The sequence below is a fragment of the Sturnira hondurensis genome, unplaced genomic scaffold (assembly GCF_014824575.4).
Source record: "Sturnira hondurensis isolate 20B ecotype Veracruz unplaced genomic scaffold, ASM1482457v3 Scaffold0015596, whole genome shotgun sequence".
Taxonomy (NCBI): domain Eukaryota; kingdom Metazoa; phylum Chordata; class Mammalia; order Chiroptera; family Phyllostomidae; genus Sturnira; species Sturnira hondurensis.
The window spans coordinates 19,983,650-20,055,738 of NW_028088227.1; positions in this window are offsets into that span (position 1 = coordinate 19,983,650).

Below are 72,089 nucleotides of genomic sequence, written 5' to 3' on the forward strand. Positions count from 1 at the left end.
GTTTTACGTAATTGTTAGGCTGTGGAGAGCGGGCCCAACACATCTTGTCTGGCAACATGGGATTGAGTAGTGTTCAAGGAATTTCCTTAAAGCCACAGCAGGTCTGAAGTATCTGCCACTGGAAAGCTTCCATCTGTCTACTTCAATCTGCAGCACCGTGACTGATAATTCTCTAGATTCTCACTGGAAAGCTGGGAGACTTCATTCAGGTCCTGCTGTTAAGATTCCTAATTTTTCTTTACCTGAATAGTTTCTAGAAAATGTAGTACTAGGCTTCTTCTGCATAACAGTTATTAGAAAACACTTATGAATATGTATAAGTAATGTATTTTGAATGTTTCCCTTCTTTTCATCTTTTCCCCAAAGTTAATAATAGCTCCTTTTCTTTTCCAGTTCAAGTTTCTATAATTATTACATATATAGTTTTTTAAACACCGCTCAGCATTGTTTTCTATGTGTTCTATTCCATCCGATAATTTGATCAAGTTCAATCCCCAATCGTGGAAAGACCTACTGGCGCCCTCTCGCTGCAGTCTGAGCATTTGCTCTCCAGGCCTGATGTGAAGCTCTCTCTCTCCACCCATTCCAGATTCCACTTACATTCCACCCTCCTCTCTTTTCTTTTTTCCTTTCTTTCGATAAAGCATTTTCACTAGTGGTCTCCTGAGTGCAGGAGAGGTTAGTTTTTCCCTTATCACATATTTCAAAATATCTCCCTGATTCTTGATTTAAAATGAGGCATTATGTAGATTTCTAGGCTGGAAATAGTTTTCCCTCAGGATTCATAATATATTGCTGGATTGCATTTAAGCTCATGATGTTACTTTTTTGAAGACGTGGACATTTTGTGTGATCTTTTAGTCATTAGTGTTTTTTTATTTTTTACCTCAAATAACTTGAATTCCCCCTTTATCTCTGATATTTCATAAGTTCACAAACATACACTTAGGCGTGTGAATGTTCAGGAATGTCGGGGGATTAAAATGAGTGTCCTGGTCATCTGTTCAGCCATTGCAATCAAGACCAATGTTCTTCTGTTTGACAATTTTCTCCACCTTGTTTGATTTTCTGAAATACTGAGTAGTCTAATTCCAGAACTGTGGTTAGTCTAACAATGAGTATCCTGAATTAATCATGCAAAATTTTAGCTTTTATTTATTTTATTTTCCTTTTAATATTTTTGTTCTTTTTCTGGTAGATTTCAGCAACTTCATTTTTGTATTACTCTATTTCAAATATTAAAGCTATTATTGCTATTTTTTCCTACCTTAGTCTTTAGACCCCTCTTTTGTTTTGCCGTGGAATAGCTTTCTTTTCTTTGTGGAGAATGTCAACTAATTAGCATTTTTGTTTTGTTTTGAAATAATGTCTCATACTAACAATTTTAACTATGTTGTCTCAATGTTCTTCAATTTTACCAACATATCTGTATGCTCCTTTGGTTTCCTTTTCATGTTTTAATTCTTAGTCAACTGTTTGGGGAATCTAGACAGTCCATTCATGTTATAGAATGAAGTCACCATAAATTCTATGTGTAAGGACAAAAAATTATCAATAGACTTTAAAGAATCAAATGTGCTTCATTCATGAATGAAGTGATAGTATGAATACATACATTTTCTTTGGGACAACAGTTTTTTTCTGTTAAAAAATCTAATTTTCTTCCAAATACCCTGGAAATGGGAATAGGTGATACATACTCTGGATGGATGAGCACTGGAGCAAGCAGAACTGTACCTGCTCAGTACACAGGTTTTCAGTGGAATTACTTAGTCCTCCATCACATCTTTGGCTTTGTGGTGCCCGATGTCTCTATGTGCAGGTAATCACTGATTCCATTTTTTCAGAATACCAGCCTCTCTCCTGAACACGGAGGAGAGAGTTTAAAGGAAGGAACAGTTGCCTTGCTGTGTGGGCTAAAACAGAAAACCTGGGAATCTGACCATTTTTTCTATCTTTCTATTTTTAGCTCCATGGTTCGACCCCGCCATATCTGTCTTCCATGTGTGTTATTACTACAGGCTTGAGCCTCCCCTTCTCTTGTAGGAAATCAAATCAAGTCATTTTTCACTTATTTTTTTTCTACCAGCCTAAGTTACATCTTTATCTGCTGAGTTGGTTATCAGTTCCATTATATAGTCTACTCAGTTAGCAGCTGTGGTTTTATGTTTAAATCTAAAGAAATGTCAAGAAACACAATAGGCTTTATTTAATTTCACATTTAGTCAGTTTTTTGGAAAATAAGTAAAAATAGCATAACATATAGAAATCTCATCACTCCTGGGTTCAGCTTCTGATGTACCAAAATTATTCTGAACTCTGGTGTACAGTTATGGGAGATGAGCCTGAGTAATACAGACCAACTCAACTCAGGTAAATCATTGATTTTTTAATACCTTCAACTTTTACATATATTTTAATTAAATATCTGTGCATCTCCTTGAGGTTCATGTGACTTGTTACTATTCTCTAGTGCAAGTACTTCCATGAGTTGTTCATTAATTGCAGGCTATCCAGTCAAAAAATTATCAAATAAATATAAATGCTGTGTCTGTAACATAACCACTTCAGCAAAATTCTCATTTATCTTGGTGTGCTATTCCTATAAGTTCTTTCGTTTAGGTAATTACTCATTCTTGGGCAAACTTGAGGTCAGAAAAAAATGACACAGAACAGCTTAGATGCTTTCATTAGGCAAATCATTAACTATGATTAAACCAATTTCCTGTCATTAAAACATATTGAAATTTTTCACCTTTTTTTGTTATCCTAGACTCACTGATCTTCTGAGTTTGTAGCTTTCTTTTTATTTCCCTTCTTGGGTTTTCAAGAAATGCAAATATTCACTTGATATTCTTGTATTTCTTTTGTTCTTGGCATTTTGGCAAAATTAACATGTTTTTAATCTACGCTGTGTATCCAGAAGGTCGGTCCTAAGATGCAACAACTGATCACGTTCAAGGGGGAAGAGAAGATAACATTAAAGAGAAGAAAAATTATTCCAATAAACTCCCCGAGATTAGAGGAAACACAGATAGAAACTAGGGTTAATCAAGATTTAATCCCAGCTTAAGTTTTCTAAACAAATAATGTGAGAAAGAGCACCAGTTCAAAAGAATTGTAATATCTCAAAACTAACTCTCATTTTGAAGTAAATCAAATAGACTAAAGCCTTTGGAGTGTTTCGTGTAATTCTTGAGTAGCAGATATCTTAAAAAGACATTTGTGAAGTTTCTTTTTTTGGATTAATGACAATCAAATAATAAAAGTAATTGATCATGAATGAATTCGGAACATTATTGAAATTAAGTATTGTCCTTAAATATTTTCCTGGAATATAACGCATGAATGTTCATTTGCATGTTGCAGTTTTTAGGAAACTCTAGAGTCACCGTTATCTTTCAAAACACAGTGGTTTGGGGAAAAGAATGCAAAAGCACAATGTACAAAATTACTTTTTTGGAAACCTTGGAAGGAGTCACACATAATCCAAAATTCATTTGCATCACAGTTAATCTCGTACTGAAAACAAGTTCTAATATCAATGTAGAAAGTGATTGGTTTTCAATTTTATGCCTGGACTGCAACACATGAAAATACTGACTTTGTGAGATCTTTCTATTTAATACTAAATGAATTTCTTACTCAGATATGTGATCTGACAAGTTTCTAAACATGGTATAGAAATGTCCAATTCTCAGTTTCTAAAGGAAGTTTGAACAGTCCAACTCTGATGAAACTTTTACTTCAAAACAAAACAAAAAACATCCCCACAAAGAGTCATATTTGAAGAGTCTGTATTTAATAAAAAATTTAAATTTTAAATATCCCAAATGATGCTTCTAATCATTACACATTAGGAAATTCTGAGCTCTGTGATTGCAAATTTAGCAAAATAAACTAGAAACCTGTAAAATAGATTATTTTATTGTGCCAATGTTTTATTAGCTTAACTGATCTAATTTATTTAAGAGGACCCCACAGCCTTATAAAATATGCTTTATTTGGTACACATGATGCAGTTAATACAGGAAATTTGCATACTGGCATTGACNCTCTGATGAAATTTTTACTTCAAAACAAAACAAAAAACATCCCCACAAAGAGTCACATTTGAAGAGTCTGTATTTAATAAAAAAATTAAATTTTAAATATCCCAAATGATGCTTCTAATCATTGCACATTAGGAAATTCTGAGCTCTGTGATTGCAAATTTAGCAAAATAAACTAGAAACCTGTAAAATAGATTATTTTATTGTGCCAATGTTTTATTAGCTTAACTGATCTAATTTATTTAAGAGGACCCCACAGCCTTATAAAATATGCTTTATTTGGTACACATGATGCAGTTAATACAGGAAATTTGCATACTGGCATTGACGTTTATTAGTACCGTAGGAATTGCTGTTTTACTGCAGTAAACAATTTCTATGAATAATTTAGTACAACAAATTGAATTTGTTATATTAGCTGCTACCTGGAATTAGCCAAGCTACAGAACTAAATGTCCAGTCCACTTGGCTGCCAAATTTTCTCCAAGAGTTCTGTAACTAAAGAAATGCTCAGAAGTTTCCCTAACTATCCAAGTTCAATAATTCACAGGAACGACTCACAGAACTCAGTGATATCTAATACATTCACATCTACATTTTATTCTAGAGAATGGATACCAGTGAGATCCAGCCTATCGAAGACACGTATAGGACCAAATCTGGGAGGGGTTCAAACATGGGACTTCCCATTCAATTGTCGTTTTCCTTTGTAGTCACAGACAGCATTACTCACTCCTGACCATGATGCATGAGAATGTGCACAGAAGATTGCCAACCAGGAAAGCTCACTTGAGCCTAGGTGCCCAGGTTTATATTCAGGTCTTATTATGTGAATGTGATTGATTGATTAGGTGCTCAAGTTGTTAAACTCAGTCTGTGGATTGAATTCATGATCAGAAAGGCTCCACCCTCTAAACAAATGGTTGGTTTTTCTGATGTGGCTAGCTCCTGCCCTAAGACTATTAAGTGTGGCTTGACCCACCTCAAGCCATCTTGTTAGCATAAACCACCAGGTGTGGTCCACGGAACCCACCATGAATAGAAAAGACGAATACCATTATTACTTAAGAAAATCCATATGTTTAGGATTGCTCACCTCCTAAACACCTGAACGAAGGCCAGAATTCTTTTTGGACAAGTTTAGAGTCCTTAGCACACAGCAGTTCATTCTCCTCTCTGTCCTGATATCTACAAGGAAATAACAGGGATGTCGGCAACAGCAAATGACTGCAATGACCACGACCATATTGTGATCTCGAGTGTGACCATAGAGATTTTTTTCATTTACATTTAAATTTGAAGTTTTAGCCGATGAAATTTTTTCTCAAATATGTCTCTGCCCACTTAAATAATGAATGCCTGCCTGCAAAATACAACAAAACATATATCATAATCAATAAGAAATGTAGAGCTATTTTGTCAAGAGATAATTGATTACTGTATGAATGTTAAGTATAAAATTAGATTAACTATAAAAGAACTTTGAAAGTTTACAAAAACAGCTGAAGAAAGAAGATAAAATATCAAAATCTTAATTGAGATATAATAGATTATGAATATGAATAAATAAAATGTGGGATGCTATGAATGGTACACTTATTATTAAGACTGAGTATAATGAGCATATGAAAGTGGTCAGTGGAAGGTTGTACTTATCTCTAGTGTTTACTACATGAAAAGTTTAAGAAGCTTGGAATATAATGGGAAATACTGAAAAAAGGAAAAATTAAGATAAAGTGGAGAGAAAAAACCAGCATTTGTGGGACACTTACAAGGTGTCAAATTTTAAAAGACACTTAAGTAATTTCATGTAATAAGAAGTAAAATTATTTTGCAGTGGTTAGAGCAAGGATTGACAGACCAGACTTCCTGCGTTTTAATCTCAGTGCTCCCCTTCCTAGCATTTGTGACCAAGGATAAGTTATTAATATGTTGGTGGGTCCATTTCTGTCGTCATCTAAAGATAGCATCAGTATTTATCTCGCTAGGTATTATGGGTTGAATTGTGACCCCTCAAAAGATTTGTTCATGCCCAAACTCCCAGTTATCTATGAGTGTAGCCTTAATTAGATTATGGTCTTAGCAGATGTAATCAATATGTCTGACGTCTTTACAAGCAGAATACAATGCCAAAAGGACACACAGCTTGATGCCCCATCATTACAGAGGCAGAGACCGGAGTGATGCATCTCCAGGCCCTGGAATGTTCTGGAGTGACAACCATCACCAACAGCTAGAAAGACACAAGAAATGTCTACTACCTTCTCAGAAGGAGCATGGCCTTGCTAAAACCTTGATTTCAGACGTCAGGAAACTAATACACAGAGTAAGTACTATTGGGTATATTAAATTAGCATACATATTTTTAAAAATGTAGCAGGGGATTGAAATGTAGTGAGCACTATGTAAATGTTTTTTAGTCCTTAAAAACATGTAATGATTTTTAGAAAATGCAAATAAATTAGAATGTGATTCAGACCTATTAACAACTAGTCTAGAAGATTTTATTTTGGGGATATAATCAGAAATATTACAGTTTCTGGGTAGGAAGTCCAATTTATATTTTTCTACTTATATATAGTTATAATAGTTAAGGGGGGGAACTCTACATATCATTACCTATTGAGTGTTGCAATACTGATAAATTATCAAAAATCCGACAACCCATTACATAAACAATATGAAGAAATAAACAGAAACTTATAGTTGAAAAGCTATATTCAAAACATCATGAAGGAAAAATAATAAGTTCATATGTAAATTTTATTAACATTTACCTATTAAAATATTTTATTTGCTCTGCACTCACATATATAAACCTTTTCTGATTAAAGTTCACATCACCTGTAACAGGGTAAAATTATTTTAGACATTTTTAGGCATAATAAAAAGATACTAAAAGCCAAGATTACCTTTCCCAATATCAGTTGCCTAGTACTCTTTTAAATAAACTTAGCCAACCATTATAAATTTAATATTAATATCCAAAACTTCAATCAAATAGTAATCATCTTCATAGAGAACTGAAGGAAAGAGTGTGTTAACACTTTTAGCATGTCGACCATTACAACAAGTCCATTCAACAAAGAACACAAATATAACCAAGTTCCTACTGAAAAGTTTGTTTATATTTTTGTAAATTGAGGGCATGACATCAAACAAATTAGATATGGTAAGTTATAAAAGAAACTATGAGGAAAATATATTTTAGACATCAGGAAAATGTGCTTGCATAAAGACAATTTTAATAAAAAACATAAAATTCTCTGTCAGCAGAGCCAGCAATTTGCTTTGCGTTGTTTTGTTTTGTTTTCCAGTTGAAATGAACATCACCCCATAGTAGAACTACCTATGTAACAGTTCTACGTACTGCTACAGAGAGGGAAAAAAAGATCTCTTTCACTGACCCCATCTGAAACACTGACCCCTTTTTCTGGGTCAAGGCTTTTAACACACGAGAGCCATACAGAAAAGGATGAAATAATACACTGTCAATGCTGCCTTGCACTACAATTTGCTATCGGAGTTATCTGGGCTTGGAAAGAATGAAAACTGTCAGGAACACTTTGCTGAGAAAGTTTGTGAGCCAGAGAGGCAGAAAACCCAAGATTTAAAGTAAATTACATCTTAGTCTGAGACCTGCTTCCGATATTAACCAGTCGTGATAGCCTAAGCAAAGGCCACAATGACCCTGAACCTCATTCTTCTTGTCTGCAGTGTGGGTTTTGTGATATTTTAAAGTGAGACACATGCCAAACACTTAAAAAGTGCTGCTAGTACCCACTCATCTACTGATGGGACACTTGTGCTGCTTCCAAATCTTGGCTATTGTAAATAATGCTGCAATGGGCATAAGGGAAAATACATTCTTTTGTAGTAGAATTAGTGTTTGGGCTTGCTTCTGATAAATTTCCAGAAGTAGAATCACTAGGTTATAAGACAGTTCTATTTTTAATGTTTTGAAATAACTCCAGAATTCTTTCCACGGTGGCTGCACCCGTCTGCATTCCCACCAACAGTGCACGAGAGTTCCCTTTTCTCCACATCTTTGCCAGCACTTGTTTGTTGACTTACTGATGATAGCCTTTCTGAGAGATGTGAGGGGATATCTCATTGTGGTTTTAATTTGAATTTATCTGGTAATTAGTGACATTGAGGGTATTTTCATAAAGCTATTGGCCATCTCTATTTCCACTTTAGAGAAGTGTCTATTCAAGTCCTTTGCCCATTTTTGTAAATGGATGGTTTGGGTTGTTTTTGGTGGGGAGCTGTTGAGTTCTGTAAGTTCTTTATAAATGTTGGATATTACACCTTTACCAGATGTAGCGGTGAATATGTTCTCCCTTTCAGTGGATGTCTTTGCATTTGCTGATGTTTTCCTTTGCTGTACAAAAGCTGCTTAGTTTGATATGGTCCCATTTGTTTTTTTCTTTTGTTCCCTTGCCCAAAGCAATATATCAGAAAAAAATTACTATGAGAAATGCCTGATATTAATAGTACTGCCTATGTTTTTCCAAAGATTTTTATGTATTTGAGTTGAAGTTCAAGTTTTTAATTCATTTAGAGTTTATTCTTGTGTGTGGTGTAAGAAGATGGTCTAGTTTTAATTGGGGGTGAGAGCATGTATCTGTCCAGTTTTCCCAACACCATTTATCGAGTAGACTCTTTTACCCTATTTTATGTTCTTCTGTCCTTTGTCAACTGTTAAATGAGAATAAGGTAAAAAAAAAAAACAGACTATACCAACATTTATTTCTGAGCTCTCTTCAGTTCCACTAATCTATATGCCTGCTTTATGCCAGTACAATGCTTTTTTGATTGCTCTAGCCTTGTATTATATTTTGATATCAGGTAATGTGATTCACCAATTTTGTTCTTCTTTCTCAAGATTTCAGCGACAACACAATGGGATACTACTCAACCATGGAAAAGAAGGAAATCTTACTCTGTGTGACAGCATGAATGGACTAGGAGAAGATTATGATAAGTAAAATAACCAAGCCAAAGAAAGACAAATGCCATGTGATTTCACTTATATGTAGAATCTAATGAACTAAATACGTTAACTAACAAAATAGAAACAGAGTCATACCTGTCAGAAGGGAGAGGGTGGGGGAGCTGAATGAAATAGGGATTAAGCAAAACAAACAAAATAACTCATAGAGGTAGGGAGATGTAGAAAAGGATAAAGAAAGGATAAATGGTGTTGTAAAAAGATATGACATGGGTGCTAAACACACAATATAATATACAGATGATACAATATAGAATTGTACACCTAAGACCTATATAGTTTTATTAAACAATACAATGCCAATAAATTCAATAAAAAATAAATGGTATTGTTATTTAATGTTAGTTAGGAATTGCACCAAGAGATGTAAACTAGAGGTTATATTTATTTAGAAGAGAGTGCAAATACTTATAGGGAAGTTAGAGAGTTTTGATCTGAAGATTCTTAGGAGAGGAAGTAACAATTAGCCTGGACGTTGGATTAGTCTGGCCCTACAACTTAAACTCAATATTAGACCACATGTTTTCAGTGTAGACCCCTAGAAATTTTGTGCTTTTATTACTCTTATTATTTCTTTCAATTTATTTGTTTTTGTTTGTCATTTTAATATTCTGGCTTTGTAAAAATAATCTGTACTCTCCTTTAGAATTAGATCAGAAGGGAGTCAATAGGTATGGATGAGAATAGGTATGGATGAAAGAGAAGAGAAAGAAATAAGAATTAACTTCAATCTCTTAAGATGGATAGAGGAAAAGAGAAATATTTTCACTAAATATCCCTGGTGCATATGAACTTAACATGGCTGATATATATCCTATTAGTTGCTTTTTAAAACTTTCTTATGGTAGATGAAACAGAATAAAAATTAATGTGGAGTAAATTGAACCAGTTTCTCTAGATAGCAAAGAAAAAATTTGTGAAATAAATGAGTTAATAAATATCCTCAGAATATCAAATTTACTACTGAACCTTACTTTAAGCATCAAAAGGATTTAAATTCAGGGTAAAAAATGTATCTTTATCTTTGAATCCAAGCTCTAAAGGGGTACCTCAAAAGACTCAACTTAGATGTTTATTCTCTTTCAGATGGAAAAGACAAAATATAGGTAGAAACTTGCATTCTTTGTAATTGGATAACCTTTTAGTGATGAACAATTTAGCACTGTAAATCAAAGTTAGTTTTTTGTTTTTTTAAGTGTTTGAGTACCGTTCTTTCCATTTTTCTGCTACCACTTTCCTTCACACCACACTCAATCCTGCCCTTCTTGGTCTTTGTCCACGGGTCCTTTGTACATGTTCCTCAATGACCCTTCCCCTTCTCTCCCTCTTATACCCCTCTACCTTCTCCTCTGGTTGCTGGCAGTTTGTTCTTTACTTCAGTGCCTCTGGTTATATTTTTTGCTCGCTTGTTTGTTTTGTTGATTGGGTTCCACTGATAGGTGAGATCATATGGTATTTGTTTAAAGGTAAGTTTTTATGTACATGCTCAGGATGGGTTGTTGAAAAATTTAATTTTGGGGGAGTTAACATTTACAAACCAAATCTATCTGTAATTAACTAACTTTTATAAAATTATATTTTAATAATCTCCTATCAAGGTATCTGGAAAACTCAAAGTTAACAAGAATTACATATAAGCAACTGCATTAATATAGAAGCTAGGCCAAGCATAAGGTGGACAAAGCAGTCACACACTAATTTAATTAAAGGATGGTCAACATACCTTTTTTTTCACTTAAAAACATATGAAGAAATATTTTATATCATTTTTAAATAATGAAAAATGAATGCCATCATTTTATAAAGCAGTATGTTAAAGTAACATATTGTCAGCAATGTTTGAACAGCAATGTCTTTTTCAAAGCTCTCTTTATTTTGCAAACATTCAACTTTTACAATATAGTACAACCTAAATTAGAATATAATTTTAATTGCTCCACCATTGTGTATATATTCTGATTTTAAAATATATGATTATTTACACACACTCACACCAATACACATATATACAAGTCAGGGATGCTCAAATAAATTTGCTCATAACAGTAAAACTGACTAATACCATGAACTAAATACATTAACTAACGAAATAGAAACAGACTCATACCTGTCCGAGGGAGAGGGTGAGGCCATATTTTATTTTTTAGGGAACTTGTTTTAGTAGCGGTAGATGTAGAAGGGCAAGAAGCACAATCATAAATAATAAACATCTTTTCAAGAATGAAGGGAGCAGAAGTTTATGGAATAAAGGAAAAGCTGGTTGGCAGTGACACTGTGGATACCTCACCAGCGAGCAAACGTTTATCGAGCATCCAGTGGAAAGCCATGAGAAGTGTGGCCAGATGTTGGTATTGAAAAAAGCTGATAGGTGTTTCTCTGATCAGAAAGAAAGCTCGTTGAAAGAGTGAAAGGAATGTATTTTCCTTTTTTAAATATATTTTATTGATTATGCCATTACAGTTGTCCCATTCCTCCCCTTCACTCCCCTCCACTCTATACACCCCTCCCCCACCATTCTCCCCCTTTCGTTCATGTCCATGTGTCACAAGTTCTTTAGATTCTGTATTTCCCATAGTATTCCTGCCTGCCCCCTGTCTATTTTCTACCTACCGTCTATGCTATTTATTCTCCGTACCTTCTCCCCCCTTCTCCTCCTCCCACTCCCCTGTTGCTAACCCTCCATGTGTTCTTCATTTTTATGGTTCTGCTCCTGATCTAGCTGTCCTCTTGGTTTGCTTTTGTTTTAGGTGTGGTTGTTAATAACTGTGAGTTTGCTGTCCTTTCACTGTTCATATTTTTCATCTTCTTTTTCTTAGATAAGTCCCTTTAACATTTCATATTATAAGGGCTTGGTGATGATGAACTCCTTGAATTTGACCTTATCTGAGAGGGACTTTATCTGCCCTTCCATTCTAAGTGAAAGTTTTGATGGATAGAGCAATCTTGGATGTAGGTCTTTGGATTTCATGACTTGGAATACTTCTTTCCAGCCCCTTCTTGCCTGTAAGGTCTCTTTTGAGAAATCAGCTGACAGTCTGATGGGAACTCCTTTGTAGGTGACTGACCCCTTATCTCTTGCTGCTTCTAGAATTCTCTCCTTCATTTTAATCTTGGGTAATGCAATTATGATGTGCCTTGGTGTGTTCCTTCTTGGGTCCAACTTTTTGGGAACTCTCTGAGCTTCCTGGATTTCCTGGAAATCTATTTCCTTTGCCAGACTGGGAAAGTTCTCCTTTATTATTTGTTCAAATAAGGTTTCTACTCATGGCTGTTTCTTTTCCCCTTCCCTATAATTCAGATGTTGGAACGTTTAAAGATGTCCTGGAGGTTCCTAAGCCTCTCCTCATTTTTTTTGAATTCTTGTTTCTTCCTTCTTTTCTGTTTGCTTGTTTCTTTCTTCCTTCTGGTCCACTCCCTTGATTTGAGTCCCAGTTTCCTTTCCATCATTATTGGTTTCCTATGCATTTCCCTTCATTTCAATCAGTTTAGCCTTCATATGTTCCTCTAATTTGTGGCTAAAATCAACCAATTCTGTGAGCATCCTGATCACCAGTATTTTGAACTGTGCATCTGAAAGGTTGATTATTTCTTGGTCACTTAGAATTATAGGCTCTGGGGCTTTGAGCTGTTCTTGAGTCATAATGTTTGGTCTGTTCACACCTGTTATGTATGAGAGGTGGAGCCTTAGGTGTTCACCAGGGCTGGGCAACCCAGTCGCTGGGTTGTGATGCTATATGTGGGGGCGGGGTCAGAGAGGGAAAAAAATGGCACTTTGCTCTGTTCTGCTCTCTCAGATTTCTGTTCCCTCTGTGGCTTCCCACAAGCAAATTGGGTCCCTCTGGTGCTGGTTCCCAGGTGTGTGGGCCCGTGTACTCTCCAGGACCCTGTGGGTCTCTCCAATGAACTCTCTGTGAGCCTGGGAGCCTCTCCTGGCCCCTTGACCCCGAGAAAGTCTTTCCAGTTGGTGCTTTCAGGCTCTAATTCCCGTCGCTGGGGCCCTAGCCTGAGTGGTCTGTCTCATTGTTTGCTCCTTCACTTGGTTTATCTGTGCGCGAATGTGTGACCACAGTCAGCCAGCTACCCTATGCCCTCACTGAGTTCACCCATCGCCACCCGATGCCTGGGACCCACCAACAGCCTCCACCTCTGCTCCTGGGTCAGTGGGACCAAATGGTCTTTCCAGTCCGACCCCCACTCCACCTCTGACTCCGCCCCTCTTACTTGTCTGGCTGAGTGGTTTGCTGTTGTCGGACTTCCATACAGTTCAATTTTCACTGTTTTGGTTGCGTTTTTGTTTCTAAAACTTAGCTGTCTTTAAATTTAGTTGTGGGAGGGGGCACAGTGTTTCCATCTATGCCTCCATCTTGGCCAGAAGTCCAGGAATGTATTTTCTATAAGAGAAAAAACAATTGACCTCTGCGGCACAAAATTTAAATATACTGCTATTGATAATGGCAGTTTACATATTACTTGTATTATTGTACCTTAAATTCTAATCATAGTTATTAAATAATTTAGGCAATTGAGAAACAGTCAAAGTTGTACAACTCTGTAGAATCAGTAATATCGGAAGGTCTAGAAGACAGGGCCAGCAATCCACCCAAAGGGCACCCGCAAATTTCTCTTGCTGATTTACAAGCCTAGCAATGAAAACATTTAAAAGAAAGTGCAGTTTATATTCTCACAAAGTTATTTTCCCTCTCATTACATTCTCCGTTCATAGAAAATATTTATTCTTTAGGGGATTTGATGGTTTTTTTTCTTTGCATGAGAAAAAAAATAAAAGCACTTACAAAGAAAACATTTATTTTCCCCCCAGAGTGTCATCAAGCTGTGGTAGAGGCTGTATCTAGTCATTACAGTGCAGAGCAACGAAAACAATAGTAGCAGGTGGCAGTATGAATTTAAATTAGATGAAATGTTCTGCGGGACCACAGGAGGTCTTCTGTATCAGCGTCTTGAGTGTGCATATGAGCCACCCACACGATCAAGTGCTGTAATCTAGTCTAGCCATTTATGTCTTTCTATTTCACCAGAGTGCTCACTTCCTCTCAGTATATTAGTCTTTTTACCCATCAAAGTGTTTTATGATAGAACCCACTAAAGTAATCCAGGACCTTTATTCTAAAAGATGATAAACAGAATGAAACAAAACACGTTGTCTCTTAAACCAGTTCTAGAAGTGTTATTGATCACATAGCATAGTTTTTTCCTTGATTTCACCTTGTTTCTCTGAGAGAAATTTAGTCGTATGAGATAATAATAATCGTACTATAGTTTTAAGTTAAAAATTTAAAAACGGTGTTATTGCTCCCATGTTTTCCCTTTTCCAGTAAAAGGATTTATGCATTATAGCTCTTGCCATGAGACTTACAAGACCACACTGTAGAGGAAATATTATTTTCTACTTCATTGTCAAGTGACCACATGACTTGCTAAAAGATTTAGTTCATTCTAGTAACAAAATTGCTAGTTACTACTAGCTGAATAACAAATTCATTTATATACCTGTTTCCTACATGGTGGTTTTTGGTATTTATGTTGGCCCAACTTTTTATGCAATTCATCCAGTAATTTGGAATCAAGCAAAACTTGTATAAAAGACCCAAAATCATTCTCTCCCAGTACAATTTATCCATATAGTCTGTTTCTATACATTTTACATTTATTCTATTATTTTTCAATTTTTAAGTATTTTCATGTTTTCACAAGATAAATTTTACTCTGGAGAGACATCTTTACAAAGAGAAATCAAAGACTCAGTGTGTTAATAAGCAATACAGAGTGATTCTTGTTAAGTGAGCATATATCGTTTCTTTCTATCCATCTTTTCTGAGCTCCAATTCCCAGCTCCCAATTCACCTCATCTCCACACAACCACCTTAGTCTATTCTCAGAATCACAGTATAGAATAACCAATACCAATGAATATTATAAGCATATTGTTGTCATATCCTAATTAAGAAGCTCTGTTAAGTTTTCCATTTCCAATTAATGATTCAAGTCTCTTTCTCTCTAAAATGGGAGAATCCACCACCTTTTATTATTAGCTTCCAAGCTTTAGACAATTAGATGGCCATGGGAAAAAAGAGATATTTTAAAAAGAAGGATATGGTAAGGGTATTGAATTCAGGACCCAACCCAACTGAGGAAGGGCTTGGAACTGTAACTTCTGATATGTAGAGGAGGTAGAAATGGAGCTGGTGATTATGTAATCACTTCCACATGGTCTTACAAATTTTAAAAAGTGGACCTATTGAAAGGCAAGTTCAAATATTATACAGCATTCATTCATTTCACAATGATGGGCTGTAGTATGTACTACATATAAAGTGTTAATAAAGCCCAGATTCCGTTTTCAAGAAATGCAAATATTCACTTGATATTCTTGTATTTCTTTTGTTCTTCTCAATACAAGAACACTTCATTTCATTGTTTTTGCTTTTCAATGTAGGCATTGAAAGAAAATAACAAATAAAAGGGGAGTATGATAGATAGTGAAGTCACTTTGATGAAACTGTTTAAGATAAGACTGGTTGAAAGAGGTGAAGGGATTATTCAAAAAACATATGCATGACCCATGGCCATGGACAATGATGTGGGGTTTGACTGTGGGAGTTGGAGGTGGGATGGGTAGAGAGAAGTAAAGGGAAAAAAAACGGGGACAACTGCAATAGCATACACAATAAAATATTTAAAAGAGAATAAAATATGTTTATATCACTAAGAAATAAAAAACATAAATATATTATCTAATATCTGTATTGATTTTGTAATGAAAAATATAGTTTTAAGAGACTTGAGTGATTTTTCACATAAAATGTACTATAAAATAAAATAATATAGCTAATGTGAATTTTTACTTAGTGTTTTTCAAAACATTACTAACTCCCAAATATGTGTTGGGCCCACACCTAAGCTTGAGAAAAATAAATTCGTGATATAATCTCTGATATCTAGAATTTGTGGTCTCAGTCGTTGGCTAGACCTCCAAACAGGTAATGACAATGTGATGAGATGTACGTGCAAAGCCAGAGTCAGACACAGGTGCTGCTCTTTGTCATCTTCTTAAATGGCTTTGAGTGCACTGATCTTTTCCAGAAGATAGATAGATATGATGCAATTTGATGATGTATTTGCATAGTGTCAACAGTGCACCGATTGTTTACTCCAAATAACTGCTGAACACTTCCCTTTCCCGGTGTCCAGTGTTCTCCATTAAATTCCGCTTCTTTATGGCTGTATTTTACCCATCAGCACCGAGTCAAATCAGCATGCATGGCCTGTCCCGTTTATTGTGGGGCTGAAAGCAGTGCTGGGAAGCTGAAGCTTTAGAGGATGGGCTAAGCTGTGGCTCTGCCACGTTAGAATTTTGTATACGGCACTCATTAAATAATAGAAATATGTAGAAGTTGTAGCAGTACAGCAATTGTTGATATTATTATTACATCATGTTATTTGCATATACATAATTCATTATAATTACGTGATTAATAAAGTAATACGCATTTTGCACAGCAAAGAAAAATGGTTCATTTATCACTTAATTAACATGTGAGGCTCTACGTTAAAAGGTTGATTATGGCCTTTCAAGGTAATTTGCCTGGGTTTAAATCCCATGTCACTGGCTAATTTACAATGTGAACTTGCTAAAATTTTTTATCTTTTTCTACTTAATTTCCCCCCATCAAATAATTTAAAATAATAGTTCATCTCTCATGGAATTTCTGTAAAATTATATGCATTGAAATACTAAAATGCTTAAGTTGATACCTAACTCACAATAGGCACATATAAGTGCCTTCTCTGTCATTAGCATTGCTATTTTCTTCATTATTAATAATATCACTGATATTTTCTTTGAAAGCATATCAAGTGTGAGAGGTTACTCTGATCTCTCCTACCATCTAGGTCACTTCTCCTACTATCTAGGTCAGTTATTCTCTATATTTTTGTAAGGAGTGCTTTTTTCCCCAACCACTACCACCATAAAGTAAAATAATTTTTTCGAAAGCCGTATTCAAGAATCCAAATTTTTTCCCTGAAATCTAGAAAACTGTCACCCTAGCCATGTCTATCTGAATTAGAACATACCCAATGCATTAGGCATGCAGAATTGTTATCACTGAAAAGGAATGGAGGGTGGTGGTGATTATCTGCCAAGTGTTATTATTAAAACATTTTCTTCTTTTCCCATAACCCTCTGAGGTTTCTCTACCTCCTGTCCATTACTTCTTCATTTGCTCACTGGTAGATGTCACTGTTCAATGTTCTCTCTGGGAAACTCCCCCCACCCTTCTTTATCAATACACTTTCCCCAAAATATCTCCTTCACATCCACAATTTTAAACACCAACGCTTTCCCTAGATGTGGTCTTCCTCTTGAATTCCAAACGCCAATTTCCAATGGCAAGTGGAACATCCCTCTTCCACCACCACTGCTAACCCATGAGCATGTGAGACTCACCGTGTTAAAAAGCTGAACACTTCCATCAATTGAAATGATGTCCTCATTTTCATCTCCCCAATCAGGAACTTGAGAAAAGTATCATAAATTTTTCCCTAACCTTCACTCCCTATGCTCAGTAAGTTGTCAAAACTTACTGCTCCAAAAGTCCCATGTCTGTTAGGGCTCCTGCTTCTATTTCATGTTAGACTTTATCATCTCTCACTTGAATTACTGCAATAGTTCTTTGATGAGTCGATTTGTCTCCAGTGTCTCAACACAATATGGTAACTAACATATTAGAATATAATCAGGTCTTTGTTTTACTTAAGAATCTTAGTAATTCTCCATTCTTTGAACAAATATCACAGCTCTTTGTATGATAAACAAACCCATGCATCATATGATACTTGTATACATTCTAGCCTCATCCTGTGCATGTCCTTTAATTCCCAATTCAGATCTACTTATGAAGTCCTCATTATCTCATTTTATATTATTCTCTCTGCTGAAAGTGTTCTTTCTTCCTTTATTCCAAAATTGAAGTCAATGATTTTCTCCTGCTGAAATTGCTTTGCTTACTGTAATGTAAATGTACCAATTTAATTATATCAGGGTGATTTATTTTTTGTTCTTTCCAAAATTTCTTTCATGCTTTTTTCCCACTCTCTCAATTACGTATATATTTTCTACTTTTAACCATTGGTCTGTGAACAACACATAGTCAGGATCTGGTAAATTATCTTAGTTCTTTTTTTTTTTAATATTTTATTTATTTATTTATTTATTTATTTATTTATTTATTTATCTTTAGAGGGGAAGGAGAGAGGGAGAGAAACATCAATGTATGATTGCCTTTTGTGCGTCCCCTGCTGGGAGTTGGCCTGCAGGGAACCTGCCTGCAACCCAGGCATGTGCCCTGACTGGGAATCAAACCACAATCCTCTGGTTCGCAGAAATTATCTTAGTTCTAATACAAGTTGACAAGCCATGTTCTGATGATTAGGGGTTTAGAATGTTTCTTAAGATGATAAACATTAAAAAGAAATAATGAATATAGCATGTTAATTGAGAGACTTTTATAAGCTGGTTAATGTAGCTGTTTTAAAAATGTTGCATCGGATTAGAAAACCAGTAAGTTTAAAATGTAAAGTGCAGGAATAATGAAAACAACAACCAAAAACAAAATTGTGAGACAGTGTTTTCCCAAATTACTTAGAAATTATCTATAGAAAACAACCAATAGGATTCAAAAAGACATAAAAGAGAACCAGTTTCATTTAAAATATATTTTTCATTGCGTTTTTGACTGAGTTAGGACAAGTTTATTGCAGTACCACTTGAATTCTTCATACATGAAATCTTAGCCATTAAAAAGACCTTAGAGGGTAAATGTCCAGTCACCTATGAGCACAGGAATTGCCTTTCTAACTGTCTGACATGTGTCATTGAAATGTCGTTTGAAAAAATGCATTGAGAAGTGGTATAAATTTTCTATTGCTAGTCATTTATTCCATTGTTAATATTGTTTTCTCTAAAAAGCAATATTCACACTGTTATAGTTGTGATTAGAAAACAATTCGGAACATATATAAAGGACACATGGACAAAGCCAAATGAGGTAGGATCAGGGATGGGAGGCAGGGATGGGTGGGGCCGGAGGGAGTGCAGGGGAGAAATGGAGACCACTGTACTTGAACATCAATTTAAAAAAGAGAATTTAAAGAGAGAAACAAAATCATGTACTATTAATAACTTTGGATGTTGGGATTATAAGAATTTAATTGTTTTCTCTATGTTTTAAAGAGTTTTCTAATTTTTTCAAGTGATTTTTTCACAAACAAAAAAATGAAAAAAGAAAACTAGGCAAAGAGAAATAGAGGTGAAATAAAAGAAAGAGAGAGAGACAGGGAGGGAGGGAGGGAAGAGGGAAGGAAGGAAGAAACTGAAGAGGAAGAGAGAGAGAGGGATGGAGGGAATAAGAAAACACATTCCTATTGTGAATTGAAAATTTTCTCTTTTAAAATTACATTTACCAGTCTTCTTAAAAAGCACAGAAGATCTAATTGTATAATAAACATAATGATTCTATAAATACTTAGCTATGACAGCCATTGCATTGTAGCTCCTTTTAGATTTTTTCCAAGTTAATAATGACATTTTCTCTGTTCATGCATTTATAATATTTCAAAAAGTTTTCTGAAGTGATGGTAAAATGTGCAGGATTATCAAATGGGCTATTTTTCTATGTTCTTTTCAAAAGAGAAAATAAACTCAAGTATACTTTCTAAAGATATGTTGATTAGTTTATGTAAACACAAAATAATTATTCATCTATTGTTGGCATATGTTTTTTCTCTATAAACTTGATATTCTTTTTTCAGGATAACATTTTATAAAAAGGTAGGTGATAAAAATAATCATTTAAATAACATATTTTATTAATTATATATGAAAAGCAAATATGTAATAATAATAATGATAATAAAATCATCTGAAGGTTCCTGTTTAATTGACATCTGTGAAGAAAAAACACTGATAGGTCAATTAAAATTATATAATTTTTTAAACTTAATACACATTACAATTAAGAGTGGAACTGATTAACATCATGCACCCATGTGAAAGTCAATCCCCATTTTACTATTAACAAGTATTCTAAGGCAGTAATGAAGTAAGAAGATCTTGGTTTCATTAAAGACATTTATAGTGTTAACAATGGATAAGGAAGCATGATACTATTTAATTAATGTGTTGCTGAATTTCTGTGGATCTTGACATATACACTGATTTTTCTTACAAAAATACTGCATTGGGTATTAACGACATTACTTACTAACCTACAAATCTAACTAATGAAGGACATCACTTCAGTGACAACTTAAATTTAGATATTGCAGTCATTTAATGTGGGTCATTTTCAGAAGCCTATGTACTCTTTATACTTATCTTTTTATTTACTTACTTCATAGGACAGAGTTGATTTGCAGTATTTTTCTTGCCACTAAATTAAATCTTTCCATCTGAGAAAGAATCAGCAAAAACAGTCACAGCTAATGAATAGCTAATGCTGTTTACCACCTAATTATCTTGCCTGAAATAACAGGAATTAAATAGAACAATTGATAAGATAATTCATTGAATATTATATCCTCTCTTAAGAGTTTTGTTTTAAATCATAAAAAGTACATTTTGACTGGAACTTTAAGTTTCTAATTATCTTTAAAATGATTTCGCTTTAAGGTTTATGTTCTCTAAAGTATTTCACTCATGTCATTCTTTTCAAAGATTTTATTTATTTATTTTTTTAGAGAGCAGGGACAGGAGGGTGGAAGAGAGTGAGAGAAACATCAATGTGTGGTTGACTTTCTCGTGCCCGGTACTGGGACCTGGCCCACAACCCAGGCATGTGCTCTGAGTATTGAACTGGTGATACTTTGGTTCATAGGCCAGCACTTAACCTACTGAACCACACCAGCCAGGGCTTATGTCCCTTTTCTAAACTTTTTTTCTATTGCTGCTATTTTATTTCAATCTTATCTGGGCAAAACACACAGCAACACTAAGTTCAGTTTTGTAGAAGTTACTAGTTTAAGAAGGATGCAGTCACCTATAAATGAGGGATCTCAATGGAAATGTCTCATAGCTTATTAAATCCCTGGATATTAATGAGTCAGTTGCGTACCCAGACAAGGTAAAATAATTACTTAACAGTAATGATAACAATAGTGATAATGATGGTAGTTTTAATTTTTAAACTCTTGCTATGTAGGAGGCACTAAATTTATTAAAACAATTATTTGGCAATGAATTGAATTTGAAAACAATGTGAAGCGTGTTAGTCCACATCTGTTCTATTATTTGAGGTCCATAGATCAAGCAGATGAAGTTATGCCTCAGGCACAGATTTTTTAAAAGATTTTATTTATCTATTTTTAGAGAGAGGAGAAGGGAAGGAGAAAGAGAGGGAATGAAACATCAATGTGTCCTTGCCTCTCATGCCCCCATACTGGGGACCTGGCCTGCAACCCAGGCATATGCCCTGACTGGGAATTGAACCAGTGATGCTTTGGTTCGCAGGTCCTCGCTCAATCCACTCAGCGGCACCGGCCAGGGCCTCAGGCACAGATTTTAACTTTGTGCAACAATATTACATCTTAAAGAATGTCTGAAACTGTGGTATTGTTGCTGAAACAAACAAAGCCAGAGGTTCAGCTACCTACAACTACAAAAGCCTAACTTGTGAGGCTGAAGCTGTTGTAAAAGGAAAGAGGTTTTACTCAGGTGCTGTAAAATCTAGGAGAATGGTGGATTCCTGTCTCATAGCTCATCCCCTTAACAAGTCAAAGGCAAAAAGCCATAATCCAGAGCTCCTGCTCCATTTTAAAGTACAGACATTTGGAGCCCTTAGGTGTTTGCTAATCGAGCTTAGTCTCCATCTAGGTACCTAGTTTGTCCCTGCCGGCTGTACATTTCAGGCAGCAGCAGCTGCACAGCCATGAGCCATGCAGCTGCTGGGGACACAGGTAGCACGCTCCCAGGTGAGAGAGCATGAAACATATAGGCACTTGCCTCATCAGGTAGGCAAGAGAGAAAGAAGGACTCCCTCCTGCAAGCACATGGGTCAGGGAGAGAACAGGCAAGTTTACCATACAAGTGCAGTTCACAAGCAAGCACAACCACAAGCCAGAGATAGTGTCTTTGTTCCTTTAGGATTAGACAATCTTGGCTGTAGGACAGAACATTTGCTTTCTTAAAATGACCAATCAACTTCCCACACTTTCCTGTGGGTCTTCCTTCCAAACAATCCCTTCTCTACCCAAGCTAGACTGACAGACCTCTTTGGTCTAGAACCTTCCCCTGGGCAATGTTGACTACAATTACACATGTGCCTTCCTTCCCCCAGTTTTACCCCCAGCCTGGTACTGAAGGGTGGGGAGGGCTTTTTCCTATCCAATTATCTTGAGCTTATTGCATTTTTATGCTCTGGCCATTGGTATTCATAATTTTCCACATGCTCGGTGTGAGAACCTTCCCCTGGGGCTATGAAGCCCATTGGGGAAGACTCCCCAGGCTCCGGTCGACTGTCCACTGGTAACAGTAGGATGCAATTCAACAATCCATTTCTACTTAAGGAGCAGCATGATGTTTCTTCGGTCCCAACCTTTGTTTTTTTCTTTTTTAAATGTAGTTTATTGACTATTCTATTACAGTTGTCCCATTTCTGCTCCTTTTTATTCCCCTCTATCCTTTACTTCCCCTTCCTCCAGTGTTCCCCAACTTAGTTCATATTTATGAGTCAAATATGTAAATTTTTGGCTTCTCCACTTCCTATACCATTCTTCACTAACCACTATCCATTTTGTACCTACCATTTATGCCTCCAATTGCCTATACCTTTTCCTCATTCTGCCCCCTCCCCATCCCGGCTGATAATCTTCCATGTGATCTCCATTTCTGTGATTCTGTTCCTGTTTTAGTTGTTTGCTTAGTTTTTTTTTTTAAGTTCAGTTATTAATAGTTATGAGTTTGTTGTCATTTGATCTTTTTCTTAGATAACTTCCTTTAAGGTTTCATGTAATACAGGCTTGGGGATGATGAATTCCTTTAACTTTACTTTGGGCAGCACTTTTTCTGCCCTTCCATTCTAAAGGATAGCTTTGCTGAATAGAGTAATCTTGGAGGTAGTTCCTTGCCTTTCATGACTTTGAACACTTCTTTCCAGCCCCTTCTTGCCTATAAGGTCTCTTTTGAGAAATCAGCTGACAGTCTTATGGGAACTCCTTCGTAGCTAACTCTCTCTTTTTCTCTTGCTGTCTTTAAGATTCTTTTCTTACCTTTAATCTTGGGTAATTTAACTATGATGTGTCTTGTTGTGTCCCTCTTGGGTCCAACTTCTCTGGGACTCTCTGAGTTTCCTGGACTTGCAAGTCTATTTCCTTCACCAGATTAGGGAAGTTTTCCTTCATTATTTGTTTAAATAAATTTTCAATGTCTTGCCTTTTCTCTTATCCTTTTGGCTACCCTGTGATTCTGATATTGGAATGTTTAAAGTTGTCTCAGATGTTCCTAAGCCTTTCCTAACTTTTCTGAATTCTCATTTCTTCCTTCTGTTCCAAATTGTTGATCTGAGCTTCGATTTTCTGTCCTTTACTGTTGGTTCCCTGTATATTTTCTTTTATTTCACTTTGCCTAGCCTTCACTTCTTTCTCTACTTAGCATCTGTACTCACTAGTTTCTGTGAGCATCCCAATTACCAGTGTTTTGAACTCTATATCTGATAGGTTGGCAATCTCTTCATTGCTTAGTTCTTTTTCCTGAAATTTGATCTGTTCTTTCATTCGGACCACATTTCTTTGTCTCAGATCACCTGTTACATTGTCAGGGGTGGAGCTTTATGTATTCTCCCAGGGCAAGGCAACCTACTTTGCTGCATTGTGATGCTGTTTGTGGGGGAGGAGTCAGAGAGGGAACAATGCCTCTTTCTTGGTTCTCTCCCCATGTTCAGTCACTTCTCTCCCTACCCACAAGTGAGCTGCCCCTTTCTAGTACTGATTCCCAAGTGGGTGGGTTTTTGTGCATGTTCTAGGACCCTGTGAGTCTCTCCAGTGAACTCTCCTGTGAGGCTGAGAGTTCCACCTGCTGCCTCAACTCTCACAGGAATTTACAGCCAGAGGTTCTGAGTCTTTATTTCTCCACGCTAATACCCTTGGTTGTGGGGCCTGTCTCTCTCCCCAACTGTTCCTCCAAGTTTATCCTCACATGAATGAGTGACCACCCAGTCCTGCTGCCCTGCGTGTCCTCCTCACCCCAGCTGCTCATCTCCGCCCCTCCTACCAGTCTGGGTTAATGTTTCTTCCTTAACTCCTTGGTTGTCATACTTCCATGCAGTTCAATTTTCTGTCAGTTTTTGTTGTTTTTTATGTTTAAATTAGTTGTCCTGCTTTTGGTGTGAGGAAGCCAAGAATATCTACCTTGGCCTCTAGCTTTGCTAGAATTTCTCCTCTTTTTCTGTTAAACATCTTTGTGTCAGTGTTTATTTCTTAGTTGATCAAGAGAATAGATATACTGCTGTTATCAGTGATCTTCGATAAAGAATTGAGAAGTTAGCTGTCTTATTCTATCTCTGAATTGTATTCATCCTTCACTTATACAAGGTTATACATATTCAAAACTGATTTACGCTGCAGAGGTTTGTCTGCACCACAGTGTGGTGCATGTTTGCTTACCCAGCAGGCACTGCTCATCTCCTTCGCTGCCAGCAGCAGACATTTCGTTAATTCCTTAAGCTGATTCACATATTGATATTTTTAGCACTGTTCTTTTTGCAGTCAGGGTGCAACAGAATGAGAGAGAAAGCACATCAGCAAATCACGGGCATTCAGAGGAAATATTTGCATCTCAAACAAATAGCTTTGAACTCCAAAGAGATCAATTTCGGGCAAGCCTGAAAGTATCGATTTGCTCACACCTCCGGGGTTTATTGTGTTCTTTTTTCCATTACAGAAAAAAATACCTAAAAATGTGTTGTCCATAATAAAGATTAGATCATTAACCTAATCAGAACTCCATTTCATTGGTACATATATTTACTAAGTTTTAAATGTATGGTTTGATTATATTTTAAGTATTTAGATTTACTGTAGTCCCCCCTTATCCACATATTTTATTTCTGTAGAGTCAGTCGTCTGCAGTCAATTGTGTTTCAAAAATATTAAATAAAAAATCCAGGAATAAATAATTCATGGCTTTTATAATATACGCCATTCTGAGGAGTGTGACGAGATCTTGTGTCATCCTGCGTCATCCTGCTCCATCCGACCTGGAACAAGAATTATCCCTTTGTCCAGCATATCCACACTTTATATGCTACTCACCCACAAGTCACTTAGTCCCCTCTGCTGTCAGTTAGACTGTGGCCGTACCACAGTGCTTGTGTTCCGATAGAGCCTTCTTTGACTGAATAACGGCTCCAAGGACAAAAATAGTGATGCTGACAATTTGGATAGGCCAAAGAGAATTCACAAAGAGATTCTTTACATGCAAGGTGAAAATTCTCAACTAAATAAGGCAGGAAAAAATGTATGCTGAGATTGCTAAGATCTATAGTAATAATTTTTTAAAAATTTTAATTGAATTTATTGGGTTGACATTAGTTAATAAAATTACGTAGGTTTCAAGTAAACAATTCTAGAATACATCACCCACATATTGTATCGTGCATTTACCGCCCTAAGTCAAGTCTCCTTCTGTCACCATTTATCTCCCCTTTACCCTCTTCTACCCCCACCCCCGACCCTCCTTTTCCCTGGTAATCACCATGCTATCATCTGTGTCTATGAGTTTTTTTCCTTGTTTCATCTCTTCGCCTTTTTCACCCAGCCTCCTAATCTCTCCCCTCTGACAGCTGTCAGTCTGCTCTCTGTATCTATGAAATCTTTCATCCATAAAATTGTGGAAAATGAAAAAGAAATTTGTACTTGTTTTGCTGTTCCACCTTGAACCGCAAGAGTTGTGGCCACCGTGCATGGTCAGTGCTTAGTTAAGATGAAAGAAGTATTCAGCTTGTGGGTGGAAGCCTCGAACAGAAGATGCAGGGGGATGGATGGCAAGAGACTGCGTCAGGAAGCACTGAGCCTGCAGGAGGGGATCCCCTGCAATGAGTAACTCACAGCTACTCGCTGCGAGTAAGGGCTGGTCACACAAGATTAGGAATAGGTATGGCCTGAAAAATATTAAAAATTCTGGAGAAAGAGAGACAATACATTCACATACCTTTTATTACAGAATGTCATTATAATTATCCTATTTTATTTTAGTCTTTGTTGATAATCTATTGCACCTAATTTATAAATTCAACTTTATCGTGGGTATGTATACATGCATAGAAAAATATAACGTATAAAAGGTAAATACTCTCTGGGGTTTCAGGCACCTACTGGGTGGGGTCTTGGGATGATTCCCTTGCAGAGAAGGGGACACTACTGTATTTATTTCCATGAACTTCAGTATTATAATTTCCTCCCCTTTTCATCAAACCTGTGAATACAGTTTTCTGTCACAATTAATAGTCAATCTTCTCAAGATGAGAAATAACATGGGAAATGCTACAGAACAGGATCGCTTTGTTGACTTTAATTCAGAAGATGCTTTAAGATGAAACCCTCTTGGAGGTCACTGCTGAGTCTTACTGTTCAGTCAGCAGGGCAAAGTGTCACTTAAACCAGTAAGTTTATCTATTTCTTTGGCCATGGTAAGAAATATAATAGTTTCAGGCTTGATGTTTTCATAGAATGGAAAGTCTGCAGTTCTGAAGACTTCTGAAGGTCACAAACTTTTTACAGTGTATCATAATTTTGTCTTTCACCCTTTGTGGATACATGCTTACATATATACATTCATAGAAGTACCCAGGTAGTTCTATTAATGCAAATGTTACCATGGAAACAATGGGCTCCTTTAATATTTGAGAGGACTGGCCACTTTTATTACTCACTCAACGTGATTTCAGCTAATATGATTAGTGTAAGTTATTTGAAGACATCAGTGAAATGTATCATATTAATCTTAAGTGCAACTAATTATATTTTTAATTTTTACATAAAACAAACATTAGAGTATATCTAAGTATGATACTTAACAGTCAATGTTTGCAAAATTAAACACAAGTGTTTAAACATAATTATGTTTAATACATATTTTAATAATGCTGAACTTGTTTGATCCTGATTTTCAATGCCTTCCCCAGATGTATAAAATTTTTCTCTACTTTATCTTGCCTTCAGATCATCTGATTTCAGGTTCCCCTTATAGCCAAAAAGTAGTCAGTATAATTTGTGCTCAATTCTATGAAAGGAAGTCAAAACTACAATGGAATAATTCAAAGTAAGGCCTAATAAAACATATTTAATATGCAGAAGTATTTGTATTTTTAAAAAGTGAGTTCTTGTGGAAGTATTACTCATCTTAAAGAGGACCCATGATGAAAAGTATCTCAGATTCTATAGCATCTTTATTTTTTAATTAAAAATATGATTTATATATAACCTTCTGTTAGTGTCAGGTATAATATGTAATAATATAATATTGCAAAATGATCACTAAAATATATCCAGTTAACACTTATCANAGTATAATTTGTGCTCACTTCTATGAAAGGAAGTCAAAACTACAATGGAATAATTCAAAGTAAGGCCTAATAAAACATATATAATATGCAGAAGTATTTGTATTTTTTAAAAGTGAGTTCTTGTGGAAGTATTACTCATCTTAAAGAGGACCCATGATGAAAAGTATCTCAGATTCTATAGCATCTTTATTTTTTAATTAAAAATATGATTTATATATAACCTTCTGTTAGTGTCAGGTATAATATGTAATAATATAATATTGCAAAATGATCACTAAAATATATCCAGTTAACACTTATCACCAAATGTAGTAACACTTTGTTTCTTGTGATGACAATTGTAAGATTTATTCTCTTAACGACTTTCGAATATACAATAGGGTGTTTTAAATACAGTCGTCATGCTGTGTATTACATTGACATGACTCATTTATTTTCCAACCATTAGTTTATGACTTTGGACCAATCATCATCCACTTTTCCCACCTCTCACTTCCCACCTTTTGCAACCACCCATACATTCCAAGCACGTAGCTCATTTTTTAAGGAAGAAGAAGATTCTACATAAACAAAGATCATATGATATTTATCTCTCGGTCTGACTTATTTTACTCAGGATAATGCTTTAAGGTCTATCCATGCTGTCATGAACATGTGGCATCTTTTGATTGGAGATATTTGATAAGGTGGTCTAAACTCATTTGTAATAAGAAAGTGCCACTCATCAAAGCCAATGTGAGTGAGGTTTTGTTTGTGTAAAAGCAAAGGATTCTGCTACTGAACAGGCACCAGCCCAGAGTGGGTCTGCCTAGGCCAACCTGTAATGTGTGGGTATTCGACTTCATGTATGAAATGTTTCACATCACAAGTTCAGGTGATTTTGAAAGTGCATTTATTAAACCCAGGGACAATGAAACAAAGAAAGAACTTAGAGTAGAAGAAGTAACAGGAGAGAGACTAGATGGTGCTCTGCTTCGGCTTTTTAGAAAAATTGTGGGAAAGGAGTGAGCCAAGGGTCAGGCTGCTCTTAGCTCACTGGTAAGTAAATATTACAGAGACAGAATTGAGCCAAGGTAGGGCTGCTGTTAGCTCACCAGGAAGTCAGAGAGAAAGAGGGGGGGACCCTGGAGACAGGATCAGGGGGCTAAGCCCGGGTTGAGCTGCCTCTGCCCAGGGCTTCTCTGGCTGTAAGTCTTCCGGGGACTCTCAGATGCAGGAGGAATAAAAAGTTCATACCCAGGAAGGAACATGGACATGCTCTACAGTGAGCCCACGCTGAATCTTTTTCCTGAGGGATTTTTATTTTTTCGCTGTAGGGAGAATCTTAGGGGAGGCTTTCCGCAGAATATTCATCAGATTTCTAGGTGCATTTGTAGTATGCTGATGTATCAATATGGGTACGTAGGTGGTTGTCGGGAATAAGTGTTAGTGTATGATATAGTTTTACTTTATTTTGGGTCTGTCTGGCTTTTAAAGCAGTTTTTGTTATTTGTTCTTGACTTCATCTGTCCTTGGCTTTTTTGGCACAAATGACATCAATTGGGTCTTTGTTCTTTATCTCCCAGACTAGGGAGATTTAAACTATGTGTTCTTCAGTTAGGGAGGGGTGGTATAAACCATTCTTTTTTAAGTGTCCTTGGTTAGGGGAGATAAGTTCTTCCGATTCACCAGTGGGCTTTAAGTAGCTTAAATTATCAAGCCTTGTTTTATTTTCTTGTCTATTTCCCCATTCCATTGGCCCAGGAATTTTACTAGCTTCTTACAATCCTGCCTCAATTCCAGAAGGAAATAATGTGATATGGGGGGATCCATTACATTTTAGCAAGAAACAAGACTGGCTTCACATAGACATATAGTCACCTAAACCAATCTGGTCCAACAGATTTTCCAGTTTTATTCTTTTAGACGCATCATGGACTAATTAAATGTTAAGTAGGATTTGGGTTTGGTCACCTAATGCAACCTAAGTCTGGACACTCTCTGTAAAGTATCCGATCTTCAGGTTTCTCATTTCTCTGCAAATTAGCAAATCTAATGACCACGCCTCCACTCTCCCACAGCTGGGCTCTCAAGCACTTTGCTTACTTGATCGGTCCCTCTTTCTCAAAACTTTGTTTCTCTGGTTTGTAGATTCTCTTATTTCTCTTTTGACCCTCAACATTTTTTTTCTCATAGCATGCTATCTTTCTTAAATGTAGCTATTCCTTAAAGGTTTTTTTTTTCTTCTCTTCTCCAACTAAAAGATATCTCCAGATCAAATTAAAACAATTTTTTCATGAACACTTTTGGCAGTCTTGTGTGGCCTATGTACCCATTCTGAGAGTGATTTTTTAATGTATAAAATAAAATACCAACAATAATAAAGGAAATTATTCAATTACAGTTCCAAATACATTTTTAAATACTTTATTGAGAGATATTAAAGTATCTAGAGTGAGGTGGAATAAGTACCATTATTTAAAAAAGGGATAAGCACTAAAGATTCAAAATACTGCAGAAAATATAATGTCATAGGAAAGTAAATATAGTGTATGTTAGTGGCAATGTACAAACACTGTAAACAATACTGTGATATATTAATTAAGTTGAAAGAAATGGTATTGTTAAGAGATTAGTGAAAATAATGGTGAATATCTTTTCCTTCAAAATCACAGGCCCCTAAGTTTTGTCCCTGGGTCCCTAAGGGAAAGGCCACCTGCTCCAGATCACTTCTTTCCCTCTTCTCTATTTACTCAGTTTTCAGCATAGTCCTTGTAAGGAATAACTTACTGCCTTTCTCACTGACATGAGTGGGAACTTTTGAGGACAATATCTTGTTTGTCAGTGTCTAGTCAATATTTTTTGAACAACAGATCTTTATTTCTCCTTTTCATAGACAATTCCTAATAAGATCCATATTTTCCTGTTTTGAGTGTGAGGTATAATGTAGCATTCGAGCTATGACCAAGTCCTGAAGAATCTGATTCTGCCAACACACGGGTCCCAAGGGTTTTGTTTAGGTCCCCCCCCCCATGTCCAGCCTCAATTAATATAAAAGTAAACTTATTTATATGTAGGACACCTCAAATTAGAAAAAATAAAATAAAATGTTTTTACTGCAAGGCATGGATTAAAAGATAAAGAGATTATCTTTGCTTAGCCTTGCTTCATTACACAGCAAATACAAGAACAGAAAGAGCAATTCGGAAATATAAATGGGAACAGGACACTAGACAAGGCAATTTTTGACACCAAGTCCCTCCGACTTAAGGAAGAAAAACAGTGAAATTGGTGTGGGACTCTCGATTCTTCTCACCAATGCAGTGAAGAATTACAGATGAGCAGCTCTATCAGCTTGTAAGCAAATTTATTGTGCTACACTCTCATAGAAGAAAATGGCCTAGCTGAGATGAGTGAGAAAGGCGTAGGCATGCAGTCACTTTGCCCTGAGGATTTATATAATTTGTGGGGTGGGATGAGGGAATTGCATGTCAATTTGGTGGGAGGAGGTGGTGCATACTCTTCCAAGGCAGGGCATGACCTGCTGAGAGCAGGTGTGAGTGGAGGTTTGTTAACTGGGATTTTCATCTTGTTCTAGACCACCTCTTGTTGTCCTGTTAAAACCAGATATGTGGCCAGAGGCAGGTATTCCAAGTTATTTATGAGCTTTTTCTGCAATTACTATGGACCCCCTCCACTCCTCCTTTTTCTCCTAAACTTCTACCTAACAAAATGATATTGTTCTAGCATTTCTGATAAACATACACCTTCGCATGTTATCAAGTGCTTAGAGATGAGCTGTCTCGATTTGTTACCAGGACTCAAAGAGAGATAGGCCTTTGTGGAAAAGTCTCTCAAAGAATAATTCACCAAGGAAATCATGTATCCTGTGATACTCAAAGCAGTTTCCAGCTGAAAAGCTTTTAAGACCAATCACCCAAAGCTCAAAGAGCCACTCAGTAACAGTGAAGGATCAAACAGCAAATGAAGTTAAAGGTCATAAGCTCGGGATTGCAGCAAGTATTTGAAGTCAAGTTGAGTTTCGCTATTATTTTTTTTCTGAAAACTTAAAATCATTTACAAGCAATGTGTCCAATCTAGAAATATCTGCCCACTTGGAATTACAACCTGCACTGCTGGGTTTGTTTGCAAATAAAATAAAAACAAGGAGAAAAACAGATGTGATTATGAAGGACACAAGAATGTGGAAAAGGCATTAAATATTGTTAAAATATCTTTCTTTAAAATTAGAAGTGATTTTATAATTAATAACCTAGCAGATGACTGGAAAAACTTGCCAAAGCAGAAATTAAGTTTCGTCTGTGAACAGAAATAATAAAGGGACATAAAATATATCGAACTTGGGTTTTTATACCAGTGAAGACTGACAATTACTGATGGCCTATATTCAGGATTAAGATACATTTTCTTTGTAAAGAATGAGAATTCTGCCCTGGCTGGCATAGCTCAGTGGATTGAGCGCGGGCCTGTGAACCACATGATCGCGGCTCGATTCCCAGTCAGGGCACATGCCTGGGTTGCAGGCCAGTTCCCGGCAGGGGACTCACAAGAGGCAACCATACATTGATATTTCTCTCCTTCTCTCCTTCCCTTCCCCTCTAAAGATAAATAAAATATTAAAAGAAGAAAGAATTCTTTGAGTTTGCAAACATTCGCATCTGAACTGGTATTGTTACGTGAGCTGGGCACCATGTCCATTTTACCACCACTCAAGTCAGGTTATTTTCAATAATGTCTACTTAATTGCATGTACTAGAAAAAAAACAAATGTGTCCTTTTAAAAATGCAATATTAAAAGGCTCATTAAAATAATTGTTCTTGGAAATAAAAATGTTCAGCACCTGTTGAACATGTGCTGAACAATAGCTAATATTATTAGCTATTATGGTCTGGTTACTTGGAGAAAACTGACAGTAAGAAAAAACAGCTCTTGTGAAATTTCTTTTTCATTATATCATATTGGTGTAGTGCTTTAGTACAGTTTTATTTTTTTTAAGACTTTAAAAACATTTAATCATGCTTGTATTCTGGGTGTTAATTAAATTATGACAAATAATAGGTTGATTATTTTGTTTCCACAGCAAAATATTAGAAACTTTATTTTTTTTAAATTGCATGTGGTATACCAGGGCTTATTTTAAAAATAAATATACAAAATTTATAATATTAAAAATGTATAAATTATATTATGGCATCAGTTTCATCCCCAAATTTTAGATTTTCCTGGTGACTAACTGGGCTCAAACTTTTAAAAGCGGGAACCTAGCAGTCATTTCCTCAGAGGGGTCTCTCTGCAAACTGCACTCCAGGGAGAAGCCTGCACTGAGCTCCCTGTTAGCACTGCGTTTCTGCCATGTGAGCCAGGCCTTACAAAGGAGTTCCTGGAAACCTATTTCCACCAATACAACTGAGGTTTCCCCCGTCCAATCAAAGCTGTTCCTCTTGGTCCCAGGGCACACTTTCCCTTTCCGCCGAAGACTGTGTTTCCTTGGCTGAGCTGAAACACTGGAGATGTGTTGACAGAATGGAGCCGAGCAGACTGGCATTGACCCGAGTAGAACTAAGCAGAGTGGAGCAGACCATGGAGGATCAGAGCAGAGCTGTCTAGTGGGAGAGGGGCTTGGCACTGGGTCAGCTCACCACTGCGTCGCATACCACTTGACCAGTTCTGCACTGAGTAAAGATTTCCTCTTCAACACACCCCAAACTGGGGATTTCTTTTGGTGTTGAGTTGGCACCAGCAGCCATCGGTTGGTGTGTTATCTGTGCCCTACGACAAGGTCTCCCCTGAAGAATGTTCTCCGTTGTATTTCAGTTCCTCGGGAGGCTCACAGAGCCGAGAAAGAGTTCGTACATTTGAGTCCCAAGAATGTACTGAACTCTTTTGATGGTATCTCCCGTCCATATCCCTAAGTCATTATAAACAAGTTTCTATCCATTGTTACAGAGAAAAAATTAAATCTAAAATAGATGAGCAATGTAACCAAAAAAGTTTAACCCAAATCCAAATCAGATTAACCATTTATTCTAGCCTGTTACGTAATACACTAGATCGTTAATGCACCTGAGACATGAATACTCCTCATCCAACAGTTATCACTCTTTATTATTAAGTGTAAATAAAACCTTTACTCTACTTTTAGAGTACAATGGTTAGAAAGTACAAGTATATTTCTTGGTTTTGTTGTTGCTTTGGATTTTTCTGGAAGCTAATGGCTCTCATTCTTAGATTCTTGTTTTGGGGAAACTTTATGAAATTATTAAATACCTAATTCTAAATGCATTCTTAGGAACAAAGTACACATACATTTGGTTCTGGAAATGTTATCCAATATACAACAAGTGTCTTGGCAGAATTGCTGACTCATGGGAAGAATCATAAGCCATGCACATGTGGGCTTGCTATGCTGTCCTGTGTCCAGGGGGACATGGCCCCTGACTGGCCCAGTGATCTCAAGTAATTTGGTCGGGAACAGTCAGGAGAGTCGCCTGGCCACTACTGCCCTTTTTCTTCTGTAATGTGGTTCTGCCATGAACACAGCGCTTTGCGATAACTTTCACTAGGAGTGCATACAATTTTTCTAATGAGTGCACTATGCCATTTATTTTTAGTGTTTAACAAAGTCACTTAATAAACAATGAAAAGTTACTGAAATGGAATCTCATTGCTGTTAAGCTTTTGTGAACATGACAAGTTTTCCCAAATTCAAAACCAATCTTTGGAAATGTATGTAATGAGTCACTTAGCTCAAGCAATTAACCTTTGGATAAGAAACATTGAAAAAAATCTGTGCGTTTTAAGTCATCAACTGCGGATTTTATTAGCTTGAATATTCACACTAACTTGAGAGTGGTAGCTCCTGAAATCTGCTCCTTCCCTGAGCATCTGATTTCCCGGTCGCCTTCCCCTGAGAAAGTTGGTTCTTTCATATTTTTTTGTATTTGCTTTTAAAGATACATTGTGTAATTTAAAGCTTTATACTGAGGTTGGCGTTCTCTTTGTTTCGGATTTCCTTTCCTATGGGTTCAAATAGGCATTCATTACTTTCCAACAGTGTCATTTAAGACCACCGGGTTACCCACGAAGCTGAGGAACAGCTGCGATCCAGTCAAACAAGCTCCTTTTCCACGCAGAATTTCCACAATCGTGCACACTCATTTCCTAGGGCTGCTGTGACAAAGTAGCGCAAACCAAGTGACTTGAAAACACAGAAATATATTAGCTCACTTTGTGGAGACCGGAAGCGCAAAATCAAGATGTTGCAGGACCCTACTCCTCTGGAGTTCATTGGAAAAAATTGGTCCAGGTCTCTCTCTAGTTTTGCAAGCCTCGGGCCTTCCTTCACGTCATCTTTCAGCTGCGTCTCTCTGTCTCAGCATCTCAATGCGACCTTACAAAGACAGTAGTTGCATCAGAGGGCAGACAGTCCACCCTAATGACCTGACTTAAACTTGATGACTTCTATAAATATTCTTTCCAAATAAGGTCACACGTAAGGTACTGGGGGTTAGGGCTTCAACATCTCTCTTTGGGGGATACAATTTAATCTATAACAGTGGAAGAAAGAAACAATGATAAATAGTGAGCAAATTTGCAAATAAAAAATAGGTAAATGCTACGGCGCTGTGATACGTGCCGCGAGGACGTGTGCACTGCTGTGGTAGAGAACCCTGCCGAGAGAAGGTTGAGGGCAAACACTGGAGCAATAGACAGCTTCTAAGCTACACTCAATATGCTACACTCAACAAGTGAGAACATTAAATATGTTCATATTTAATGTTCTCACTTGTATAGAGACAGAATAGAGTTCTCAGCAGAAGTAACAACACGGGCAAAACCTTGGCTTACACTAGGTCACATTCTCTAAAAACTTTGCCCCAGAATTCTTCAGATTCCAGCGTCAAATAATTATGTATTTGTAGCGGTCATTACCTAGTCTGCAGTCCATGTTTCAATTTAAATACAGCTATAAAATGATCATGTTAAGCTCAAAACTTTTATTGTGAATAAATCTATGAACACATAGGAAAAGCAGATCAGATTAAATATATAACCCTGCCCTGGCTGCTGTCGTTCAGGGGACTGAGTGCAGGCCTGCAAACCAAAGGGTCGCTGGTTCAATCTCCAGTCAGGGCACAGGTCTGGGTTGTAGGCCAGGTTCCCAGTAGGGGTTGTGTGTGAGGCAACCACACACTGATGTTTCTCTCCCTCTCTTTCTCCTTCTCTTCCTGCTCTAAAAATAGATAAATATTTTTTAAATAAATAAATAAGAAGAAAAGTATATGTCCCTGAAAGATGGAAGAAAAGTACACCGAAGTAGGACAAAAGTGATAAAATACTTGAGAGTGAATGATCTAAGTTGAATCTTTACCTATCTCACAGTAGTGCAAAGGGCTGGCCAGTAGGTAGAATAAAATCTTGAACCAGCCAGAGAAAAGAAATTTTTTTTCTCTATAAATAGGAGCAGAAGCAACAAATTAACAGCCAATTAATATGAAAAATGTCTGTACTAAAAATATTTAACAAAGTTTTTTAAAGAAATGATTGTAATACCTGACATTTATTAAACAGATTAGTTATGTGCTAGTTACCATTTTTATGTATATACATGCTTAGTTATTATAAGCACATACATCTTTTAACGTATATATATATGTGTGTGTGGATATATGTACATACATGTATATTTTAGTCTTTATCACAGCCCAATGAGTTATACAATATTATTTACTAATAAAATAGACGTAGAAATTGAAGCACAGAGAGGTTAAATGAATTACCCAAGACCCCACAGTCATACCCAACTTGTGAGGATTTGGAGCTAAGCAATCTCTCTTCATTGTTTATGAATATTAACACCATAAAGGATGGCCTAAAGGAACAACAACATATTTTTTGCCTGCAAATATATAAATGTATTTCCCATTAACAAAATTACTTTTATATAAATATAATCTTAGGGTATAATTATAAATAGCATGGTCACAATAAAAGCATCTGCTCATAACAAAACATTCAAGACTCCTGAGGAAATACACGTAAAATTGTTCAAGAATCGCAACTCCACTGGAACAGCAGTAAACAGCTTTGCCGTCCACACACCAGAGAGCAGCGTGACGATAAGTAACTCCGTCTTAAGTTCTCATGTTTCACCCGTACAATGTGTAATGCCATCCATCATACAATATTTTGTGAAACAGAGATAATATTTTTAAAACTCGTAGCGCTAAGCAGACAAACGATGACAAATACTTACATCAAAAAAAAAGTAACCAGCAGAATTTGCTTTTGTCCTCCTTTGAGAATGGAAGTAATGCCACTCTGGCAGTGGGGGGTTTAGTTCCTAGCAGCAGCTTTTTGGACAACAGAGTAGATTATCTACTGTGGACTCTCCCTGGAAGAGAGCGTATAAAATACTTAGAAAGTTAAAGATTCTCATAATGCGGAAAGGGAACAAAGTGCCGCAAATAGAAAATATGCCTTCGTGTTCTCAGCACATTTTCAATTTTACTAGACCCCAAGGACAACAACACTGCTCTCCTGAAAGCACTATGTTAAGAGTTTAGGGCTACTCTGGGTAAAGCTCTATTCGCCCTATATACAAAGTGAATATAATACCAGCACTTGTTTTGTATATTTCAGTTGGTAGAAAACAATAAAAGATCTCTGTCTCTAAGAGAAATGAGTTTCTTGGCAGTTGGAATTTGTATTATCAACTCAAAATAAAATAGCAATTCCCCGCGAAGCAATCACACATTAGGGAGAAAGCCACTGTTCTAAATTATGTAACAGGACTAACAAAGTGGTTGTAAGAAGCTTCTAAAGTCATCATTCAGAATGAAAGCTTTAAATTTACTTGAATTATCTAGGGCTTGTATAGACTTGCAAAGTGCTGATCACACCCAAAAGTTGCATATGTATCGTCAGAAGTATTTGAGTTGGGGCGCTGGAGACCAATGTCGTCTGCTGCTTGCATTTAAATCTGCCATGTTTGTTGGAGAAAAGAAATGTCCTCATGGCTCTTATGTCAAAACACCAAGCCTTGGACACCACCACTTGCATTTGTAGCTCTGTTGTAATATCAAATAAGCAGAGATGGTCTGTATTTATATTAAGTATCCGTGTTTGCCTGACATTTTTTAAATTCTGATTTTAAAAACTAGCATACATTTTTTTGTTTGCTTGTTTTCAAAAAGAAGAAAGACAAAAGACAGAGACCAAGAAAAATGCATAATGTTCTAACAGTGTGAGCTTTAGAAAAATGTATTCATTTCCAAAATGGGAACATGGAGCTTAATGCAAAAAAGTTTCATCCCTATTATATGAATTTGATATTTGGCAAAATTATATATTTTTTCCATCAGATTTGGCAATGTCACTTCTGGGAAACTATCACTGAATTACAAAATGACAAATGTACAAGGTTATTCATTTAAGCAATAAGTGTAACAGCAAAAGATTGGAAATACCATAATTTTGATAAATATAAAACTGGTTGTTAAATTAGGGCAAATGCACAGTGCAATGCTGTACATCTACCAAATAGAGCAGGAATATCCCTATAAACACTGCGTAAGAATGACCACCATTGTATCTTGATAAGACAATTAAAAGTAAAATACAAATGATTTATAATGCAGGATTTAGAATTCTTAATGATGTATTTATAAAGTTCCATAGTGTTTTTACAGATTTGATTTTATTTTTTTTAGATTTTATTTATTTACTTTTAGAGGGGAAAGAGAGGAAGTGAAACATCAACATGTAGTTGCCTCTCATGAGCCCCACTGGGGACCTGGCCTGCAACCCAGGCATGCGTCCTGACTGGGAACTGAACCGGCGACCCTTTGATTCGCAGGCAGACACTCAGTCCCCTGAGCCACACCAGCCAGGGCTGTTTTATAAAGATTTTAATATTTCCACTGTGTGTCTTTTATGGTGCTGATTTCATACAATTTCCTTAATTTTGTTGCAAATGAGAATTTAAACTTGAGAATCAAACTCATGACATTGATTTTGCATGTCTTCATATCCCAAGTTCCAAACACATGTTGTTGGGTATATGTGGTTTTCATCTTAAAGTGGCACTGAAAAATATCAAACCCAAAGTTTTACATTTACATAAGTTGTTCCTCTTTATGCTAAAGTTTGACTTTCCACTAATATTCATTTAGACTCTATGTTTTATGTCCACTCATAAGACAAATTTCTGATTTTGTAAAGTAATGCCATATATACTGGCAAATTTTATTATCTAAATAGCCTTGATGAGAAATTCATTTCACCAGTCTTTTATAATTTCTCACTTGTAACTATCAACAAAATTATAATGTACCATCTCCCAGTTTGTCCAACCATGTAAATGTCGACTACTCTTTATTGATTATATGAAGCAGTTTTTGTATTGTTTTGGCAACCAATACAGAGGCGATAAACTGTAATGGGCTATGGATTTGTTTCTAAATTAAGTTCTATTAACACTGAAGAATGTGTGTATACTTTATATCGCTGTACATGTATTTTTGAAAATAAAATCAATTTTAATAAATTTGATTTTCTTTAACAATAATACAACAGATACTGACATAGACATGCAGATAACACATATTTCAATTACAGTTTGTCCCCCCCCCAAGGTTCTTGGTGTCCATTGGCTTCCTAAGGAAAATAAATAGCAATGCGTGGAAAGATTTTGAAAAGTGGCAGTTTCATCACTGATCAAGTAACGTCCAATCTCTTCTTTGCTGAGCTGCCCACTCACCAGACAGATAGTGAAGAGAATAACACTGACTATATAAACCTGACTAAGGCAGACAGCATGAGGAGGTCCTTCTGGCATGGAAAATCACTATCTTTTTCTTATAGTGTTAATTGTATCAAAATAAACAAATCACTACCTATTTTGTGCACACTGTCAAAATTACTAACTCATATGTATTTATTCATATCATTTTTTCAAATGAATAGTTAAATTCTCCTACATTAGCAAATCATTTCAGTTGTTTTTGTAATTTCCACTCATCCACTGTACTTAATATTACATTGATCAGGACTGAATTTTTGATGGCCAGGAGGAAATTTGATTAAACAACCATGGTCTCAGCTACACCAATGCCAAAAATACTATTTTAAAGGTATGCATTGTTTCTTGCTTTCTTATTTAAAAAAAAAAATGTATTCCAGCTTTATATAAACAAACCATTCCAACATAAAGTTCAGATTTGGATGAATGATGTAATTAGCTCATAGGGAAAGGAAACTAGCATTATACAGCAGGAGACAAAATGTTTTCTTTCTAATTAGGCATTAGTTGTAACCTTTTTCAGTGAGCAGTTCCTCTCCCACATTGATATTTCAATGTGCTATTTAATTTGCTTTTGCTGATGCAATAAAAAACTTTATTAATTCTGAACCAAGCCCTCTAGTAGCCAGAAATACAAATATGAGAATACCTGGGTAGTTATTTTAGAGGTGCAGCTTATCCTAAATCCAAGCTTATGCTGTGAATAACTTGGTTCTAAACACTGGAGCTATCTTGTAGCGCGCCTAGCATGTGGTCAACTTGTGGTCAGCTTGAGAGATGAGTATGATTCCACAACACTCTGCTTCTTCCTGACATATCCTGTTAATGTAACAGTATGTTTGGTGTAAGAGATCATTTTTTTGTCAGTTTCTCTCTCACTGCAACATAGGTATGGGAAAAGTTTTGCTATTGGTTGTTTCATAACGTAAACATTAATTTCCCTCATCTAAGGAATTTACTCTGAAAAAGAGGCCATTAAAGAAATAGCATGCCTCTTTTTTTACTTTTTGAGATCAGTAAGGAAAGCTGGTCTTCCCAAGAATTTGACCTGTCCACCAGCATACAAGCAAACCCTAATTTCAAAGTTTTTGCAAAACTAAGTATGACCCATCAAAAATTCTATAGTCTGGTGAGACATTTGCATTTCTCATGTAGGAAGAGTGATTTTTGATACTGTTAGAAAATAGGAGAAAAGAAGTGAACATAATGTTATCTTAAAGCCAAGGACATCTGAGAATATAATGTGATATTTAATTTAAAATTTTAATATAAAATTAAACTACTTCAATCATGCTAACCCATAGTAATATTTCTTTTTTCTTTAAATTTTGCACGAGTGTGTGTGTGTGTGTGTATCTGCACTGGTCCAAAAACTACCAGAGGAAGAATAAGAAAGCTGACCAGCCCTACCTGGATTTATTGCTGACTGAATAATCCTTACCTCTAAAATTTACTGATGTGAGCTTTTTTATCTTTGGATTGTCTTGTTAGCAAAAAGAAATGAATCTTTCAGTGAGAACAATTCTTGTGGTAGTGAATGTGATTTCAAAAGTCCAGAAATATGCCTTGGAATGATTCAAAAATGGGACTTCCAGAAATGAGGAGGAAAAGGACAAATCACAAATCTAGGTAGTATATAAAGGAACCCTTCTAAAGAAGGTTTAGCTCTGGTGTGTGTGTAGACATTTGAACTACTGAATCAATACATCCAGCACTGGCTTTCAAGTTGTATCTCTCTATTAAAAATTTCCTTTAGTTTAAGTATTCAATACATGTATTTGTAATCTTAGTGTCAATAAAATTTCATATAATTAACCGAGAGAGTTGTAAAGGGAAGTTCAGGTGTTCTTGTGTCCCTTTTGCTGCGAACATCATGTCAGGTGGGGAGGAATGCCTAGGAACACACAGGGATCAATAAAAAAACAAACAAACAAAGGATGTCCAAGGCAGAGCTGAGTGGAGAAGAAGGACGTGACTGAAGGAACCATAACAAGGACAACTCTACAGTGTACTTGAGGCAAACAAGCCCTTGAAGAGGAAATGGTTGTATAAGGAGACATATCTCTTTGAGGGCAAGACAGTTGTTTCTTTTTTGCCTAGTGATCGTATATGAGGGGGGGCAGAGTTTGCCATCCCAGACCTGCCTCTTTGGGATATTGGTTTTTTAAGTTGGTTATTTACAAGAAACCAAAGACTCAGAAAAGAACAAACAAACAAACAAAAAGCCTCTGAGTTTCCATCTCACTGCCCAAAAGGAATTTAGACAGAGGACTTCCTCCAGGTAGAGAGCTGTTATCATAGATCAGTACAGTTTATTATGAAGCAGGTGTGATAGACAGGGAGGAACCCAGCCAGACCCCTTCGGTCGCTGGGCTCAAGGTTGAAGATGGCCCAGCAAACATTTGTTTATCACACATTTGCTTTTTATCTCCAAATGAATGACCCTTTTGTCCTTTGAATTCCCAAAACACAAACCAGCCACCCAACCCTCTTATTCTTAGCTCACAGTGACAGACCCTGAGATGCATATGTTCAATTAAATTGCCTTCTTTTAAAAATCATTTCCACTTATTTTTGTTGTTATAGATAATATGTTTACAGAGTGCTACAATATTGAAATGTCAATATTAATTTATAAAATTTACTTTGATGTTTTAAATGGACCTGAGCTGCATAAAATTATTTGTATGCAAAATACTTATTGCTTAATCAGACTCATAAACTTGAGTGAACATTGAACCAATTAGGTTTATTTGATTCATTAACAGTTTATAAGATTCTTCAATAATACACAATGCAGAATAAATAATAGTAAATAGAAAAGAAAATTTTCAAATTAAACTTTGAAATGAGTTTGTTGTACAATGAAAATGGAATTAATGGCGAACAATAACATAGTGGACCATATTCTGTTTCTAAAAACAATTTAAGAAATGATAATTCATAAGTGGTACAAAAAAGGGATCTTTCTTCTCTCTAAAGATCTTGTGTTATTTTATTTTTGTTGGGTAGGTAGATGCAAAGTACCATTTACATGAAATTTCTTAAATACTATATTCTAAATACATTAGACCCAAATACCATAATTATAACTAGGCTATAACTATGCTGTGAAATATTCATATAATGATTTCACCCACTGCATCATGTGTATCAGTTAGATAAAATGTAATTGTCCTGATACTCAAGGGAAATAATTAGAAATCAATATGCTCAGAATTTCCCCTATAAATGAATAAAAATATTCTATTTTATTTCATAGACATTAACAACAGGATGCCAGAGCAGGAATATTTATTGTATCATTAAAGTACTCGAATACTAGATTAAATTTTGGAAGCAAGCTATGCAGATATTGTTAGAAAACCCTATGGTTTTTCTTAAGCAGAGACTCTGAAGTAGGGCATTTTCAATGTTTTAGCCCCTCGCTCATATGTTTCCTTCAGAATTTGAGACTCGGATGAGATGTTATTACAGGAAGAGGAAGTGAAAATAGACGGGAGCTGTTTCAGAGTGAGAGGGAAATTGGAGTGAGAATAGTTTTTGAATATTGCTACTTTAATATTAAATGGCTCAACAAGCTGAAGTATCTACCCGATATAACTTTGCTACAGAAAATTAAGGAACAATAAAAACTGTTTGAGAAGAAAATTTCAGAAGTAAGAAATTAGTGAAGACAAATGAAGTGGAATAAAAGTAAGTTTGTAGGCCAAAATAAAAGCATGAGTTGATATAAGGATGAAAATATCGTTATATAACCATCCTCGTGATGATAATACCTTCATAATAACATTCATGGTTGATCTTTCAAATTAAAGCAAGTAAAAAATACTGGAAAATAAACAGTGTATCAGAGCAAGAATGACCCCAATAAAAGTTTTCTAGGATCCTTTTTTGTAAAGAAGATTGATATTGATCGAATATAGAATGTTCTGAATTTGGATGACAAATAGTTTTATAACTGTTCCTGTCACTTGCTGATTAAGAACTTCCAAGTGAGACTTGGAGAACATTATGATAAATGAAATAAGCCAGCCAGAGAAAGACAAATACCATATGATTTCACGCATACGCGCAATCTAATGAATAAACTGAACTAACAGGGAAAATGGCGACAGATGCAGTTGGAGACCAGGACAGCAGCTAGTGGAGGTAGGAGGGGAGGTATGGAAAGACTGAGCAAAAAGGAAAAAGGACTGATGGACATGGAAAACAGAGTGGGCATTGCTGGAGGGAGGAGGTCTAGGGGGACTAAATGGTAATGGAAAAATACAATAAAGTTTAATTTAAACAATCACAACCACTTTGTTTTCCAGGCATCTTTTACTTGGTTTACCACTAAGGGTGTTGTGGAAACAATGTCTTTAAGATACTTAGAGACTATTCTTAGATGGTAAGTTATCATCTTATATAGTTCTGAAGTCTTTATGAAAAGGTCTCACAGCCTTCCCTCTGATGTTTTTCCCTGAGGCCATGTTCAACTGTCAGTGGCCTGAACTTGTGTCATCATGCCGCCTCTTAAAGATCTTCTGCAGAAAGGGGTTGGGGATAGGAATTAACCTCATAGTTGAACTTGACTAGTCCTTGTTCTTTTACCTTTTCTCTAAACTTTTCTTAAAAATAGATCATTCCCTATTTTCGTGCATCTCTCTGTTTTTAGTATTTTGTAATACGTTGTTAAAGTAGTTAATTTGGAATTGCTTTATATAAAACTCTCCATAGTCATATCCAACAATTTGTCAGGTAAACTGCCTCTGTACCATAGCACAGGCAACAGTTTTACTTACTATCTGCTGCTGCATATCATTAGGTTTTTCCCTAGCCTTCAATAATGCTTCTCTAACTTATAAGAAGTCCTTTCAGGAGAGGTCTGCTGTCTGTTCCCAAGGCAATACACACCGTGTTCTTCACGGCATACCCCACTTCTTCTACTGAAATCTGGTCCATTCATCTATTTTTATATAAAAGGACACCATCAAACAGAGCAGACTTCAAAATCAACATTTATTTTGTGTATGAATATGGAATTTGGGGCTATTTAGGTGGAAACAGGCCGGCTGTGTTCCACGGGACCTCAGCTGCGTGGCCCAACTCGGCTGCATGAAGTACTTTCCCATTATCTCACAAAGTGTTGAGTTAGTCAGCAGAGTGTGACCACAGTTAAGGGTCCCAGTGAGGTATGCTCCACACTGGAAACATAAACGGCCAGCAAAGAATTACAGTTCTCAGCAAATTCTGAAATGTTTCACTCTTGTTCTATATTCCTAGCACGCTGGATTAGAAATAGAATCTACATCCCTATTCCCAGCTCAGCTCCTGTAGAGATAAAGTAAGAAATGAACAAAAAGTGCTTGTTCAAGGTGCCTGCCACACGTAGGTGCTCCAACTGAGAATTTCCCCCAAACACTTGAATATGAATTATCCTAAATGAGATTATCTTAAGTTGATTTCATAGAATGGTAGGTTCTATTGAGTATCTGAAGTTGTATGGACTGATACACACATGTGTTTTGCTTGGCTATAAGCCCATAGAAAATACCTTTTCTGGGTAAATTTAATGAGTTCGTACGTTACTAATGACCTGCCACCACTACACTCCTGTTTTTTTTCTAGACTCTTCCTTGCCTTTTAATGCCAATGTTACTTTTCTATTCCAAATGTTTACCCACTTTTCACCCTGATGCACTAGTTGAATTGGTTTGCCTTTTTTCTATCCCCGAATAAATCTAATTCTTCCAAGTTCTACTCACGTTTAAATTCCATAGTGCTGATCTCAAGTTACTCTCTCTACAATTCTTCTATTCTCCTTGTAAGCTTATGCCATATTTTATGGCCTTGATTATTTTTGATATTTACCTAGTATGTGGATATGTAGTTGGTATAAAACTAACATTGGATAAATGTCTGTTGAATGAATGAATGAATGGATAGATTTTTGTCTCCCAACCAAGTTATAATCGTGTAGTCAGAGAACATTGAATGCTGTTAGAGTAAATAAATGTAAGTAAGTAAGTTGTGTATGAGAGAGAGAAACAGAGACAATAGAGAGAATGAAGAGTGTCCTTGTGACCCAGTAGAGGTAAATTAAATTTCTAAAGGACAATTTCCCCTAGAAAAAACATCAGACAGTACCATGCTATGATTCATCTTTTACCTTTTTCAAGACATTTAGAAAAGAAAATATCCATATATAAGAGCTGCTATCTTTTTTTACTTATACAGTCAAATTTGTTAGCATGAAGATGTTCATAATTATCTATTAGTTTCCTTTTAATGCAAGATCTGTAATCACGTCCTTTCATTCTTATTGTTAATTTATGTTTTTTTCTTGATTAGACTATTTAAAGGTTCATAAAATTTAGGTATTAAAAAAACAAATTGCCTCACTGACTTTTCTCTATTTAAATGTTTTATTTTATTGATTTCCATTCATCTCTGTATAATTTCCTTCATTTTCTTTACTCTGGGTTTAATATGTCCCTGTTATTTTAGCTTAGTAATCTAGAAGCTTTGACCATTGGTTTAGACTTTTATTCTGTTTCAATATAAGCATTCAAAATTATAAATATTAATCTTAGCACTTCTATAAATGCATCTTTAAAGTTCTTTTTTTGCGTTTACCTAGTGATTTTTTAAATTTTTAAAAAAATTTTGTTCAAGTACAGTTGTCTCTATCTTCCCTCCACCATTTTTACCCACCTCACCCACCCCCACCTCCCACCTCCCACCTCCCACCCTCAATCCTTCACCACTTTGACTTTGTCCATCGGTCATTTATACACATTCCAACAAAATAAACAAATACTGAAAAATATAACCAGAGACATTGAAATAAAGAATAAATTGACAGTAACCAAAGGGGAGAGAAGGGATAATGGGGGGAAAAAGGGAAGGGTCTAAAAGCTGTTATCCTTTGGTTATTACTATTTTAAATGTTAACTATAATTTTATGGTGAACTTTTATGCCTAATTTATTAGAAATTCTTTATTATTTTCCTGTCACTTTTCAGGATCTATATTTCAGAATATGATTATTTCTTGCTTCCAAAGTTTGATCGTGTTAGTATTATGTCTGAACATTAACCTTTAAGTAGCTAAGCATTTTTAAAAATATTTGTTTTAGTTCCTAAATATGAACGTTCACCTTAGTTATCTTAGGCTACTAAAACAACATTCTATACTTTGGGTGACTTAACAGCAGACATTTCTTTCTCACAGTTCTGGAGGCTGGAAAGTCCAAGACTAAGATGCGAGCCATTTCACTGAAGAATGAGAGCCCTCACCCCCTGGCAGGTGTAGCTCAGTGGATTGAGTGCGGGCCTGTGAACCAAAGGATCGTGGTTTGATTCCCAGTCAGGGCACATGCCTGGGTTGCAGGCCAGTTCCCAGCAGGAGACGCACGAGAGGCAACCATACATTGATATTTCTCTCCCTCTCTCCTTCCCTTACCCTCTAAAGAGAAATAAATGAAATCTTAAGAAATTTTAAAAAAATAATGAGAGCCTCTTTCTAGTTTGTAGATGACCATCTTCTCCCTGTATCCTCAAAAGACAAAGACAGATGGGAGCTCTGATCTCTTCTTACATAAGGACACTAATCCCATTGTGGGGCTCCACCCTCATAACCTCACCTAAGTTTAATCACCCAAAGATCCCACCTTTTAATACCATTGACAGATTGGGAGTTAAGGCTTGAGGACATGAATTTTATGGAGGCACAATTATTCAGTCCAGTATAATGGCATACATTTATTTACAGGATAGAAAGCCATTCATTAAAAAGGATTGTATAAAGAAAAGTTGACTGTTTAGAGGGTAAGATGTGTCTAATAGCTAATATTATTAGCTCAGCCAGAAGTGACCTTGGAACTATATCTGTGTGGATTTGAACATGCGGGTCCAGGTACCTTGACTCCTCTGTAGTAACTGTAATGATAGCCATTTCTTCCCTCTTGGGAGTTTGACCCCACAAGCCCTCCTCTAAATGTTCTCATTTCACTGAGTCCTCCTGTCAGCAGGTGGCTTGCTCCCTGGACAGATGTTTCCCAGGTTAATACTGGTGGTCCCTAGAAGGCAAATGAAACCTTTCACTCCTTATATCTCCTTTGTGTCAGAACTATACTGGAGAATGCCAAAGCCCAGGCTTCTGGAGCTGCTGCCTGTGCACCTGATCCTGATCAGGGAACCGCCCGAACCAGACTTTTCCTTAATGTCATGTGACAAAAGTGAGACACATGGCTAAGCGATTAAGATAATGTGACCAGAAGAAAAGAATAGTTCCTTGTTAGCTATGACAATACAAACATAAGATCATTTCTTTGAAAGTTATCTGTGCAGTTTGGTCATGTCTATGAGCAATGTATCTTTCTAAGACTGGGTACCACGTAGAAACCCAATATTTTGTTGGTGGTGTTGTAGTTGTTGTTTCAGAATTCACGAATACAAACAGTTGCACAAGGCACTGTTTGTGTACTAATAAAATATATGTGCATACAGCACATGCATAGTGTATGATGGGGTAAGAGAATAAGTCATCAATTGGTATCATTTTACATCTAACACTGTTAGTTGTAGATGTAGATAACGGACAGTGTGTGATTACTCTACCAAAAGTAACAACAACAAAAACACAGTAGCTTCTATATTTGGTCTAAACATTATATTACTTTTCAGTCAATGGATTACTCAAATATCCTAATTGTTTTTATTAACATCTTCCTGAATACATTGTATATCTTATATTTAATGATGTCAAGACTTTTCGATGTAGGGTTTGCATTTAATTTTGACACACAATAGACAATTTCTAAGACAATCTGTAATTCCACTTCATTAGTTTAATGGATTTCAGATGCTGTGAGCACTGGGCGTGTTATTTTTAATAGTGAAGTCTAGTAACATAAAACATACAAATAAATAAATGGAAAATGCATAAATGGTTATCTTTTCTATTAAAATTTAGCAATTTTTATTTTTCTATAAAATCATATTAATTATGCATAGCCAACAGAACTATTAGAACATTAACTTCTAATACATATGAATAATTGCATTATAAAATATTCAAGAAAGCCACTAGAGTACTAGAGTGATATTTTGTTTTAGCAGCCATGTTTAATCAATATTTTTTATTTCCTTCCTTTCACTTTTGACTTTTATAAATCTATTATAATTACTTGCCTTCACTTATTTATTACTCCCTGTGTTATAGATTTTGTTTTCGCAAAGCATGTCAGGCTACCGAATTGCTGACTCTTTCTTAGTAGAACCAACCTGCTCACAGGAAAGGAGAGACGTGACATCACTACAGATCTGATGGAGCTGATGATTTTTACTTCTCTGAGTCCTTAGGACCATTCCAAAAAAAAATCAAGCTAGGTGTTTCTTAAGTGCATTTCCTTGAGTTAAAAAAAGGACAATTTATATGTTATATATGACACCTGATTTTTATGATCTGACAACTGGAATTCCCACTGTATGTAGCATAATGAGGAATTGCATAATATACATCTTATTCAGCCCTAGCCTACAGTGGATCATCCCATTTATAAAAAAGCTCAAATACACAGTAAATTTTAAATGTACTCATTAGGAACTTAAAGTAGTCTCCTCCTTTTTTTTGAAAACCCTAATTGTTGTTAAAATTTATTGCATATTAGATAACCACAGTGTCTTTTCTTTGTTTTAAGTGCATACGTTATTTCCATCGTCTATTCCGAGAGTTTTCATTCTAAACAGATATTCTTTGATATTAATTAATATTAAGGTATACTTGTCTTGTTTATGGAGAAGAAATGTACTACCCTTGGTGTTTACAGATGCATAGGTAGAGACAAGAGAGACAGGAACAGACTCCTTAACAGAGGACATTGGATGTCTAAATCCTAGGAGAATTTACCACTAATGTGATAATAGAGCTAATGTGATAATCTACCTTCTTTCATGGTAATCTTTTATCCAAGTAACTCAAATGTAAACCTGAGAAAGGCACCTAAAGTATTTTCTCCATATTAACAACAAAGCAGGGTGGGTTCTTGACATATGCCAAGATGGATTAGAACTGTAAAAAAATGAAACACACAAAAGTATGGAGGATAAAGAGAAAAGGAAACAGGAGCAATTGGGCTCTTCCTAACTAAAAGCAGAAAGCCTGGAGAGGAAGACGTGGGAACAGAGGATAATAAAAAGAAAGATTGAGTAGGGAGTGTTTCTGACTGTAATACAGCTTTAAAAATGTGCCAGCTAAGCCTGTGGAAAGTGTCAGAGCAAAGAAAGCCTGTTAGAAGAGTGCCCTGATGAGTCGGAATGGACCAGATTCAGTAACCCTGCCCTGCTCAGTCATTGGCTAGGATCGTGAAACATGCAAAACTGTACATCATCTAAAAGGTAATATAGGAGGAAATCTGTGAGACCTTGTGTTTGATGATTAGTATTCACACACAACAACCCACAAGCGCAGTACATGAAAGATAAAATCGGATTTAGTTTAAAATAATATCTCAGTAAAAGGCACTATCAGAGAAATTAAAGACAAGTCACAGACTTATAGGAACTATTTGCAGAATACAAATCTTATAAAGGACTTGTAGCCAAAACTTACAGAAACTCTTGGTATTCAAAAAGAAGAATATAAAAAGCCCAATTAAAATCAACAGGTGTAAAGGACCCAAGGACAAAGCCAAAATGGGGAAGGATTGAGGGTGGGAGATGGGGGTGGGTGAGGTGGGCAAAAGTGGTGGCAGGAAAATGAAAACAACTGTACTTGAACCACAGTAAAGAAAATGTAAAAAAGTAAAAATAAATAAAACTGAGCAAAAACTAGGAACAGACATCTCACCAAATAAAACATGCAGATGTCAAATAAACAAATTAAAAGATAGTCAATAATATTTGTAATCAGGAAATTGCATATTAAAAGAACAATGAGATACCACTACATACCCATTATCCTGAGTATAATCTCTAACGAATAATAAACTGACAATACTAAGTACTGGTGAGGATGTGGAAAAACAACAACTCTCATGCATCGTTCCTGGAAACGAAACCTGGTACGGCTGCTTGTTAAGATCACTTGGAAGGGTTTCTATGAAGTGAAATCGCATACCACGTGGTCTATTAATGGTGCCTGTGGGTATTAGCCAATTGATTTGAAAACATGTGACCACACAAATTATTTGTACATGAATGTTTTTAAAACTTCATTTATAATCACCCAAGCTAGAACCAGCCAAGCCTCTCATAGGTGAATGTTAAACATAGTCACACACACACACACACACACACACACACACACACACAGGTGTATGAAGGAATATTTTCAGGAGCAAAAAGAAATAGGCTATTTATGAAAAGACAATATAGAACTTTAAATACAAATCGTTAATGAATAATGCAAGCGTGAATATGCAACATACTACATGATTCCAGTTTATGACATTCAGGAAAAGACAAAGATGCAGGGGGTGTCCAACCTGTGGCCTTCGGGCCACGTGCAGCCCGGGATGGCTGTGAATGCAGCCCGACACAAAATCGTAAGTTTACTTAATGATTGTGAGATTTGCTCTGTGAGGGTGTGTCACAATGTATTTAATGTGTGGCCCAAGACAACTCTGCTTCTTCCAGTGCACCCCAGAGACGCCAAAAGTTTGGACATGCCCCAGTGAAAGAATCAGTGGTTTCCAGTAGTTCAGTGGGAGAGGTATCGAAACTATTCTGTAAGATACTATAGAAATGGATATAGGCGCAACACATTTTTCACACACATAGAATTGTATCACACAAGTAATGTACCTATTATGTGTAAATTTGAAGCTCATTTATTGTATGGATAGAGACAAGGAAATAATGCAGACTGTGTGTGATAAGGGAGTCTAAATTTATTAAAAATATCTGGAATAATGTCACAAAAAAGATATAGGAAAAGGTGCCAACACAAGTGACTTTGTCAATGAGTGGAGCCCATAAGATTAAAGGCAGGTATTTGTGTCCCCACTTCATGGTTGGAAAGCAAAAAAGGTTCTTGAATGAAAAAGTAATTTTTCTCAGCACGCATTAGCAGTACTCAAAGCGAGTAGGAAAGTCTAAGATCCGGCAATCTTTTAAAGCAATATCGCAATAGCAGTTGCTGGCTGAGTCACTGCTACAGCAGCAGAACTGGTGTCAACATGTCCTAGATGTGGACACAAAGGAAATGCTGTTAATCCTGTGTTTGGATCCACCCTCAGCCTCTTCTGTGCCCCATAGAAACAGAGCAGTAGAGAGCAACCGGCCTACCATGACTGTTTCTTGGCGCCTTCCCGACAGTCATTATCACGTAGATAGGAGATTTCTTTTGATCATGATAACAAGCGATTTATTATTTTTCAGACAGAGAAAGACACGGCTGAAAGGGGGCTTTGAAACGGAAAATGTGACATTTACTGTGGGAGCAATGATCTTCCACAGAAGCCAGGGGGTGACTGTTCACCATTCAGACAGATGGAAGTCCTGGAGTGAAGTCAGTTTTGTTGTGTGTTACTGTTTTCCGAATTTTAAAAAAATTTAGCTTAAATAATTCAAGCCTCTCTGTTTTTTTTAATTCTTGCCAGATCTGTGCTTTCTACAAAATTAACTATTAAAAGACTTTTTCAGCTAGGTAAATGTAGTCCTACAGGTTTCGAATAACACCTTAATGATCATTTAATGTGACAAAATAATAATAAGGATGCCATGCAATTCTAGTTATAAAGATTTACAGTGATAATAGAATAAACATTTGTTTCCAAAGAATTTCCTAAGCTGATTTTCTATATATGTTCAGGTAGTGGAGATGGTGCATTAATACTATTGATTTTTTTTAGACATTCAGCCTATTTGCCTAGAACTTCACTGCAATGTCTATTTCTATATATTTCATTGTAGGAGAGGCTGCGTATTAGTCTCTAAATTTATTTATTGATACACTGCACAAGACCTATTTTGTTAGGGTTTTTTTTTTGCATGTATACCCTACAGTGATAGTCTGAGAAAAAGGAGAGAGATGGGGTAGGTAATTGTGGTTCTAATTTTTTGACTTGTGAGTTCAGTGCTAGAAGGAAGCTTTGATCCAATCAATCTAATCAATGTGGCCAAATGAAACTCAAGATGGTTTCAGAGGTTATTTCCTCTCTACCTTCATCAAAGGTGTGGTGCTAAATCTGAGAACCTACACATATTCCTGACTGCTCAGGCAAGGGCGAGCTGAAGCCAGGGCAGTAAATGGCGTGTAGGAGATGGCAGTGCGGTCATTACAGCCGGGGATGGTAGCATAGTCACAGCTCACCTGACAGAGAGTACGCCTCTTAAAAACCAGTCAAGAGAGTACTTTAGGGCAGCGATTTTCAACCCCTGGGTCAAGGCACACTTTTATGCCTGCAAGATTTTTTTTTAAATGCTATATCTGACAATTTATCCAGAGACACTGACCTCTTTTACCTTAGATTGTTTAATAAAAAAGTAACAACAGCCAACAGAACAACAGCTGTTCTGTTCAAATAAATCCAAATTATATCTATTCTTTCTTTTGTCATACCAACAAAAATATAACACATCTTTTGGTGTGTCCCAGAATTTTAGTAGTTTATGTGTGCCATGAGATGGAAAAGGGTGAAAATCTCTGCTTAAGGGACAATTATATTTTTGCATTTAATGGACGCTTCCACCTGAATCCAGGTGAAAACTTCGGTTTCTAGGTGCATTAAAACAGCTGATTTTTTATACACCTCCTAACATGGCCTCTCTTTCCCCCTCTGGTTTCTAATTCTCAATTAGGGTATTTTTAAGATAGGTACACAGTCCTGTTTCTATTCTGGTTTTGGGTAATGGTAAACTTTTTTTTCCCCATAAGTGGTCATCATTCAGGTTCACTTAAATGTTAAATGAAAAATTTAATTAAACTTTATGTGTTCTACATCCCCACTCATTTTTTACCTTTTTAATTTTTAATTTGTAGAGGTCTTACAAATTGTAATACTACAATCAAGACCTCTCTTTATTTGATTTCTTAAGAACAGACTTCACATATGAAGAACATAAAAATTATGTACAACTAATGGTGAAAATTCTGTTACTAGTAGAGGTGATCAATCTGACAATTATAAATTGCTTTAAAATAAACCAGAAACCTTACTAACCTGAATTTCAGGACAGTTATTTCTCACAATTAAATCAACTAAAACGGGTGCAGAGAGCATTTGGCAAAAATCAGGTGATACAAATGGGTTAATGAGATCTCCTCAAGCTTAAGAAGTCAGCATTGATAGACACAATGTGCAATTTGAAAATGAAGAAATATGACAGGTAAGGAACTTGAAGATCTTTACAGGAGGTATAAAGGCTGGCTGAAGTTCTGGGGAAGATCACAAATGCAGTAGAGATTACAAATGGGTTCGCTGCTACTTATAAAAGCTAGGCTCCTCCCATCTTAGTCTGGGAGACAGGGGCCCTGTCTTAGGGTATTAGCATGAATGAGCAGGAAATGGTCTGGGCAGCCTTGAGTTTTCTCAGGTAAGCACTTTAAAGAGAGCCAGAGTCATCCCAGAGATGCAGCCATGGCCTGTTAGAACTATGTTAGTGTTTGTTCAAGTCTTTATAGGCCCAGGTTGAGGCCTTTCCAGAGCAGGCCTCAGTGGTGCTTGACTGGTTAGGTCAATGAGAACATCTTTGTCAACACAAAAGGAAATGGAGAATGGAATTCACATTTCCCCCTAAAACTATTGATATGCATTAGCCTCTGACCCTATCTCCACCTCCTAAGAGTTAATAAAAGATTAATTTTCAAGCCCTTTGATGCAAATTAAGCTGACTGGGCCCATAGGTAGAACGAACTGAGGCTAATGGAAAAGTCTGAAGCCAGGAGTAAGCATGGGAATTTCTTGAGGCAGACAGGCTGGACCAAAGGTGAGTTTGCTGGGAGTGGTGGGGACCTGGGACCTGCCTACATGCAGGAGGGTTGATGTGAAAATAAGATACAAACCCTGCCACACCTGTGAGAAAAGTAACCAGGACCCCTGGAGGCGCATCTAGCGTCAGTGGAAATGTGTGGCAGTGGAGCCCATCCCTGAAGTCTCCTGGCCACACTGTCTAAAAATTTAGGAGGAGCCTACTCAGCAGCTCTGTGTGATGGCAGCAGAAGTGACAGCAGTGGTGACATTCCCAGGGGTGGCCCAGGCCCCTGGGCGGGCCTTGCTGTCACGGAGGGAGCCAAGGCCTCCAAGTTCTGAGGTCTGAGAACCACAGGGTCAGTCATTAAGCTCTTAGTTTACTCTATACTTAGTTTGATGATAAGGGACAACATATTTTATTGCATTATTAAATTTATTTTGATTATTATTTTTTCTAATATTGCTACAATAAAAATTTTGATATCTAAATAATCATATTGAAAATTCATTAACTTTTCATGAGATAAATTATGGTTATGCTTACATACATAGATGGATAGATGAGAGAGAGAAGAGAGATGGGTAGCTAGATAGGTAAGTAGATAGATATCTGCTAAAATTTTCCTCAGATAACTTTGCTAAATAAAAAGATTTTAATGTCTAAAGGGAATGAAAATTCAGACTTCACTCTTGGAGAAATGTAGCTGAGTTAATAAATGCACATACTCAATGCCCAGAAGAATAGAAATGCTCTTTATGTAGATTCTCCAAGTGATAAGATCTGTGTGCATGTGTGTTGAACCCCCACCCAACATTCCCAGACGAGTGCTTGTTCAGTCTGAGCCGGAACACTTTCAGTGATGCTGAAAATACCACCACCTGAGTTCCTGCCTTCCCAGGGGAATTCAGAGGTGCCTGTGGACAACTGTTGGTGTTACAAAATTCCTCTTTATGTTTAGCAAATTAATGCTCCTTGGATTTCCCACTTTTTCATTCCAGTTGGATACTATGAGACCCCAATGAACAAATCAAATGACTCAAGCACATAAAAGCTCTTGGTCTATGTAAGAGAAAGAAGCCCTCAAATTTCCCTTGAGCCTTCTCTTCTATAGATTCAGTATTTACTATTCCTTTAAGGAGGGTTTACCTATGATGTCAATTCTCATCATAGTTCTCTCTCTGTGGCTCTCCATGTCTCTACTTATGTCAATATCTCTCTTAAAGTCTGGTAATTAGGACTGAACAAACTTAGACTTAACCAAATGACAGGTGGAGTGTGGTATTTTCCTTGTTCTGGGCTCCTATCACATTCTTCATTATACATGCCCAAGATCAAGATGACTTTTCTTGGCAGTGGGACTTGCGATGACTCCCATTATTAACGTGACTCACAGTTGCCTTGCATTGAATTTACTGTCAATAAACTGTCAAGTATTGTTTGCCAAGACTACTTCTCTTCCTCTGTATTTGCATAGTGATTGTATTACACACTTATTATTTTCATGTTTTTGGTCGGTGAAACTTGCATAAAATTGAGTTAAGTTTCATAATATAAACTCACGCTTATTTCTCTGGCTTGTCAGAATGCTTTAATGTCCAGACTCTGTCATTTATTACCTTTCCCACATTTCATAAATATATATTCTGCCTTGTGACATTATATAATGCACTATTCTTGGTTCTTCAGTTTTGACCCCTTAACTTCGTTAAAAACCTAATCACAAGTATATCCTTTCTAAAGATTCTTTTCTAATATCCGTCACCTCGCACTTATTTTTGCCACAGTTCTATTAATGACTAAGCAATAGAAAGTGTCCATTGAACTAGAGGCTTCAGGATGTGTGTTTAGATTTCTGTTGTGAATCCATAATCTGGCAAAATTAGCACAAACTGAATATATATTGAATGAATGAATGCATATTATTTACATACTATGCTACACAAGATATATAAAAAGTGTCCCATAAATACTTTCTGGGTTGTAGACACTCATAATGGAGTGTCTTTAGAATATCACTTGGGTCAGTTGAGAAGACAAACAGGGCAAAAAAAACAAGCACAAGGTAATTTATTTAAAAATGTAATAGAAGATAGTTACTTAGACTAATCTGTTCAAATTAAAAATATATATTTTATACATAATGTAGATACAACTGGATTTTCAGAGAGTAGTTTTTACCATCCTTAAAACAGTTCTCTATTTTCTTTCAATTATGAAGCTACCTTTCATCAAAGAAGAAAAGGAAAAAGAGCAACTTTAACTCAATTAAATGAACAAAAATAGCTGGCATTCAAATTATTTAGTGAAGCACAGAAACTTTATTTCTCCTTATGTCCCTAAAAGGTCCAATATACCAGGATTAGCACCTTCACATGTGGTGAATCTATGATATAAAATCTATTGAAAGTGTTTTCTGTGTGTTCTGCAAAATCTATCAGCCAGAAATTGGTATATTGGCATCATTCTCTCATGTCATTGGAAATCCAGAAAATAATAAGGTTTAGGAAAAAATTATGATTAAGAAGTGCTCTACTAAATACAGCTTTGAAGACTAATCCTTAATTTAAAAAATACTCCACTACTATAAGTGTATGTACCATATCTGTCCAGAAGGTATCCAGCTATGTGATATGAAAAAATAGAGGCATTTGTTGAAGGAGATACAAGATACAAGAAACATTGTATATAGAACAATGACACCTCAGTGCCTTCAAAGCAGGCACCTTGGGACCTCACGTAGTTCCAGTCACCATCAGCTGCCCTGTCATATTTTCCTGAATCTCATTGACAGTCTGAAATCTCTTCCCTTTCAAAGGTGTTTCGAGTTTTGGGAAAAGCCAGAAGTTGCAGGGCACCAAATCTGGGCTTTAGGGCAAGTGAGTCACCTGGGTGATTTGATGTGGCACCAAAAAACTCTTCAGGAGACATGATATGTGAGCAGGCATGTTGTTGCGATAAAGCTGCCAATCACCAGTTGCCCGTAGCTGCGGCCTTCTGAATCATCCGAATAATTTCTGCAGAGGAATGTTCAAGCTTAGCACAAAATTTGATGCAGATTCATTGCTCTGCTAGCTCAGTTATTTTTTAAGGTGATGGCCACCCAGTACATAGGCTCACTCAATCGTGTCTACCTCCCCCCACTAACTAGTACTGTGAGTCATCCTTGTTCACGCATATGCATTCTAGTCCGCTCTCCTTAGCTGCCAGGTTACATTGATATCTCACATGCTGTTCTTGTTATATTAACAATAGCTGGACTTTTTCTAGACACACACTTGTAGTATACAAAGAGGTACCTCAGTACAGTTTTTTAAAACTGTTCAGATTCATTATCTCTTGCTAATCATGTATATAAAGAGGTATCATTAAGGATAAGCTTGCATGCTGATGGTGTTTTTAAATACTAATCACAGTCTTCACAGTCAAATGACATTGGCAAATGACATTGTCTGAAGATCATGAAATCAGAGGTGCAAAATTCTGCATTCAAAAGTCAAAACACTGTAAGGACTGCATTTTAAGTGAAAGCTGTTACAATCCAATATTTTGGGTTAAATTATCCCTTCTATGTTGAACAGGATACTCAAGTTTACGTTCTGGAACATAAACTGAAGGAAAAGATACTTCTTGTCCTAATTAATTGCTTTGTCAATGGTGGTCACTTAAAAGTGTTGGTTGAACCCCAGCTTCAGGTAGCAATCCAAGTCTACGAAAGTATTCATCAGTCTTTGACTATAAGGACATTCCTGGCTCTGTAACATGCTCAGGGCCCTTTTAAGGCTTTCAGCAGCAACTACATCAATATTGTAGGGACACACTTGCACTAAAGTTATGATGATTCTAAATATTCTTCAAAATATGTGACACATGCACATTTGCACTTCAGCCTTTTAAATCTCTCTATAAGACACAGAAAACTGCATTATATTCATATTTGTATGAAAGAGGAAAATAGCATGGACTATACTATGAATGATTTCCTCCAATGTATCTCATTTACCTGCCTAGAGCCCCCGCACAATCGCTCTCCAGCCAGTTATCAATTTATCATCACTCAGGTCCAAATATACTCTTCTTTTCCTGCTCTGGGAATGAAGCCGAGATCACTAAATAATTTTCCTTAGCCAGCTGGCATAATGCTAAACTTTATTAGTACAGGAGGGCAAAGAGCTTTTGCAGAAAGAGTGAGATTTCTTCCCTGGGCTACTCTTCCTCCTGGGCTCCTGCAGTGCACGGGACACGCCCAGCGTCTGGCTCTGGTGGTGGTCGGGTGGGCTTCTCCAGTACCAGGCACCTCTAGCACAGGCAACGTCTCCACCCACGGTTCCTGCACTGCACAGAGGTCAGCAGCTCAGGACCAACCGTTCAGCCCCCACAGCTGGTTTTGCATAGGAGTGCCTCGAGGAAGACACCGTCCACAAACGGCTTCTTGGCATTCTAGGGGGCAGTTTTCTGGCAAGTTGCACCCCTGTATTCCCTCAGTCACTCCTCTGCCATCCAGCTATAGCTGTACACTCTCTAGTAAGGTGTGGCTTTCAGTGGATTTAGAGAGGCGAGAGTCTTACTTGGACTCTCTAACCTAAGGATAGTGGCTATATTATATCATATATTCCTATATTTTTAGCTTCTTTTTGACTTCTTCCTAACCAGTCCCTCCTCACTCCAATCCCCAGTGATTGTTAACAGTCCTTTATACTAAATTCTCTAGTTCAAATGGCTGTGTAGTTTTGGCTTCTTCAGTGGACCCTGACTGACACTCTAATTCATATTTATCTTTCTAAATTCAGCTCAAATGTCACTTTCGAGAAAGCCTTCTGACACCCACTCTTAGGATTCAGATTCTCCCACTCTTGTTAGTAGATCTCAATGTACTATGTGCATACGTTTCTCACATGGAAGTGCCACAGCTATAATTTTACATAGTTACATATAATTTTCTGTAACTCTTTGCATAACATATACCTCTGTGACTAGTGAATGAGGAGCTGCATCTCTGTATTTTTCACCAATATACTCCTAGGCCCAACACCAGATCTAGCACAAAGAGGTACTCTGCCAATTTTATTGGAAAATAAGTCAGCCCCTTCCATGTGACCTAGCCTAAAATTTAGAAGACCTTTAGGGACACAGCATGGCTTCTGAGCTCCCACTGGAACATTTCTGAAAGTTTAATGACTAAGAATTCCAAAGTGAATAAGTATTAATTCAGGCAATTGAATATAAAATTGCCTCCACTCAGTGACCAATGAGGCAGCATTCTAGCTTATAACCTACTGTTGCAACTCCCACATCATCCATGGATTCCAAAATTTCTCCCGATCTGATCCTTCCTCATTTGCATGTCATTTCAGCTTTTCCTCCATCCCACTACCAACGACTAAAATAGCATTCACACTTGCCAGTAATTCAAGACCTACTTCTGCTTGCCAACACATTTAATGATTTTTAAAATTTGAGTAGTTAGAGGATAGTGAACAACATAATCTGTTTGTGATGTTGTAAACCTAACAGTTACTTACATTTTATTTCCTGTCCAGATTTTGCCCTCTTTTTATTTCCCTCCTTTTATTCCCCTCCTTTTATTTCCCTACTGGATCTGTTTTGCTCCACATAGTCACATGATTACTGGTTTGTTCACTAAACATTTTCCCTTACTTTCTTGAAATTTGTTTATACAAATTTTGGGAAGACTTTCTTTCCTCAGTTGTTCTACAAGCTTTCAAGAAACATTTATTTATTGCCTAGACTTTGTGTTCAGTATGTTTATACTGATGAATTTCCAAAGCTTTTTAGCTTTGTAATTAGATTTATATATTTTCTTAGTTCTTTTAGAATTAATAGAGGAACTAAACATATTTTAAACCATGAAAGCCACCCTTTGCTAGGGTCCCACAGAATCTGCTTTCTCATTGGGAAATGAGGAAGTAGAAATAGTGAGCGAAGTATGGGCTGTGTCAAGTTGGAAACTCTAGCTCTGTCAGTGAGGGGAGGGAGGTGGCCCACGAATTCATCATGTCCAGAAATAATTTTTATTTTTTACATTTTAGAGAGAGAGGTAGGGGAAGAGATGGAGAAAGAGAGGGGAAAAAACATCAATGTGTGGTTACTTCTCACATGTCCCCCACTGGGGAACCTGGTATGCACCCATGCCATGCCCCCTGACTGGGAATCAAACTGGTGACACTTTAGTTCACACTCAGGCCCTCAATCCACTGAGCCACACCAGCCATGGCCAGAAATAGTTTTTAAATTTATTTATTGCTTTTTTCCTTGCTACTTTTTATTTTAATTAAATGTATTGGAATGACATTGGTTAATAAAATCATATAGGCTTCAATTGTATAATTCTATGATATATCATCTGTATATTACATTTAGTGCCCATCGCCCAACATCGTATCTATACTTTTAATTTAATTGTTTGGAAGATAAAGATGTTTGCATGCATACAACGTAATGGAAGGAAAATACTTGTGCCAAGGGATGAGTTAAATATACGTGGACCACAGTGCAGCGACAGAGGGGAAGGGAGTAGCTGGTAGGTGAAGGTGGGAAAAGATGGGGATGGGAATGCTTGACGCAATGGGCGCACGCTGCAGTGTGCAAATGATGACTGAGTTGTAAACTACTGTGTGTGTATATGTACATATATACATAAACACATATATGTGTATGTATATGTGCAGTGTATATATATATATATATATATAGTGTGTGTGTATACACACATACCTATGTGGAGGGAATACTTAATTTATCTCCCTGAAAGTGTGGGAAGCAAGAAGTAAAAAGCACAGACAGAAAAATAAAACTTCTTCAGCTCAAGGGGACAAAGATTCTTTCTAATAGAAAATGAGGAACAAAAATCAAGTAGGGTCCCTATAAATTTATGGCTTTGGGGATAAGAGACTGAGTGAATGGTCTTTTCATAATTTCTGTTTTATTCCTATTTTTCCTAAGAAATGGAAGAGTTCATGTGGTTTGAATAAAGAGGGAGAATAAAATGTTTGAAATATAAGGAGGAGTCACAGGGTTGGAAATTGTTATGTGCTGATTTGAGAGAGAGCCGGCTACGGAAAGAAGTCCAAAAAAAGGGTGAGGTGGGAGATTATCTGAAAATGTGCTATGAATATATTTAAAACTTTAATGTAAGCTTTTTCTGCCTCTTAAATGGTAGAGATAAGTGTACTGAGAACATATGGTTTCAAAGGAAGCAGTGCATAAGAGTTTCTCACAATAACGTGGTGGAAAAGATTATATAGTTGTACAGGAATGGCCATGGGTAATGAAGACAAATATAGGATAGAGCTAAAACGAATTTCCTGAGGATAAGTCCTGAAAACTGACAAAATATAAAGCCGTTCACATCAAATGTAAGAAGTTAGAAGCTTCTTTGAAACTAGACATATATCTAGGCTCATGATTATTCCATTTTATGGGCTGACTCTTCCGTCCGCTGTACCTGTTGAGGCAGGTTTTCACGTCATATTTCAAAGGGGAGGAAAATGAATATCCAAACCCAGTTTGCAGTCGTCACGTTGTAGCAAGTTTGATGTATTCTGCACAAAACTGACCAAAGAATTGTATGTTTGCAAAAGGCTTAGTTTTACATAACATTTAGCAGAACCAGAGTTATTATCTCTCCAGTCTCGTGACTAAGTCTTTAGCATGTGTTTAAGATGAGGGAAGAAATGAGAGGCCAGTGCTCTAAAGACAGGATCAGTGCAGGGTTTTGAGAAAGCAGCTGCTCTTCCAATGGCTTATTTCCTTTGAGAAGTCATAGTCTAAAATGTAAATCCTCACTCTTCCTCAAGGAGAGCTTAGGAATTTCTATCTGCTGCAGATTGAGTTTAGCAAACATTTAGATTCCAGCTTGGTGCTCTGGAAACTCTAAAACCAAATCACATTAGAAGTTCTAGAAACAGCAATGTGTAAATAACACACAGTGACTACTATTGCATAATTTGAGCTCCAATGTAGTGATTCAGAAAATGAACTCCAGAGTTAGACATACCTAGTCAGCTTCACCCTCTGTAAACTGTGTACCTGGAGTAAGTTATTTATATTGTATAAGTTTCAGGTATGTTTTTCTATGAACTTAAGAGGGTAACACTGACTTCACCTTGTGGAGTACCAATAAATAAAGTGTCAAGATGCTTATTATCACATCTATTACATATTAACCATTAATAATCAGAAACTGAAGCATGAGTTGGAAGTCATTAATCCAGACTAAATGCAGTGAGGTAAAGAAAGAAAGGGTTTCTCCTTCCCTAATCCCCACTTCCAGCTAAGGCTAAGTACAAAACCAGAGTCATCTCCAATCAAAAACTTTCAGAAAAAAAAATCAGTTTAAAGTTGGTGTCAGCATCATCACCTTGAACCAGAAACTTCCTGATGCAGGTCATCCCCCTAATAACAGCTTTCCATTTGGGAGCTACATATATTAGATTTTGCTGTCAGGAAGGCCCTCATTCGAAATTACATCAGCTATAATCTGATTTCTCTGAGTTTACTTTATCTGCAGCAAAAACTGTGTTTCCATCTTCAGTGTTTATATCTCTAACATGACAAATACCAGTAGAAAAAATAATACTCTCTTGAATTTAGACTCAAACTTGTAAGATTGCTCTATGGGTTCTTGACCTAATATGAAACTCCTGAATATAAATTCACCCACAAATACACCTATCACCTCAATAAAGCATTCCTTCCAAGTAAAACTGCCCAGGTTAAAAACACAAAATAAAAAGGAATAATTAGGTTCAATCCTTCCCTTCTAACTACTTTAGAATATGTATTTTGAAGAGTAATGTGAACATAAATTATAATGGCATTTATGTTAAAACTAAGGAGCCATTCACGATAAGCCAATAATGTCTCATTAATATGAATCTACTTCCTTAGTTTTAAGGACAGAGGCAAAACTTTTGGGGTGCAATAGGTCAATATAAGAAATATGTCTAATTAACAATTAATAAGCATATATATGTAATTCTCAAACTACTGTCGACTACTGTTAAGAACGTTGATCCGAGTTTACAAGGTCACCAGTGAAAGACCTGTGTCTTAGTCCAACTCCGCAGCTCAGCTTTCACTTCGCCACGACGCATTTCAAAGTGGGACAAACTAGGCAACCTCTGCCTCAATATTTCTCTGTATGGCTTTCAGAAATGTACTTGAGGTATACATCAAGAACACCAATGCTCTGAAAGTTATAAAACCTTCTCCATATTGAGCCTATACCCTCATGCAATGCTGCGTCATCTTGCAGAACCCAAGACCTGATACAAGATGAAAGCCAAACGTGGAGGTCTTGCAACTAATAATAGAAAAATATTGATATTTATGTGTGATATCTTTTGCTATGTTCATAATTTGCAAAAATGGAAATGGTTGGTTTACCTCAATCAAACCCTGTCTTAACGTATCACTAATGTATAACATTGCATTAGTTAGGTGGTTAGGAAGGTATTAAACAATAATGGTAGGAAAAAATCCTAACTTCAAATTATCTGAGAGAAAGAAAATCATATTATTGAATTTAAAGTAAAATGTGAGCCCTAGCTTGTGTAGCTCAGTGGATTGAGTACTGGCCTGCAAACCAAGAGGGTCTTGGTTCCATTACCAGTCAGGGCACATGCCTGGCTTGTGGGCAAGGTCCCCAGTAGGGGGCGCAAGAGAAGCAACTACACATTGATGTTTCCCTTTCTCCCTCCCTTCTTCTCTCTCTAAAAATAAATAAGTAAACTGTTTTTTAAAAAAGACTAATCTCTTTTTTTAAAGTAAAATTTAAATGGATGTTTTGGGGTTTTTTTGACAAGGGTTTTGGTGGTTATCATGAGAGATGTTGTAGATACGTACTGCTGTTTTAAAAAACAGAATTACAGAAAACCGTAAGAGAAGAGACCATTGAAAACCAATATGAGTGGTAGCCCACTCATTTCAAATAGATGAGGAAAAGATGAATTATGCTTTCAGTGATTTTAGAATAATTGGAAAGCCATTTGCAAAAATCTTGTTGTATTTTAATTTTGTACCATATTAATTTCAGATTGACACATTATTTAAATTACAGGGAAAAAAGATCTTTCAAATTCAAGGAAAAAGCATGGGCAAATTATAATTATATCAAAGAACAAAATATTTCCAAAACTTATACTAAAATCAAAACATCGCCAAAGGAAAGTCTACATTAAAAAGATTGTCCTGGGAGAAAAATACCATAATCAAAAGCAAAATGGCCAACAAACTGATAAGAATCTTGGCAACTAGTATCACAGAGAGTTACCATTTATTTCACACATAAGAGCATCTCTGTAATCAATAAAAACAAGAATCTTAACAGAACATAGACAAAGTATATAAGTAGTTCATAATAAAGCAAATGCATATGCCTTTTAAAGACAGGTGAATTTTCTCAGATACCTTTGAAATGGAATCTATAAGGTACTAGTATTTCACTTCTTAAATGGCAAGTATCAGAAACAGTCCGATAATGCACTGTGCTGTTCAGGGGAAGAAGTGGTTTAGGAAGTGAATTGGGAAGTAGAAATTTTCATACCTTGCTAATAGTAACGTAAGTTGTCAGTCTTTGTGAGAAACAACTTGGCAAGAATTGTCTAGAAATTTAATGTATATAATATTATATTCTTACCTCATAGAGTATGATGAGATAAGAGTATATAATCTGAAAAATGCCCTTTTTCGTTACTTAAATAATAACTCTTGTAGATGTTACTAGTGGAGATGAGATACTATGGTATACTTTTTACCTAAATATTTTTATCTCATTACCCACACTGACCCAAAGAATATTGAAAAACTTGTGTTTTAAAGTTAGGAAATTTTTTTTGTTAATTCCCAAATGTAGGGCATGTATTAGCCATAAGAAAATATGGTATATTTACAAAAGTTGGCTCCACTTAGGGGCACAAAGGAAACCTCTGTAAATTTTAAAGAATGTACACCATATAAAGCAAGTTCTTTACCACATTATATCTAATTTAGATTTATTGACAAATATAGAACTTAACAGAGAGCTAAAATATATGTGTGTTTGAAAATAAAAATATATATATATACTTTTAAGGAACCTATATATCAAAGAAAAGAATTATAATTACCATTAGAAAGTTGTTTGAACTGAATGATAATACAAATACATTGGGAAATATTAAGTATGTGCTTAGAAGAAAATGTGTAGCTAATATGCAATATTTTAAAAGGAAAAAAGTTGAAATTATAATCTAACATCTATCTCAAGAAATCAGAAAAAGAACAAACCTAGCAAAATTGAATTTAAAAATTATACACAAGGAAAAAAATAAGGCCCTGGCCAATGTGGCTGAATTGGTGGGAGCATCATCCCATAAACTGGAAGGTTGTGGGTTCAATTCCCAGTCAGGTCACATGTCTGCATTGCATGTTCCATCCCTCATCAGGGTGAGAGGAAACCAACCAATGCTTATCATTCACACCAATGTTTCTCTCCCTCTGTATCTCTGTCTTCCTCTCTCTCTAAAATCAATAAGCATGTTCTCAGGTGAGGAGAAAAGAATAAAAAAATAAAGAGAGAAAAGAAAAAATAAGGATTATACTGCAAAGTAATACAATAGAAATTAAGGACACAAAAGAAGAAATAAAGCCAAACTTTAGTTTTTTTAAGATTAATGCAAATAAGAGAATAATTTGAAACTCATCAAGATGAAAACAAAAAAGTGACCATTCTTAATAATAAAAATGAGAAGCTTGCGACAGTTACTTCATTCATAATAAATATAAAATACAAAATAATACAAAATGAACTATGAAAATAAGAATTAAATATTATTATATAACTTTATGATAAATTTAAAAATTAGGCATATAGACAAATTGATAAAAATAAAATTTTCTCAAAAGAAAAACAAATAATATGAAAATCTTAACATTTTCATACACAATTAAATAAGTTTGTTATGCAATAAAATTTTATCACCTAGAAAACATTAGGTATAGTTAACTTTATAGGTGATGTCTTCTGAAAGAAAACAAAAACAATAAAAAAACTATTTTTAAATGTTTTTTTATAGACCATGAAAAAACTAGTTTTATGATACCAGCATCTTCCTGAAACTAAAACATAATAAGTACTTGACAAGAAAGAAAAATCAGAGACTATTTGATTAGAAATACTAAGTAAAATATTAGCAAACCAATTCAGTGATATGTAAAAAGAAAAATAGATCACAGCCAGGTTAGATTTATTATGGAAATATATAGGAATACTCACACTTGAGAATGTGTCAATTTAATTCACAAACTTATTATGAAGGTTGTGTTTTATATCCAGCCCAATGGATGCATAAAATGTGAACAAACATCTAGCAAACATGATGATGGTAAACACTTAGCAAACTGGAAATTTAAGTAAACATTGTTGATATAATAAAAGGTACTCCTATTTTACTTCATAAACTCACTTGCTGGCAAAATAGAAAATAAAATAAAACAAAACAAAAAACCACCTGAAGTGAAACAAAAACCCCTGTTATGATCACTTCAAAACAGACATGGGGAAAAAAGTAGAGAGATAGAAAGTCTTGAAAGAGAATAATTAAAATATTATTCTTAGAAAATACAGAAAAAGTTTAAATAATTGCAACCACATTATTAGAACTCCTAATTAAGCACAATAATTTGGTTGGTAAAGTTATTCATAGGCAAAACTAACATATAAAGTAACAGTAAAGAGTTATAAATCAAATTTTTAAAATACAATAATATGTAAGATAACTATGAACAGGTTTAACAATACTGTGCAAAACTTCTAGACAGAATACTATAAAATATTATGAAAACTGATTTAAAAAGGACTAAATCAAGGATACAATAAACCTTAAAAATCATCTAAATTCTAAGAGTTCTCAATCCAGTGAAACACTTTTATCTCTAAACACACACAATACAAGGTCTTTTGCAAATGTATACCCAAAGACGTGTTTCTTAAGTTTTAACTTGCATGTGAAACATCTGGAGAAATTGTTAAAATGTTATTCTTATTCAGTAGATTTGAAGTGGGGTCTGAGATGTTGCATTTCTAATAAGTTCCAAAGTAAATAGGCTTGAGGGCCACCCCTTAAGTGGAAAGGTGATAGAGTTTTTAGTATCATAATCCCTGGGAAACGATTAGCATTTGGTAGAGAGGAACACAGGACACTGATCTTTTTACGCTCGGTGGTGTCAGAACCAGGCAATGACAAATTGTGCCATTCAAAATGCTAATAGTATACCTGTTGAGACACACTTACAGACTGACAATCTCAGCTGAAAGATGAGAAAGCTGATACCCAGAAACATTCAGGGATTTGTTCAAGGTTGCAAGCCGACTCAACTGCACACTTCGAGACCAGAATCTAGGGCTCTTGCTTTGCACACTAGGGATCCTTCTGTAAAACAAAAATTACATCAGAACCATTGAGGAAAAAAAGCAAGGAAAATTTTATTCTACATAATTTCAATAAGGGTCAAGACTTGAAGTAATGGAGGGAGACTGAATTTAACTCAACTGAAGCAACATGTGGAAAGATTTAAATGATAAGGGAGACTAGCGGAAATATTTCTTCCCTATTGGGAAATGTTAGAGGGGAGGTGGGTCAATGTGATTTTTTAAAAATATTTAAAAATATTTAAAAATATTAAGAGGGGAGGTTGGTCACTGTGTACTTTTTAAAGATATTTTATTGTTCATGCTATTACAGTTTTCCCAGTTTTCCCCCTTCACTGCCCTCTGCCCAAAGTGCCTCCCACTTCTATAATCAGTCTCCTCACCATTGTCCATGTCCATGGGAACTTCACGTATGTTCTTTGACTAATCCTTCATATTTGTATATTCTCACTGTGGCTGTTTGAAGTTAAACTTCTCTCCTACAGAAACTGGGATATTGTGACCTTAGCTTTCTTTATTACAGATCAAAAGGATGGCTTCCAGATCCTTGAAAAAGTCACTTCTGGGTTTAAAAGATTTATATCTCACAGGAGCAAAGAAAGAAATCACAATTGCAAGTTTTCTAAATTAGCAAAGGGAGGTGGGTACTCCACAGTTAGGAGGAGCCTATCAACATGCAGTTAAGCTAAGGAGAACATGGCAATACCACCATCCAAAAAACTGCCCTCTTATTTTCCTCCTCCCTCATTTCATTACTCTGTCCTTCCTCCCTACCCCCTTTTCTTCTGTCTTTCCTTCTTTCTTTCCTTTTTTCCTTCCTCCCAGACTCAGTCCCTTGACTCCTTCATTTTTTCTGCTTCTGCTGTTTTAAAATTTATTTATTTATTTATTTATTTATGTATTTATTTATCTATCTATCTATAGAGGGGAAGGGAAGGAGAGAAGGAGAGAAATATCAATGTGTGGTTGCCTCTCATGAGTCCCCTGCTGGGAACTGGCCTGCAACCCGGCCATGTGCCCTGACTGGGAATCGAACCGCGATCGTGTGGTTCGCAGGCCCACGCTCAATCCACTGAGCTACACCAGCCAGGGCTTAAAACTTCTTATTTGCTTTTTTCTATCTTTTCTTCCTTCCTTTTTTGACTTTCAAATTTACAGACACACACACATACACATTTTAATTAGAAAAGATAAGAAATGACACTCACTTAGAAAAGGAGATGTCATTTAGTATCAAAAGACAGGTAATGGTTTGTATAATACCCAATTGTAATCTCAGTAAGTGAAATGGAAGAAAATGTTCTAAAGTCTAGATTATAGCCTTCAACTTCACCTCTTTCAACTGTCTCCTTTCCCTTGTAGGTTAATCTTTCTTACTACTGTGCCAAATTTAGTTTCTTATTCTCCAGAATACATGATACAACATCTGTGGCTTCTTCTACTGAGATTCATTCAGCCAGATTTTCATTAAAATAGCTACTGAATTGACTCAATAAAATGTTGCTTATCTTAATAAAGTTCTTTAAAGCCTTACAAATTTGCATTTAATACTCTTTAGTGTCATTACAGCATTAATAATCTGTGCCTAAAGAGCAATTAAAAAAAACTTTATACTTTCTATTTAATAGAGGTAGCATCATAATCCTCCATTTTCACGCCGCTTGGACTTTTAAAGTAACCGACAGAAGCTAAAGGGATAATATTCATATGCAAAACATGGTCAAGTCTCAGTGGAATTGCTGACTTCCACTGAATGAAGCTGAAACTCCTAAAATATTGGCCTCTCCATATGACTCTGACCGGAAAAATAACCCAGACCTATGGTCTCAACCCTGCAGCATGTCCCTTCAACATCTCTTTAGGAAGAAACGACTTTTAACTTCCTTGAATCCTTCTCACTGTTAATGAAAATGAAAGAAAAAGAGGCCAAAGAGACGAGAGGATGAACGAGTACATAGATGAGATGATACACTGGCTGCTACTTTTAGATAAGTCTTTCAGATCCAGGTACTTAAATAAATACTTACAGAGAGTAAGAAAATGGTGAATGACAACTGGTGCCTTCTCTTCATTTCTTTACATCTGGTCTTTCCTGGCCCATTCGACCTGAATGGGCAGCAGAAAAAGAGAAAAGAACAGGACACAAATACCTATTTCAAGTCCAGATTTCAAATAAAGGCGATGGATGGGTTTCCCATTCCCAAAGCAATTGTGCCGAAGGAATTGTGTAGTAATTTAGACACAGCAAACAGACTGATGTGATCAGGAAAGCTGACGTGGAAGGCCTCACATAGGAACAGTTTTTTAGAGATGTTTTATTGTGTAGCCGAAAACAATATTTGGAAGTATCTGTGACTTTTCCTGGCTGCAGAACACAATGCATTTGGGAGAGTCATTTAGAGTTTTATAGTTAAGGTCCATTTAGATAAAAATCAAAGTGTGCATATGAAGGGGAGAGGAAAGCATAGAGATCCCTCCACCGATGCCAAGACGCTCGGGCCTCTGCACTTCTCAAGGTTGCATGCTGCAGGAATAGCGTCCTTAAGTCTTCCCAGGGCTGCTTTAGGCAGTCAGTGTCTCAAATTTCCTATGAGATCAAGACTGATTTTTCCAATTCAAAGAGGCCTAGTAAAAAGAGGGACAAGCCTTTCTAGCCGTATTTCTTCACATCCACAGAATACCATCTCCAGCAAATGAGACAGGATCATTTGTCAGTGAAACATGAGAGACGTTAGGAGAAAAAAAAAACACGCAGAACACAAAAGTCAGAAGATGATCCATCAAAATTGGAGCAGGACAATAAAAGAATGTGTTTTACTTACAAAAAAGGCTGCCAGTGGAGATGGGCACTGTATGGCTGTGAGATGAATAATAAAGATCGTCACATAAACAAGAATGTCAGTGAACAGCACGTCTATGGATTAACTACAAAGGAGCAAAGGTGAAACGAGCCTCAAGTTCAGGCTCAGGGGAGACATCCCTGTCAGACGGAAGGCAGCCTCTGGGGATCCACAGCGCAGGGAAGAAAACAAAGCAGCCACTTAGGCAAAGAGAAGCAGGAGCCAGGGTTGAAACCCAAAATGACAAGTAACAAGATTTTTAAAACGTAGCCTAGCTAAAATAAGATCTCTGAAAAGAAGAGCACTGAAAGGCCCAGAAGAGAGAGAATTAAACATCTCCTAGGCCAGTTCACTTATATAATTCATCAACTGATTTAGATACAAATTCAAGGGAATTATGTTGCTTTGACTTGTGTTTATAGCATGTGTATGGTGCTATTGATCTTTGCACTTGTCACACTTCTATTATACTGTGTACTTGGCATTATTAATAGTTTTAGTGATGGATTGAAAGGGGACCTTCAAACTGTTAGCTGAGCAAGATTTTAGAAATGTGGCCCACCGAATGCTGTGTAAATCCCAGCATTTACACATTTACAATCCCGAATGCTGTGTAAATGCTGTGTAAATCCCGTGTTCTTCATTTTTAGTGGGAGTGTTTACTGTAGGTCCAGGGTGACCCCGTTCTACCAATGTATACTGAGTGTGTGAGGGGAGGAGGTGGTCAGGGGCACACGACTAGGGAACTAATTACCCGATAAGGTTATTGTTGATTTTCTCGAAACAAGGACTTGCTCTAGAGACTGTCACCAGATCTTGGATTACAAGCTTAGTGCTATAACTGAACTGGACTCCTTGAGAGATGAAGGGAGGTGAGTAGGAGGGGCTGTGCTTTTGAAGTGTAGGAGAGAATAAATAGAACATTTGAGACAAGGAGGGTAGCCATGTGGTAGCCTGCAGAGATTGCATTTTTGTTTCTATATATTGAGGTCTCATCTGTGAGGGGATAAGCGCACTTCCCTTCTCTCCAGCCACAGTTCTGACCGTATGTCGTGCTTGACGGGTGAAACATGAGCTAAAAGGATGAATTGTGCTTCTGTCAAATGGTGAAGAACCGGTGTGTAGCTTGCCTTCCCTTTCTTTCACTTTCTGTAAGATTCACTTGCAAGCACGAATCAAAGCTAACCCTCCATCAGCAACGGTCCCTGAATAACAACATAAGCAACAACCCCTTACTAAACCCAGACAGAAGTATTGCACATGCAAAGAATAGACTTTGTGTTGTTATCCAGTGAGATCTAGGGATTGTAATGTAAAAATATCTCTTATGTCCTACCTGATTGAGAAAGCTAATATAGATATGTTTACAATCAACTGGGAGTGGTTTAGTGGGTGGGGAAAGACAACCAGAGTAAAATGAGAATAAATACACTGAGTCTGGCACAAATAATGCCCCTGGTTATTACAAAATC